Below are 72,089 nucleotides of genomic sequence, written 5' to 3'. Positions count from 1 at the left end.
CTGGCTCCTGGCTTCAGATCGGTGTAGCTCCGGCTGTAGCAGCCATTTGGGGAGTGAACCAACGGAAGGAAGACCTTTCTCTGTCTCTCTGTCTATAACTCTACTGTCAAATAAATTAAAAAAAAAAAAAAAAAAAAAAAAAAAAGCAGCCCAGAACGAGTGCAGGTAATGGGTTGCAGAGGCCCAAGGAGGAAAAGAGCAATTAAGATTTGATTCTGTTTCACTCAGTTTCTGCCTGCATCCTTGTATACATAGCTTTCTGTTTCTACAGATGTTTTGGGACACAGGCCTTGGAATGGCTACGAAGAGATTAGATATGGGTGTTACAGTCCTCACCAGGGTGTGCTATGAACAACGAGACTGTGTGTGAGTATGTGCCCCGCTCTCATGTCTGGCCTGCCAAGGAAAAGAAAATGCAGAACTGCAAGTGTGCTGATGAGAAGTGTTGACCGAGTGCACTGGGTACTGCATCATTTACCCACAAAGACCCCAAGGTCTTGCCCCGAGATTTAGAGCAAGGACTTGCTCTAGGACATTTGGCAAAGTAAATACATTACCTAATATGAACCTAAATATTTGAAAGAAGATGTTAAGAATGTGATTCATATCATCAACTCTAAAATCCTTGCAGCAAAAGACAAATATTCATACCCTTTTGGGGACGAGACTGAACAATGGAAATATCCTCTACGTCTTCCCAAGCTGGGACAGAACAGAGACTATTATTTCCTGTAAAACTAACTCTGTGTCCTCCTTGAAGGCACTCTCATAGAGAAACCAACACCTTCCCCCCCTCCACCTTTCATTCACACACAGATCCTCCACAACCCGGTAGTACCTTGATCAGATGGGTTCTGAAGACCCAAAGTGTCGTTTTAAAACATGAATTAGTTGTCAACGTCAGAGATCATATAAATCCACAGAAATCCCATTGCATTCCTTTATATTACCTGAGCTCTGTAAATCTGAAACATCTGCACCAATATTCCTCACCCCATGTCTACCATGCCTGCCCCATCCAAGAAAGGAGGGCTGCCTTGTTATCTTTCCCACTTAATAGCAGCATCAACACTTGAGATGTGACACGACTCATCACCCTTCACTTCATTTTATAGATGAAGAAACTGATGGGCAGGGATTCACAGAATATGACCAAAGTTACAATTGGTTGGTAACAGAACGAGGAGGAAGCTTATTGCATTGTCTTCTGAATCCATTGTCTTTTCCTTACTGCACTCATCACAGCAATGAAGAAACCCTTCTAAGTTCTCCTCTCATCAATTACATTGATTGACGCCTACTGTATCCCAACCCAAGGCTACTTCTCCTGCTGGATCTGTGGATCTACAATCTGCTGGTGTCCAGCCACTATTGGATAATCAAGGAACTATTTTGTAATCCAAGCAGATATTCCTAACTCCCCTAGCTACCAGTGGTCATGTTTTATTTCTTGTTTATTAACAGAAGGACCCACCTTGTACCAAGTTTCCTTTCCCAAGAGATGTTTAAAGGTTTCACAAACCCATCCAGACTGCCCCTCATTCCACTTGCTGAGGTCTGGATTGCTGTTCGTCTCTGCCACAGGTGAGTCTTGTCATCTCATCACCAGCTTCTCCATATACAGTTCTCCCCTCAAACCACTTTCTTCCAAGTTTAGACAGTTTTTTTTAAGATTTACTTATTTATTCGAAAGTCAGAGTTACACAGAGAGGAGTCAGAAAGAGAGAGAGAGAGAGAAAGAGAGAGAGAGAGGTCTTTCATCCGATGGTTCACTCCCCAATTGGTCGTAATGGCCAGAGCCGTGCTGATCCGAAGCCAGGAGCCAGGAGCTTCTTCCAGGTCTCCCCTGCGGGTGCAGGGGCCCAAGGACTTGGGCCATCTTCTACTGATTTACCAGGCTATAGCAGAGAGCTGGATCAGAAGAGGAGCAGCCGGGTCTCAAACCAGTGCCCATATGGGATGCCGGCACTTCAGGCCAGGGTGTTAACCCGCTGCACCACAGCACCGGCCCCCAAGTTTAGACAGGTACACTTATATGCATTCCTCAGTATAATGTTTCATAAAATTAGCAAGGCCTTATTGAAAAGAAACTGTATAACCCATTGCCAATTGCCTCTGCCCCAAGATCCCCTTAGGTTGGGACAACCCAAAGAGATCACTATTGGCCAGCCCTCTCCTTTGCCTCTACCTATGCCAAAGTTGCAGGGATCCCAGAATGGGCCTCAGGCCCCCACTCTTCTGAGCCCAGCAGAAGAGGAAAATCTATATTCTTTCCAAATTTTATTTATGTATTTGAGAGGCATAGAGAGCGAGCAAGAAATAGCCCCCATGCACTCACTCACTGCCCAAAGACCCATAACAACCACAGCCAGGTCTCAAGTGCATGTCTCCCACCTGGGAGAAGGAAATCCGACTACTTGAGCCATCACCTGCTGCCTCTCAGGTCTACACTGGAAGGAAGCTAGAGTCAGGAGCCGGAGCCAGGTATTTAGCCAGGTGGTGTCTTAACTACTAGGCCAAATGCCTTCCCTGAAAAATAAATTTAAAGCTAGCTTTCCACTACACATACTAATTTACAGAGATGGCAATCTGGTTCTTAGCTGTGTTGAACGTCGCCCCTCCAGAAGAGTGTTTTCACATAGCTTTGCAGAAACAAAAAACCCATGGAAATATTCTTGCAATATTAAAAAGCAAGGCCTCTACTCCCCAAAGATGAATTCTAACCTTTACCTTGAACAAAACAGAAATTCTTGGCATTTTAAAATGTCTTTCTTCATGTTTCTACCCTGTGAGCTAAAAAAAATTATATACAGGTGTTTAACCTCAAAAAGAAGAACCAAGAAGAAATGTTCAATGTGTTTCATGCAAGGTGAAAGGTGTATCTTAAATATGTCAAGGTCAGCATGGTTGGTGGGGAAAGGGGAAAAACCAGAGGAAAAGGAAGAGCTGCTAACATGGAAAGGAAAGAGGCCCACCCACAGAAGAAAGAAAAAGCAGGCCACCAAGTTTTAAAACTCATCAGGGAGTCGGCGCTGTAACCCAGTGGGTTAAGCCTCCATCTGCAGTGCCGACATCCCATATGGGCACCAGTTTGAGTGCCAGCTGCTCCACTTCCAATCCAGCTCCCTGCTAATGCAGCTGGGAAAGCAGTGGAAGATGGCCCAAGTCTTTGGGTCCCTGCACACACGTGGGAGACCTGGATGAAGCTCCTGGCTTCAGCCTGGCCCAGACCCAGCTGTTGCAGCCAGCTGGGGAGTCAACTAGCAGATGGAAGACACACACACTCTCTTTCTCTCCTTTCCTCTCTCTCTGCCTTTCAAATAAATCTTACAAAAGAAAAAAAAAACTCATCAGACATTCTGCCCTACTCTTTACTTAATAATTTAGGAAACCACACCCCCTGAAAAGTAGGCAATTTGGCCGAAAGGAGATGCCTCATTAGCAGTGGGGACAAGAGAATGAATCAAACCTCTTGACTCACTTCATTTTTCTTTCCACCACGTCAGGCTGCCTTCACGGAAGGCAGGCAGGCAAGGGAACAGCAGAGACGTCTACGGCAGCAACTTTAACTCCTCCACTCGGCTTCACCTTTTAATGGCAAACCCTTCTGGGAGTGGGTAGAGAACACCTGAGAGAGGATATGAGCGAGGAGGGGAAGGAGAGGTGGAACTGGGAGTCCCAACACCCGGTGTTTCTAAAGGATGACTGAGCACCCTTGCTTCTCACTGAGTCTGTAATGGGAAGCTTATTTCTACTTAAACTGTTACAAATGCTTTATAGTAACAAGGTTCTGACACTTCACACATGATTTTTTTTAAATAAATAAAAGACATACAGGTAGAGGGAAATGGGGCGTTAGTGTTTAGAGTTTCAGCTGGGGGAGTTGAAAAAGTTCTGGGGATGGATGGTGATGACGACCGCACAACATGAGTGATGTACTTAATGCCTGAGGACTTCACATTGAAAAGTAGATAAAGCTGGGCCAGCACCGAAGCTCACTAGGCTAATCCTCTGCCTGAGGCGCCAGCACACCGGGTTCTAGTCCCGGTCGGGGTGCCAGATTCTGTTCTGGTTGCTTCTCTTCCAGTCCAGCTCTCTGCTGTGGCCAGGGAGGGCAGTGGAGGATGCCCCAAGTCCTTGGGCCCTGCACCCGCATGGGAGACCAGGAGGAAGCACCTGGCTCCTGGCTTCGGATTGGCGCAGTGCACTGGTGGTAGCGGCCACTTGGGGGGTGAACCAATGGAAGGAAGACCTTTCTCTCTGTCTCTTTCTCTCTCACTGTCTAACTCTGCCTGTCAAAAAAATAAAGAAAAGTAGATAAAACTGCACCGTGGCACAGTGAATTAAGCCACCACCTGTGACGTCAGCATCTCACGTCAGAGTGCTGGTTCAAGTCCTGGTTACCCTGCTTCCGGTCCAGCTCCCCACTAATGTGCCTGGAAAGGCGGCAGAAGATGGCCCAAGTGCCTAGGCCCCTGCCACCCATGGGGAGACCGGGATACAGCACCTGGCTCCTGGCTTCAGCCTGCGCAGACCTGGCTGCTACAGCGAGTAGGAGGTGAACCACCAGCAGATGGACGTTTTTCTCTGTTTCGCTGTGTGTATGTCACTCTGCTTTTTAAATAAATAAAAACAAATAAATGAACATAAAACCGTCCCCCTGAACCTCGCTTACTTTTCTTCCCAGCACTTAGCTCCGACTGCCCATATGTAATTCTTTGTCCATTGCTTGCTCCCGAGGTGAGCTCCTCGAGGGCCCAGGTATCCCTTATTCACTATGGCATCTCCAAAGTCTGGGACCTTACCTGGCACAGCGAGGTGCGTTGGTCCCCTGTCACATCCCAGCCCCAGGAGTTGCTCCAGCCTTGTAGCCTGGATCTTTAGAGGATGCACCTTCAGCCAGGAAAACACAGGACAAACGTGGAAGGCAGTGAGGTGCAGGCATTGCTGTGAACAAGGAGCAGCTGTGCCACCATGCTTGCCTGCAGACACAGACCAGCACAGCCGCAGCCTGCACGCACTTCTGCCGCCTCGCTCTTCAGGTCTTCACTGATTAAACAGTTTGCAGATTAAGAGACAGAGAATGCTTCAACGCCTGTTTTTAAAAGTACAAAAGTATGCCCTAGGCATTTTATAGATGTATTTATTTATTTTCACTTTATTTGGAAGGCAGAGAGAGAGAGTGAACCTGCAGGTTCACTCCCCAAATGCCCACAGTAGCTAGGGCTGTGCCACGCTGAAGCTAGGAGTCAGGAACTCAATCTGGGTCTCACACCTGCGTGGTAGGGACACAACTACTTGAGCCATCACCGGCTGCCTCCCAGGGTGTGCATTAGCAAGAGGCTAGACTGGAAAAAGAACCCAGACGCAAACCAAGCACTCCAATATGGGATGCAGGTATCCCAAGTGGTGCCTTAATAGCTGTGGATACAGGCATTGTAAAGAATCAAATAACCTTGAGCTACTTATAAAAAATCGCTGCATGCCAACAGTGCTCTAGGATCTGGGGGTCAGGAAGAGTCATGAAGGTCAAGGTGCAGCATTCCAACAGGAGCCCAAGTGAGGGAACATAGGCAGGTGCAACTCAGCCAGCGGAGAAGCCTCACCACAGGAGACAGTGGGGAGCTACTGATTGGATCTGTCACGGTCACCCTCAGAGACCTCCCAGGCCAGGCTCACCTAGAAGACAGGGGCCAGCAGGTTTAAGATGGTGGCCCAAGCATGCAGGGGCCTAGTGCCCCTTGTGGTTTCAATCTTCAAAGTGCACCAGCAGTGGCATTAACAGCAAGGGGCCACTGATCGTGAGGTCACTGTGACTTGACTACGGGCTCCATGAGCAGGTGAGCACCCTTCAATGGACATTCACAGGTGACCACTGCCAGTGGAGCTATTCACCACACGCCCTAATTCACCCCATTACTCTTTGACCTCTGACTATCCATGGGTGAAGAGCGTACTTGGCTGCTCTGGGCTCGGGCCTCAAAGACAGGAAAACTGCTTAAAGGGATGCGTTCAGCCCAGAGCTGAATGGCCACATCCTGTCCACCTCTGCCTGTAGAAATGGCTTTGCCACCAACCAGCATGTGGCCCAAGACAGGCCTCATGTCGTGGCCAGCAGCTGGAAGCAACTGACGGTGAACTGGGCTGTGGCCACGCTGCAGGGAGACAGGCTGAATCTGATCAGTACTGTGTGTCACATGGCGGGAAGACCAAGGAATGGGATTGCTGCATGCCAAAAGTGCTCTAGGATCTGGGGGTCAGGCAGAATCATGAAGGTGACTTGGCCATGGCGAGAAGGGTTGGAAAAAGGAAGTCTGGTTATTTTAAAAGCATATCCTGACCAAGTGCATCAGCACAGGGATTTGGCCCAGTGATGAGCACAGCACCCATCACTCCAGAGGCCCATGATCCACCTGAACAGATGCACAGACCTTGGTGGAGAGAAATGTTTTGAGTCTCATGGGGGAGATGGGTCCCCATCCCCACTGGGGTTGCTCCCTGCCGAGGCTCCGGAATTGACCGGGGCACAGCCCCAGGGACATCACCCAGGACTCACCTCCCACTGAGCGCAGTCCTCCCTTCACTCCCTGACCCTGGTCCCCAATGTCCCCTTCTCACCCACAGGCCCTGGAACACTGTGGGGGTGCGGACTTCCTGGTGTGCACAGCAAGGGTCAATCCCTTGGTGGGAAGCACCTTGGAATGTATTCCTTGCCCTTGAACCTCAATTGGGTCTCACACCCTATTGCCTTCATACCCCACCCTTTTCCAGGTCCCCAGGGTCCTGCCCAGTTCCAGGAATTCACCTCTGCTTGCTGCCCCCTACCCTACCCCCAGCCCTAGCCCTCCTAAACTATAAAAAGGCCCGGCCCCTGGGGGTCAGGGCCCTTTGCCCCATGTTCCATCAGTGTACATGCCAGTAGTTGGTCACCTACCTCTGCGAATTTATTTTCTATAAATAAATTCGGTCTGGCTGTAAATTTGTACACTACCTCTCTATTCTGTGCCTCTTTTTCACCACCTCATAGACACTCCTGTTCCCAGAGCCCCGGACTGGTTCCCTGATGGCAGTGCTTCTGAAACTCCCCCTCTTCCTGCTGGATACGCAGTAGTTGAGGGGCATCGTGATGACACCTCCTCCTCTTCCCCGCAGAGCATCACAGAGGCTCAGCCCCTACCTCAAGGCACTACCTCCCAGCAGGCCGAATTATTAGCCTGGATTCGAGCCTTCACCTTAGCCAAAGGAAAGACAGTCAATATATACACAGATTCCCAATATGCCTATAACATCAGCCATTCCAATGCCCCGATATGGCAAGAAAGGGGCTTTCTGACAGCCCGAGGGACCCCTATAATAAATGGTGAGCTGATAAAAGCTCTTCTTGATGCTGCCCAGCTGCCAACAAAAGCTGCTATTATTCACTGCAAAGGCCACCAGAAAGGTAAACAGCACCTATGTGAAGCCAACAACAAGGCTGCTCTGCCAGCTACAGCAGTGGCTCCCGTGGGGCAATGATCCCATCCCATCTTCTCTCTTTAACACTGCTCCTGTGTATTCAGACCTAGAAATCGCTCAGTTCCAACAACAAGCGGCTTCTAGAAAGGACTCATGGTGGTTTCCAGATGAAAAACCAATACCCCCTTCTTCTCTCCAAGCTTCCTTTCTATACAACCTCCATTCTCTCTATCACTCAAACTCAAATTCTCTTCTTCACTTCCTGAGATCACACATACACCTAATTCCCGCCATAAGAGAAACTCTGCCTAACCTATCTCAGACATGTAGTGAAGTAGGCAGGCATATAGGTTAAAATCGATTAGGTTTGTGAGCTGGAAGACCGCGCCTTTGCCACATGTAACCTCATGCCAATTCAGGTTAAAACCACTCCCCTTTGGTAGTGGGTTAAAAGCCTGGGACAAGGTGTGTCCACTCTCTCTTCTTTTCTCTGGCCTCTAGCCAGAGGGGGCTGGCTGCAGCCCTGCACCTCCAGGGCGCATGGCCTTTGGGCCTCCTACCCTAGGCTTCCTGGCCTAGATACTCCTCCACGTGGCTGGTTCCTGATGCTCAGTATGAACCCATATTTATCCCTCTCTCTCTTAGATAAAGCTCTCACTCTCCTATGCATCTTTCTCACTAAATAAAAGATTAAAATGTACCATGCTGCCTCATTTATTTATGCTGGTATTTAGAATTCTTTTCTAAATATTAGGCAAGAACCCTGTCGGGCTTATTAATATTTGGGATTTATTAATAAGCGTATGGTGATATCGTATGGCATCCCAAATTCCGGTAACATATGTAGCACCCCAGATGGCACTTCTGGGGAACTTTAAGGTGCCACATTTTGATATAATTTTAGGGGTCCAAATTCCAATATTATAAGCACCTGCCAAATTGCTAACCCCAACTCTAGTATCAGGCCACCCCCATTTCCCACTGACCAGGCCTGTGGATCTCTCCCGGGAGAGGACTGGCAATTGACTTCACCCATATGCCACCAGTTAGGCGAACACATTACCTTCTGGTGATGGTGGACACCTTCTCGGGGTGGGTGGAAGTTTCCCCTACTACTACCAAAAAAGCTTCCACAATATCCACTATATTATTCAATGATATTATCCCAAGATTTGGATTACCTGCTTCCATTCAGTCAGACAATGAACCAGAGTTCACCTCTCAAATTACTCAACTAGTATCTGCCTCTCTTCATATCTCATGGCATTTTCACATTCCCTATCGTGCCCCTCTTCAGGAAAAGTAGAACGGATGAATGGAATTTTAAAACAGGCTCTAACTAACTAAACTCTCCACCCAGGTCCACTTAGACCAGGTAAAACTCCTTCCTTTTGCTCTGTTAAGAATCAGATCTCTTCCCGGAAGCCCTTAATGCTTAGCCCGTTTGAAATTCTCTTTGGAAGGCTTCTCCTTTCACCTAACTTCCTTCCCCTACAGAACTCTGAAGCTATCCCTCCTCCTCTCGCTTCCCGTCTTCTTACTAAAATGCACTCTCACTTATGGACGTGTGTAGACACATACCTACCCAAACTGCGCTCTGCCTACCTCTCAACTATATTCTTACCTTTCTGGGTTTATCTAAAACAAGATGAGGCTGCTCTAAAGACAAAGTGCAGTGGGCCCTACCAAGTGATATTGACTACCCCCACCACTGCCACACTCAAGGGGCACCCTCCTTGGGTACACTTTACTTCACTAAAACTAGTAACATCTCCCTCATATAAGTCTACCCCCACAGGACGCACCTCTCTCAGGTTCACTCACTAACGAGATGTATTTACAAGGTAACTCTGCCTTGTTTTGGCCATGTTTCCACCGTGGGCAATGTCTCTAGTATTTCCTCTTGTCCTCATAATCATAGTGCTCCTATTTCTGCCGTGTATAATTAAGTGATTCCAAAGGTTCTTGCAGGAATAACTGCTATATCTCACGCCATCTTTCAGGAGCAACATAAGACTGCTCTTTTTCTTCAATCAATCTGATCTCAATTGCAGACCCCCGCTCAAATCCTGGCTCCATGTCTGTGCCCAGCATCCGCAGGAAGTAGCCAGAAAGAAAACAGTGCCCATCTCCTTATCTATACTCAAAGTCAGGATTGATGGAACAAAGACATAAGCCTCAGCCATTCTTGCCCACTGCCCAAAAGATCGTTAAGCATTGGAATGTATTCCTTGCCCTTGAATCTCAATTGGGTCTCACACCCCATTGCCTTCATACCCCACCCTGCATTCTTTTCCAGGTCCCCAAGGTCCTGCCCAGTTCCAGGAATTCACCTCTGCTTGCTGCCCCCTACCCTACCCCCAGCCCTAGCCCTCCTAAACTATAAAAAGGCCTGGCCCCTGGAGGTCAGGGCCCTCTGCCCCGTGTTCCATCAATGTGCATGCATTTGGTCACCCACCTCTGCAAATTTATTTTCTCTGAATAAATATGGTCTGGCTGTAAATTCGTACACTGCCTCCTCTCTATTCTGCGACTCTTTTCCTAACATTTATTGTGCCCCATATGAGGCGGCACCAATCTGTGACTCTTCCTAACACAGCAGGCTAAGCTGCCACTTGGGATGTCAACATCCCATACCAGAGTGCCAGCTTGACGCCTAGCTAGTCCGCTTTTTAAAATTTTTTTTATTAACACAAAGAGAACAGATTTCATCTATTTCCTAGGTACAGCTCTACGAAGGTAACCATCCTTCCCTCCCTCCCTCAACCCTCCTCTTTTCTTTAGTCCATTCTGATCCAGCTTCCTGCTAATGCACCCTGGGAAGCAATACAAGTATTTGGGACCCTGCCATTCCTGTGGGGGACCTACATGGAGTTCCCAGCTCCTTCTGTTGGGAGTTTTTGGGAAGTGAACCACCCAATATTAGATCTCTCTCTCTCTCTCTAAGTATATAAAAATAAACATTTTTAAGTGTCCACATACTGTTGTACCCCTTGGAGGAGACGGAGCATCCAAGTGCAGTGTGAAAACAAGAAGTCGGTCCTGGCCTTCAGAATCTTCTAGGACAGAGGAGACAGGCCAGAAGGCGGCAGAAGAGGGCGCCAATCCTGAGCTAAGCTCCTCTCGCCCACGGTCATGCTCTGCAGCCGCCGTCCCGGTTCCCTCTATCTGACCCACGTGCAGGTGCTCCATCTATATGGACCCTTTCCTCCCCTTTCCAGGGGAAACTCTGGGCTCTTGGTTCCTTGACTGGCATGTTCAGCCCCAGAGCAGTAACTACCACCCTCAATGGCTCTCAATTAGAAAGGAAAAAACCATTTTCCAAGAAAAGCAGAGAGGTTCAAAAGTCCCAGGCCAGGCAACTGCTAGCGGGGCACAGCCACATGCAAACATGATCGATGGGTGTCTCAGCCCTTTCTTCTCCAGAAAGGACACCCCTGACAGCCCTTGTGCCACCTTCATGGCATCATCAATCATCTCTGCAGCTGCCCTCATAGGGATACGCTTCTAGGCACAGGCCTAGAAATCCAAGAGAAATGTTCCTCCCCGGTATGTCATCTGCTTCCCATCCACTCACAGAAAGCACGGGGCCTGCACTGTGGAACAGCCCTGCTGGGCCTGACCAAGCTCTTGACAGTGAAGCTGGTACCAAAGAGCCTTGCAAAGAGCCAGAGAGACCTTTCAACCCACTACGGCAGAGAGATGTGGGACGACGGTCACTTGCTGAGTCCTTCTCAACTTTTCAGTGGAGACAGGGGAGACCTTGACCACAGGTGAGCTCTGCATTACACAGAGGGAGGAAGTAGAGATGCTGGTGGCCCCTCCCTCTGGACTTCCCTCCCCAACTTTCCCTTTCAGCCGGGAAGAAGCTCGCCAGGAGTAATAGAAAACAACAAAAAATCAGGAGCAAACATTCACACCCCACAGCCGGCCCCAAGAGCTCTGCTGTTATAAATGCTCTCTAAAACTGGGATTATGTGTCTGGGAAGTGAATTCTCCTGTGAACCTGTTCCACTTCTGGCAATTCTCTCACTGAGTTATCGTGCCTTTCTGTTTTGTATTTATTAGCATTTGTATTTCATCAGCAAGTTCCACTTAGCAATTTCTGAAGCTAAAGTGTGAGAAGGCAGAGAATTCTAGGCATATGAACAACTCTGATAAGGTTAGTGACAAAGGAATGGAACCTTCCGAGCCACCCTGCACAAGTATAGAAGGTGGTACTGCAACATGAATTTTGTCCCCACAATTCCTATGTGGATGCTCCCATCCCTGGAGGCGGGGCTTTGGGGTGACAATTAAGTCATGAGGCAGAGCCCTCTTGAGTTGGATTAATGCCCCATAAGAAGAGAGATGAGAGAGATGGACCACTTGTTTCTCCCACTGACCTGCTGTTATTTGGACTTAGTAATAAATCTGTGTGTAACAAAATTACCTCCCAAATGCTGGCTTAATAAGGAAGTGGAGAAAGGGGAACTCTTGCATACTGTTAGTAGGAATGTTAGTTAGTACAGCCACTTAAAAAAAAACACTGTGGAGAGTCCTTTAAAAACTAGAAATAGAACCACTATATGACCCAGCAGTTCCACTACTAGATATACATCCAAAAGCCACAAAATAATTGTATCAAAGAGACACATGCTTTATTATGTTTACCGCATCCCTGTTTACAACAGCCATCTGTTGTTTTGTCCATTAACAGATAAAAGAAGGATGAAAAGTAAGGCGGGGAGGCAGGAACGGGGAAGGGAAGTATCATTATATTCTTAGAATTTTATCTATGAACCTCACTTAATCCATTCTTTGTATTAATGTCACATTAACATGCAAATTGTATTGTAGTAATTATCATGCAATTGCTATTACCCTGAGACTCTAATGTATTAATAAACTTTAAAAAATTTTAAAGCACCCTATTATAAAAAAATAAAATGTGGTATATGTTCACAATGGAATATTATTCAGCCATGAGAAAGACTTAAATTCTGTTATTGGCAGCAAAATGGATGGAACTGGGGAACATTACGCTAAGTGAAATAATCCAGACACAGAAAGATGAATATTGTTTATCCTCCCTTGTGTAGCAGCTAAAAATAATTCTCCATGTGAACCTAGAATAGTAATCACTAAAGGCTGGGAGTGGTAGGGGTACATGGAGGGAGGTTGGATAAGGGTACCAACTCGCAGTGAACTCCAAGTATCACTCAGCACACTGCAGATGACTACAGTTCACAGTAACCTGGTCTATATTTCCTGAGAAACAGAACAGCTCTAAGTCTTCAATCCTAAAGTCACATCAGTAAGAGGAAATGCTGGCATCATGGCATAGCATGTTGGGCTGCCACTGCCACACCGGCACCCCAAATGAGCACTGCTTCAATTCCCAGCTGGTCCATTTCCTATCTAGCTCCCTGCTAATGTCCCCGGGAAGGCAGCAGAGGACAGCCCAAGTCCTTGGGCCCCACACCTGCATGGGACACCCAGATGAAGCTCCTGGCTCCTGACTTCAGCCTGACCCAGCCCTGGCCATTGCAGCCATTTGGGAAGTGAACCAGTGGAAGGAAGATTCTCTCTCTCTCTCACTCTCACTCTCTCTCGCTCCTTCCCTCTCTCTGTTTCTGTGTGTGTGTGTCTCCCTTTCTGTCTGAAACTCTGCCTTTCAAATAAATAAATAAATATTTTTTAAAATCAGAAATGTTGCCAGAGCCGTGGCTCAATAGGCTAATCCTCCGCCATGTGGCGCCGGCACAGCGGCTTCTAGTCCCGGTCGGGGCGCCAGATTCTGTCCCGGTTGCCCCTCTTCCAGGCCAGCTCTCTGCTGTGGCCCGGAAAGGCAGTGGAGGATGGCCCAGGTGCTTGGGCCCTGCACCCCATGGGAGACCAGGAGAAGCACCTGGCTTCTGCCATCGGATCAGCGCAGTGCGTCAGCCGCAGCGCACCGGCCGTGGTGGCCATTGGAGGGTGAACCAACGGCAAAGGAAGACCTTTCTCTCTGTCTCTCTCTCTCACTGTCCACTCTGCCTGTCAAAAAAAAAAAAAAAATATGAAATGTTGATTTTCCTGATTTGATCAGTACACTTTTCATGTGTATGCTCAAATGTCACACTGTACCATAAATATGTACAATTACTATTTAAAAACTTTTTTTGAAAACTGTGTAGAACTATTTAGTGGGTCTGGCATTGTGGTACAGCAGGTTAAGCCACCACTTGTGACACTGGCTTCCCATATCAGAGTGCCAGTTCAAGAACTGGCTGTTCTACTTCTGATCCAGCTGTGCACTAATGAGACTGGGAAAGCAATGGGGAATGACCCAGGTCCATAGGGCCCTACCACAGGCATGGATAGAGATCCTGGCTCCTGGGCCTGGCCCAGCCCCAGCCATTGCAGCCATTTGGAGGAAATGAGCCAGTGGATGGAGGATCTCTCTCTTCCTCTCTCCCTCTGCCTCTTTCTGTTTTTCCTTTTGGGTCCAGTTTGAGACCCTCCCCAAAACAACTCACAAAAGGCAGGCTGGATGCAACAGCAAGAGGATTTTATTACCAGCTAGCTGGGGCTCTTACCAGCACATATGATGTAACGTAGTGCTGAGGCGAGAAGCCCTGTCCCTCTCCCTCCCAGAATTTTTATGCACTCAAGTAAACAAGTACATACGTCACTACACACGTAGGCGAGTTCCTTATTCCTTATATGGCAATTACCTAAATTTATGCATTTTATTGTTGCATTTGAGCAACTTAGTGGCTAGGCATCACACAGGAATCTGGAAGAATCCAAATTCCAAGAATATTCTCACTCCCATACCCTTAGGCCTGTCTTTACTGGCTTAAAATAAAGCCTGTCATGGAGGAACAGCGGTTCTCGCAACAGGTCCTGAAAGCCCTTAAGACCAAGATTTTGATATGTTGTCCCATATTTTATATCATTTAATCTTAACATACTACATACTATTAAGTCTTAATTTCAAATGTACTTAATCTAAACCATGGTTTGAATTAATTACTCATAACTGAACTCCACACTCCTTTTTTTCACTCTCAAATAAATAAATACATCTATAAAAAAAGAACTGTTTATCATAGAAATCATCTTATTATCAGCCAAATTATTTTCCCATCAGCATACATCCCAAGGAGGGTTTGCCTCAACCTCCTGATACATCTGACCATGAATATCAATATTAAAATCAGCAGCAATGCCAGTGTTGGGCCACTTTGCAGTAGGGTAGTGGACATAATCTGCACACCAGAGTCCAAAGATCCTCTCACATCCGAGTTCCATTCAGCCGGTAACAGCTGGTCCAGTCCCTAATCATGTCACATAACCCGGTGTCTCCCAGAGCAGTGCCCCCCGGGTCTGCATCCCATTAACCTTATCAGGCTTCACAAGCAGCAGTGGCCTTGGCAGCACATGGCCTCATGCTTTCAGGCATTTGATATGAGTGAGCTAAGACACAAGATCATGGCATGCTCAGTCTCTCTTGAGGCACCAGTGTATGATCAGATTTCCCTCATTTCATAACTTATTCATTCATTTAGCCTCAGCTGCTCTTCCTCCATCTCTGCAAGTATTATTTTACCCAAACTTTTCCACTTTGGAAGAGATGTGTTTTCAGTCACTGTGCTGGTACAGGCTGTTAGCAACAAGATGGGTCTAGCAAGGTCTCCACACCAGTTCATGCTCATTCATGTAAGATAGGGTTATGTAGGCACAGAACTAGCGGGCTGTTGTGATCACTATGTGATAAAGCTGCATTCTCTGTCAAGGCCGATATTGCCAATGGAGTGAGTGAGGCACAGCCTTGTCCTCATATGACCTTAGGAATTCTGATCCACAAGTGTAAAGTATAGTTTAAAATATAGTCTGAGATTCCTGCTTAGGGATCACCCCTGCTTTCAGCACCTGGAGTCATAGGGTCTGGTCCTTGGGACCAATGGATCAGGTAGAAAAAAACAAAGTTGAAGTAAAGAAAGGGAGAGGTTGAAGTGCTGCAAGGAAGAAGCATATGTGCACATCAGCGCACTACCACCTGGAAAGACTTCTACCATCAGGCCCCCCGCTGCCCACTCCCCTCCTCTCAGATTCCTCAGAACTGTGGCAGAATCTACCTTGTGTGAACGCTCACTAGCCCTACTCCATGACAGCATGCACACACATCTGTGAAGGCGCACAGGCATACCCTCAATCCCTTATCTCTTCCCATTTAGACAGCAAGTGCTCAATTGCCCAATTCAAGACTCTACCAAACCATTACTCTGAGAATTACAGTATGTTTTTTAGGCTGAAGAAAAGTAACTGAGTAGTTCAAATTGGTACAGTATCTTTTTTTCAGTTTTTTAAATAGTGCTTTGAATTTTGAATATTGCAAGACCTAATCCAGAGAAGATATCCATTCCTGCTTGGACTTGCTTATAGTCCCCAAGGTTGCCCACACTGATGCAATGTAATCACATTTCCAGCTACGTGAGGGGCCGCCCGTATTAGTCAGCTTCTCATTATTCAAATGAAATATCTGAGGCAGCCTAAAGGAAAGAGGGTTGTTTCAGATCATGGCTTCGGAGGTTCACAGTCCAGGAGGGAACAGACCTTTGGCTTAATTTCTGGTGGTGACATTCCTGCTGACCAGACATCCCATGGCAAGAAACAGAGAGCATACTTGTGTCTAAAATCACCCAAGATGTTATGGGTATTTCAAGCATTTTGTCCATCAGTCATAGGAGCAATCTCCATAAATACAAATAGCAAGCTACTAGTTGTCCCTCAAATGGCATGTATCATACCACTTTGTCTAAGAATGTTCTGGTTCAAAACTCCAGAGGTCACAGGCTTTTACGGTAACTTCCAGTCTATATGTGTTACAGATATTTCCAAAATCATGTATGTGTTTGAGGAGATAGATATGTTTACCCTGATTTGAACATCATATAATACACAATGGGTCTTCAAAAAAATTCATGGAAATTGTATATTATTAAAAAAACTGTGCATGAATTTCAAAACCATTGTCATGAAGTATGATAATGTATGAGGGTACTACAAGGGGTTGGCATTGGGTGTATCTGGTTAAGCCACCACCTGCAATGCCAGCATCCCACATGGGCACACTGGTTCAAGTTCCGGATGCTCTATTTCCAATCCAGCTCCCTGCTAATAAGCCTGGGAAGGCAGCAAGAGGTGGCCTGAGTTCTTGGGTCCCTGCCAGGCACATGGAAGACCTGGAGGAAGCTCCTGGCTCCTGGCTGTGACCTGGACCAGCCCTGGCTATTGCAGGTATTTGGAGAGTGAACCAGCATTAAGTATTCTAAAGAAAGATTTGTGGAAAATAGAATTAAAAGACAAGTTTACTTGGGTGCAAAAAGTTTTGCATAGTTTTTACATAATATCCATTTTTCATGAACTATTTGAAGTCCCTTCATATGTATAAATTTCAAAATTTTTGGACCCAAATAAACTTATCTTTTTATTCCGTTTCCATGAGTATGTTAAAGATTCCTCATACCTGTACTGAAACATCACTATGTACCCCTTAAATATGTATCTTTTCTACACGTCAGTTAGCATTTTCCTAAAAATCGTGTATATGTATAGACCATTGAGACAAAAATGTTATCAAGAGAAAAGCTACTTTTTATAATTCACACATAGCTTACTTTAATTTGGGCTCGTATTAAAATATGGTGTTCTTTTGGGTAATTTTATGGATAAGAGCTAGCAATATTCCCAATGTGAAATATGCATCCTTCAAGCTCTTGAGACCAACCAAATACTGGGCTTCTCTGTTTAGTTAAAGGATAGGTGATGAACTCAGTTTGTTTTCAGTCCCCTGTGGAATTTCAGGGGTGGCTCTTGCCCAGTTCATGCCGAAGAATTTCACCACCTGGCCGGGCCACTGGACCTTGCTGCATTTATCAGCCAGCCTCTGCTGGTCATGTGTGTCACCCCTGTATTTAGACCAGTTCTCACTTGGTCTTCAGTTTCAGATATGATCATGATATCATCAATATAGTGTACTATTACAGAAAGAACCTGCATCAATCGAAACCCCTTTTAACCAAATTATAACAGGAGCTGGTGAATTCAAATAACCCGATAGCAATTCAGCAAATGTAAATTGGAATCCGTCCCACATGAAAGCAAACTGCAGCTGGCTGTTTTCCAACATCTAGACAGAAAAAAAAAATGGCAAGATCAATCACAGAATACCAATCTCCCCTAGCCTGCTGTATTTTTTGTCCTGTTGAAATATATCAGGGACTATTGATGCTATGGGTGGCACTACTTTATTCAAGCTCATACTCCACTGTCAATACTCACTGTTTCTCTGCATGAGCCATCTCCTTTTTGTACAAGCCATACATCACTACAGCACAAAAAATTCATTGATACTAGCACTTCAGCTCCTAACCATCACTCATTTCTTACTGTGCACCTATGAATCCTATTTTGTTTAAAATCAACAGTCTGTGTCATCTTGAGCAGCTCTAGTAGTTCCCATTTAACATGTCCAATCCAGGTTGGAAGACTTAGGTGCTTCCTGTTTTATAATACTAGGTGGGGAAGTGTTCCACAGTCAGACATGGTATTCATCCCAATACTGCATTCAGGATAAGGCAGACACAGGTACTTCCACCTTAATCCCATTAACTCATCCCATACGCTCATTATGGCTTCACTAAAGGTATTGGGTCCACAATGCAGTGGGATCCCTTGTCCAGGACTCCTAAAGAAGTCTACTCTTCATTGTGGGGAGCAACCCGGACTGGACTGAGTTACTGGAATTAAGACTTATTCTATGCATCTGCTCTCCCACAATATGGCGCTGGGAGAGGAGTAAACAGCTTCTACACAGCTGCCTCCAGTTCAACCAATAAACAGCAGGACCTGCTCCTGATTGGAGGAGAGCAGCGTACTTGGCGTGTGGGCAGCCGAGTTGGGATTGGCGGAAGAGGACTATAAAGGAGGAGAGAGACAACATGCACCAGGAACATCTAAGGGGAACATCTACCTGAGGAACACCTGTGCAGCCCCCGAGAGAGCCGGCCGGCGGTGTGCTGCTCCCCCGCGGAAGTGGGGAATGTGGCAGGGGGAACCGCCCTTCCACGGAGGTGGAAGGGACGGCAGCCAACCCGGGAAGAACCAGCAGCAAACCCGGGGAGGGCCGAGCAGACAGAAGAACAACGCAGGGTCCTGTGTCGTTCCTCCACGAAGAGGGGGAGCGACATTCATTTCTGGCCATTTTGGTCATACATATACATAAGGCCTAGACTCTCCAGCTGGAGTCCAAACCCAAAGTGGGTCTCTAAGGAACATTCATTGTAAAAAAAAATATATTTTTTTATTTGACAGATAAATGGCTCCCATCCACTGGTTCACTCCCCGAATGCTCATAAAGGCTGGAACTGGGCCAGGACTGAAGCCAGGAACCAGAAATACAAACCAGTTCTCCCACATGGATAGCAGGAACTCAGTTACTGTTGCCTCCCAGGGTCTTCATTGTTTGGAAGCTGGAGTCAGGAACCAGAGCTGGGAACCAAACTCAGGCACTCTGATGTGATACATGGGCATCTTCAACCTAAGGCTGACACCTGTTTCCTCAATCCTCCTTCTGATTAATCTGGCAGGCCATGGTGCCCTGGTGATTCAAGTTAAGGTTGCTCATTATTATCTTTGCCTTCCAATCTTTTAAAAGCATTTTTATTTTTAATGGTCACAGATAATTACACATATTTGTGGAATACAGTGTGACCTTTCAGCACATGTATGTAAGTGTCATGATCAGATCAGGCAGCCATGGTTCTATTCTCCACTTTGTTGAGAGCAGCTCTTTAGACGCCACGTTAATTTGATCATGTGGTATTTGTCTTTCTGTGCCTGACATAATGCCCTCCAGTTCCATCCATGCTGCTGTAAATGACAGAATTTCATTCTTTTTTAAAGCTAACTAATATTTCATTGCATATATATGCCATATTTTCTTTATCTATTCATCTGTCAATGGATACCTAGGTTGATTCCATATCTTGGCTACTGCGAATAGTGCTACAATAAATGTGGGAGTACAGATGGCTTTTTGGCATTCTCATTTCAATTCTGTTGGATATATAATCAGTAGAGAGGTTGCTATATATCCAACTACCACATGGTAGTTCTATTTCTATATTTTTGAGGCACTTCCATATTGTTTTCCATAATGATGGAAATTAATTTACGTTCACACTAACAGTGTATAAGAGTCCCCCTTTCTCTACATCCTTTCCAGCACTTGTTATTTTTTGTTATTTTTGATAATAACTATTCAAGCTAGGGTAAGATGATATCTCACTGTGGCTTTGATTTACATTTCCCTGATGATTAGTGATGTTGAGCATTTTTTTCATATCCTTGTTGTCCATCATATGCTTTAAGAAATGTCAATTCAGGTCATTTGCCCATTTTTAAATTAGATTATTTGGAATTTTGCTGTTGAGTTTCTTACACATTATGGAAATTAATTCCTTGTCAGATGAACACTTTGCAAATATTATTTCCCTTTCTGTAGGTGGCTTCTTTATTCTGTTGGTTGTTTTCTTTTCTGTATGGAAGATTTCAGTTAGATGTAATCCCATGTCAGTTTTTCTTCAGTTACCGGTGCTTTTGGTTCTATCCAAATATCTTTGCCCAGACCAATGTCCTTAAGCACTTCACCTATATTTTTTTCTAATGGTTTCATAGTTTTGGGTCTTACATTTAAATTTTTAATTCATTTTGGGTTGCTTTTTGTATATGATGAGAGTTACAGGGTCCAGTTTCTTTCTTCAGTGGACTGAGCTTCTGAGATTAGGCGCCTTGGCTATTTTTTGAGGCTACCAGAGGACAGCCCATTAAGCAGCTTCCTGGGAGCCTTGGCCAGTGAGAGGATGGGGTAAGTCATGCAGTTGTTTGCTGAGGACCTCTGCAGGGTGAACCACTCAGGCTAGGTTGCCCAGTTGCCTCCTGGGGCAGTGGCCACATGGGCTGGACACCTGTCTGGCTTATAGGACTGGGTCAGCTGAGCTGCTAGTGTAGGACTGCTTCAAGGACCCCAAGCAGCCAGCATTTCAAGGTGACACTGGAGCCTGGGGTCGGGGGAGGGCACACTGTGAGCTAGGCTCTATCTCCAGGACAATCTGGCAGTATGGTAACCTGACAGCTTCCCAAACTGGGGTCAGGACCCTCGAGGGCCATTCTCCAGTAGCAAATGCCTCAGGTGTTCTTGGCATAAATGGAGATAGCCAGGGGCCCACTGAGAAAGGTCCATCTTGGTTCAGGGTTGATCTTAAGAACCAGAACATCAGGTGCTGTGGTTTAGTTCCTTGCTTTATAAGTCATCACTATTTCCATGTTTTGAAACATCTCTGCCATATCCCCACTGCACTCCAGCATTCTTCCGTGAAACAGCACTTCCCAGGGTTTCTAATTCCTCCCAAGTGAGATCGGTAGAGAAGAGGTGTTTAAGGCCCTTCAATATTGGGGGGCTGGCAGATTTTCCCATCAGTCCACTCAGCTTCCAAGAATGTCACTTTAAGATCTCTGTTTCAACCACATCAGCGGGCTTCATTCATTCCAATTACTAGTGATTGACCATCTAAAGATTTCTACTTTACTAGGAATGTCCCTGGATGTTTCCCTTTGTCTTACCCATTTTTTTCTAAATCACCCAAATTTTTTTTAGGATCTGTAAAGCCTATAAGAACAAGTAAAGGGTCCAGTGCTGTGGCACAGCATGTAAAGCTGCCGCCTGTAGTGCCAGCATCCCATATGGGCGCCAGTTCAAGTTCCGGATGCTCCACTTCCAATCCAGCTCTCTGCTATGGCCTAGAAAAGTAATAGAAGATGGCCCAAGTTCTTGGGCCCCTGCACCCGTGTGGGAAGACCAGGAAGAAGTTCCTGGCTCCTGGCTTCAGATTGGCTCGGCTCTGGCAGTTGCAGCCAATTGGGGAGTGAACCAGCAGATGGAAGGCCTCTCTCTTTCTGCCTCCCCTTCTCTCTCTGTGTAACTCTGACTTTCAAAAACAAAAGCTAAGGTAACAACTTTTTGCCATTTTCATTTTTAAAATTATTTTTAATATTGTATTCATGATAATTACACATATTTATGAGGTGCATAAAAAAGCATAACTTCTTTTTAAAGATTTATTTTATTTATTTGAAAGAGCTGAGCCGATCCAAAGCCAGGAGCCAGGCACTTCTTCTGGGTCTCCCATGTGGGTGCAGGGGTCCAAGCACTTGGGCCATCTTCTACTACTTTCCCAGGCCATAACAGAGAGCAGTTGGATTTAGAACCGGCGCCCATATGGATGCCGGCGCTTCAGGTCAGGGCTTTAACCTCATGTGCCACAGCACCAGCCCCAATGACATTTATTTTTCTTTGCTCTTGGAAGCATTTTTAAATTTATTTTTAGATTCAACTTTTTTTTTTTTTTATTTGACAGGTGGAGTTATAGACGGTAAGAGAGAGAGAGACAGAGAGAAAGGTCTCCTTCTGTTGGTTCACTCCCCAAATGGCTGCTATGGCCAACACTGCACTGATCCGAAGCCAGGAGCCAGGTGCTTCCTCCTGGTCTCCCATGCAGGTGCAGGAGCCCAAGCACTTGGGCCATCCTCCACTGCCTTCCTGGGTCACAGCAGAGAGCTGGACTGGAAGAGGAGCAACTGGGACTAGAACCTGGTGCCCATATGGGATGCAGGCACTACAGGTGGAGGATTAACCAAGTGAGACGGCGCTGGCCCCAGATTCAACATTTTTTTAAGATGTTGCCATATTAACTTAATATGTAGGCATTATATACATACTCATATATACTGTTTTTCCTTAACAACAGGGATGTTAATACTGTATAATTTGGGATTCATTAGAATTACCATAAAGTGAGGAAAGAAAGGGTTTTTAAAATTTTTTAACTTTTGGCCAGCGCCGTGGCTCACTAGGCTAATCCTCCGCCTTGCGGTGCCGGCACACCAGGTTCTAGTCCCGGTTGGGGCGCCGGATTCTGTCCCGGTTGCCCCTCTTCCAGGCCAGCTCTCTGCTGTGGTCAGGGAGTGCAGTGGAGGATGGCCCAGGTGCTTGGGCCCTGCACCCCATGGGAGACCAGGAGAAGTACCTGGCTCCTGCCATCGGATCAGCACGGTGCGCCGGTGCACAGTGCGCCAGCCGTGGCGGCCATTGGAGGGTGAACCAACGGCAAAGGACGACCTTTCTCTCTGTCTCTCTCTCTCACTGTCCACTCTGCCTGTCAAAAAAAAAATTTTTTTAACTTTTTTATTTATATAAAAGGAACACATTTCACATATTTCATAAATATTGTCATGATACTCTCCAAATCTTACAGTTTCCTTGGCCACTGTAAGTCTGTAGCAGTAATATTATATAGCATACCTTTAGAAGTGGTATGACCTGGGTAATGGGCACATTCAGTGGATAAATACCTTGATTATCCTACAGCCACTTCAGCATGGGCTGCATACAGTGCATTTGGCTGTTGTATCTGGGGACTTCCACGTGGCATTTATTAGAGGATGACAGTCCCCCTTCTCAGGAAAACAGACTTCACAGAAACGTTTATCCAGTACACTAACGTAGCTGTCCTTGGGGGGACAGGATCCTCTACAGCTACCTACAACTGTTCAGTGGTGAGTGTGAGTCCTGTGTCAAACCAAACATGTTCTTCAGTTCTGCAGTATTCGAAATCAGGGAAGTTGCCCTTAAGTTAGCCACTCTCACAATCATTTGAGGAAGCTGATGAAAATGACTTATAAAATAAGGCAACGATTTCACACTGTTCCCTCTGGCTTCAGTAGTTTCTTGGTTTCATCATCCCTCAGCATGGGCGACCTCCTTGGACAGGAGGTGATAGATAAGCTGTCTGCGTCTGTTGTCCCAGGGTAACTTTTCCCTTCGAGTGGCCCCTGGGCCAGCTGCAGTGACTCAGATCAGCAGAAACCTGAGCAGGGCCCAGCATCAGGATGCAGCCCAACACTCCCTTCCACTTCATTTTAGCTGTTACAGAAGATGATAACAATCTAGGGAGTATGTATTGGGCTGATTTCTTATTATTTCATGTTTTCTCGTGTGTCTAATAAGCCAACTTCTTGGGATACTGATTCTAAATTTCACTGATAACTTTAACCTCTCGTATCTCAGTTCCATACCACAGGTAACCAGGAATTAAAGGCTCACCAATCCCTGACTTCTCACCCTTTCTGTACCCAAAACATGTTTCAGTGAGTTAGGTTGATCTAGTGAATCCTAAACCAGATGCCAACTGCAAAAGTCGCCCAATGTCATAAACTATGACATTGGGGAATGGGTCACAAGATACCCTCCTCACTTATGACACCAGTAGCAAATTGGGAGATGCCCAAAGCCACTCTCAGTTTCAGTTACTTATTAGAACTCAAGGAAAACTATTACATTCACAGTTGCAGTTTATCGTAGGCAAATGACACACTTTAAAAACAACCGAGAAGAGACGTGTAGGGCAGAGTCCAGGTAAGCACACACATGGAGTTTCTCATCGTCTTTTCCCCATGTAGTCAGGAGAGCAGCACACACAGGGCATTGCCAACCTGGGCAGCTCACCCAGTCCTCGGTGTCTGGGGCCTTTATTGGAACCCCATCATGTAGACCTGGTTGAATGCCCACGTGATTTATCCAATTTCTGGGTCCTCAGGAGGTCGAGACCTTCACCCTAAATCCCATTGTTTGGTGGCTCAAACCCCCAAGCATAAACATAAATGACAATGTTCTTATCTGGCTGGCCCAAAACAAAGCCACTCCTGTCATGCAGAACATTCTAGGGGTTTAGAGACCATCTCCAGAAGCTCAGGACAAAGGCCAGACCTCTTTCTGGAGGAGTTAAGTTCTTTACTATGCTGCAAGTCTCAAGTCTTACTGAAAAACACCAGGAAGATGGAAGAACAAATTTTCACAATGTTTTCCTTCCTTGTCAGCATGTGGCTGAGTGAAGAATCCCATCTCTGAACCTGAATATTCTGCTCACCTCAAGCACTTGACTTTGGGAGAAGAGGAAGAACTTCGTGAACTGGAGTAAATCGGGTGAGGGTCACTCATCTGCCCTAGGGAAGTTCTGCATTCCTCAGGGGAACAATGCACATTCTGCCGAAGCTTTCCACTTCTTTTTCAGTTATTATTACTTACTTTTATTTGAGAGGTCAGGGAGCGAAGTGTTCCAACCCACTGGTTCACATCCCAGATGCCTGTCCACAGGAACGGCTGGGCCATGGTTGGAGCCAGGAACTGGCAGCACAATCCAGGTCTCCCGTGTGGGTGAGAGGAACCCAGTTACCTGAGCCATCACCACTGCCTTTCAGGGTCTACACTGTCAGGAAGCTGGAGGTAAGAGCCCGGGCCAGGAACTGAACCTGAACCGACACTCTGATGTGAAATGCAAGCCTCTTAAACTGCTAAGCTAAATGCTCACTTCCAATTTTCAACTTCATGTGTGAGCAAGCTTTCTCCTATTTAAAAACCATCAAGAAGGGTCAGCGCTGAATCCTGGCTGCTCCACTTGCGATCCAGCTTCCTTGTAGTGGCCCTGGAGAAACAACAGAAGATGGCCCAAGTCCTAGGGCTTCTGTGGCCCTCTTGGGAGACCAGGAGGAAGCTCCTGGCTCCTGGTCCCCAGGCCATTGCAGCCATTTGGTGAGTAGGCCACAGGATGAAAGATCTCTCTTTGTAACTTTGCCTTTCAAATAAAGTAATAAATTTTTTAAAAAAATAAAACCCATCAAAAACAGGTACTGATGCTGTCTCTTTTCAGGTAAAAATGAAGTTCACATGTGGTTGCCAAAAGTTTGACCCAGAATTCCATACTGTGTAGTAAAAAGCAAGCACAGGTTTTAGATGAAAGATATGGATTTTGGCTGGCACCATGGCTCACTAGGCTAATCCTCTGCCTGGCGGCGCCGGCACACTGGGTTCTAGTCCTGGTCGGGGCACCGGATTCTGTCCCGGTTGCCCCTCTTCCAGGCCAGCTCTCTGCTGTGGCCAGGGAGTGCAGTGGAGGATGGCCCAAGTGCTTGGGCCCTGCACCCCATGGGAGACCAGGAGAAGCACCTGGTTCCTGCCATCGGATCAGCGCAGTGCGCTGGCCACAGCGCGCCTGCCGCCAGCGGCCATTGAAGGGTGAACCAACAGCAAAGGAAGACCTTTCTCTCTGTCTCTCTCTCTCTCACTGCCTGTCAAAAAACAAAAAAAGAAAAAAAAAGAAAGATATGGATTTCATTCCTCACTTTTAGCCTCCAACTAACACTTTGTATGCACGTACAGACTTATAAAAGAGATTAAGCAACTAACACATGCACACAATAAACGTATGACTGACAGGCCTTTATTTGAGCCTGTTAGATAAACAATACAAGAGCTCCTTTGCTGGACTAAGCTCCTGCACTGGGCCCCAAAAGGCTTAGCTAGGAATCAAAAGGGAGCCCCTCACACTGAAAGTTCCAAACTGAAACTCCAAGTGGCTATCTGACCTTCTGAGAAATCCGAGAGAGGAAATAGCAAAATTCCCAAAGAGGTCAGTTTCAGGGGATGATAATGAAGTGCCCTCTGCTTTGAGCCTCTCTTTGTCTTGTTCAATCTCCCTGTCCCCACCTTACAAAGAAAGTAGGTTTGAAATGACAAATCTGCATTTTGTCCTCTGTTTCTGCCTTCTAATGCCCAGAATTCTCTGACTTTAAAACCAACCTAGTCTGCTCCACTCTTGGAAATGCATATTCTCTATTTTATGGAATAAGGTGTTGCCAGACTCTAGAAATGCAAATAAAGCCAATTAAGGTCGTTAAGCTAAATTGTTGTAATTTTGTCTTTTGACAATCCTGATCACACTACTCAGTGAGAAATTTTTTAAGGTCTTAATAAATTAGTGTGTTACATTGGATTTTTGTTCATATTGCTTTGGCTTGTAAGTAATTGCTTTATTATTCAATACTGTCAAAATTTTTCATACAGCAAATAACATTAATTAAAATAAATTTATAACCCTTATTTAAATAAATCTACCAAGCTGACCTTTCAAAAATTCATCCCTTTTTGGCTTAAGCCAGTTATTTAAGGGAAATATATTGTGCTTGCCTTAAGAGTTTTTAAAATTTATGAGCAGGAAAGAAAGATTAATTTCAAGAAAGGTTACCCAATCTTTAGCTACCTGATTCTATTCAAGATAGATTAGCTAAAACAATCTTGTGAGCTTTAAGAAGAAATAACTACTCATGCATATATCATATACCGCATAGCATACTTCATTAGCATTTCTTTTTGCATGAATATATGATAAAATTTTAGGCTTATTTGGGTAACGTTTTTTTGAAATTAAGAATTGTTTTAAAAGGAAACGCTGAAGTCTCCACACCTGTGCTACTGACTTGCAGTAGAGGGGATCTCTTTTGTGAGAAGTGGAAACCACACACACACACACACACACACACACAAATACATGAATAAATCAGCCACAGTAAACAGATCCACAGGAAAATATCATTCTCTGTTCAAAAGAACACTGCCAATTAATACTGGGTTATTACATCCATAACTTATTGCCATCTCAATGAGCCATAGCTTTAGATACAATTGTGTTTAACACACATGAAAACTATAGCAAAGTATTCCTTCAAGGTAGAAAAATGAAAACGCTGCCACTGTGTCTGATGGAACAAGGACACAAGGCTCAGCCATTCTCCCTCTTTGCCCAAAAGAGAGAAACTTTGGAATGTATTCCTTGCCCTTGAACTCAATTGGGTCTCACACCCTATTGCCTTCATACCCCATCCTGCTTTCTTTTCCAGGTTCCCAAGGCCTTGCCCAGTTCCTGGAATCCCCCTGCCCCTCCCCCCTCCTCCTCCCACCCCAGCCCTAGCCCTCCTTAAAAAGGCCCGGCCCCTGGGGGTCAGGGCCTTCTTCCATGTGCTCCATTGTGTACATGCAGGCAGTTGGTCACCCACCTCTACAGATTTATTTTCTCTGAATAAATTCGTTCTGGCTGTAAATTCGTACACTGCCTCCTCTCTTCTCTGCGCCCCTTTTCCTAACATTTTGGTGCTCCGTGTGAGGAGGCTCCAATCTGCGCCTCTTTTCCTAACAGTGTCTGTGTGTCCTGGGTTTCTGTGTCCTCCTGTCTCCTCACTCTCCAATCCTGGAGGACCCTGAAGAACAAAGTGTTACTGACCACTCAGTGGGCGGCTCCATTACAATACTGTTTTACACTACCTGAGCACTGAATCCCATGTGGGCAAGAGGTTTCCGGAGGGGCTGAGACGCAGCTGTCAGTCTCTCCACATTCTCCTGTGCTCCTTCTGTCAAGGCACGCAGAACTGCTATTCAATGAGGTTAAAAGACCATGTGCTGATCCAGAAAGATCTCAGAGACAAATTAACATATAAAACCAAATTGCACAATAATATAAGGCATGTAACTATATCAAGGAAATGCCTATGAGTTCCTGGCTGATTATATGTTCAGAAGCATAAGAGCAAAAGTAAAGTTTGTGATATTCTCATATGATTAGAAAAAGAAATTTTTATTTTCTTCTAGTCCTTGGACAGAGCCCTTAAAACCTTCATAATTTCGTAAGCTAGGAGCTTCTTTTATTTTAGTGCAACAACTCTTGCTGGACTGCAATGGCTGGAGCTGAGCTGATCTGAAGCCAGGAGCCAGGAGCTTCTTCCAGGTCTCCCATGCAGGTGCATGGGCCCAAGCACTTGGGCCATCCTTCACTGCTTTCCCAGGCCACAGCAGAGAGCTGGATGAGAAGTGGAGCAGCTGGGACTTGAACTGGCACCCATATGGGATGCCGGCGCTACAGGCCAGGGCTTTAACCCACTGTGCAACAGCACCAGCTCCTCATCTTTCTTCTTTGACATAGAACTAGAATCTTATCCTCTGCCAAAGCAATGAGGTTTTTGCAACAAATCTATGTTATTAAATATTTTTGAAATCATCTTAAAAATCTGTTTAAAACCTGCAGCATCTCCTTTTGATAGTTTTGTCTAATTGGTGACTGTCAATTTTATAGCCAGCTCCAGTAAGCTACTTTCTCTTCTCTACTTCTATACTATCTTGTCTGTTTAAGTGTTTACAGGAAGTGATAATGGAATGAACCAAAGCTTTCAGCAACCAGCCAGTCAACCAAATGCTACCACAGGGATATACTCGGCTCCCCACCCAGGAGAACGTGGCTGGAGACATCACCTCATGCCAGCAGAGAGCACCTCCATGTTAGCAGGAAGTAGCTCTAGAGACGGATCATCGTCCCTCCACCCTCGTGGACTTTTGGGGCTGATATAATCCCATACAACACTTGCTTTATAAAAAACAAAAGGGGGGAATGTTAGCAAAATGGTGCCATCTAATCCGTGGTGCCATCTATGCCCCAGATACCATCTTAAACTCTGGCGCTCATTGCCACCTTGCACAGTAAGCTTCAGTCCTAAGCCCAATGGCCCAACCACAAGTGTCAACTCCACCCCCACCCTAACAGGATTCGCAGCTCCTACTTCCCTGGCCCCCGCAAAGGTAAACAGGACCTGCTTCCTGCACGTTCTCTCTCTCTCCTGATCTCTCTCAACCCCCTCTCTCTTCTTTGCCCCTTCCCTCCTGCCTGTCAGATTTCCCCCATCAATAAACTTTCCCTTAAAAAAAAAAAAAAAAAAGAACCCATTGAAAGAACCCATTGGCCCGTGCTGTGGGTGCTGTGGCATAGCAGGCAAAGCTGCTGTGTGTGATGACGCCAGCATCTCATGTGGGCACTGGTTCAAGTCCTGGCTGCTCCACTTCTGATCCAGTCCCCTGGGGTACAGTGTGACATTTGAACACATACATGTGATGTGTACTGATTAAATCAAGGTATTCTTTGGCGTTCTTGGAGGGATGAAAGGGATAGAGAGGATTTGGATTAAACAGGTACCAAATCATAGTTAAGATTCAAAGAATAAGCTCCTAGTGCTATGCAGCATAAAGGGGAGACTATAGTACACAATAACCTCGTAGGTAGTGTATGAATGAATAGAAGAGAGAAGCTCCAAGCCTCTAATCAGAAAGAAGGGAAAATGCCAATAACCCTGGTGTGTTTTTTTTTTAAGATTTATTTATTTACTTGAAAGTCAGAGTTACACAGAGAGAGGAGAGGCAGAAAGAGAGGTCTTCCATCAGCTGGTTCACTCCCCAATTGGCTGCAATGGACGCAGCTGTGCCAATCCAAAGCCAGGAGCCAGGAGCTTCTTCCAGGTCTCCCACATGGGTGCAGGGGCCCAAGGACTTGGGCCATTTCTACTGCTTTCCCAGGCCATAGCAGAGAGCTGGATTGGAAGAGGAGCAGCCGGGACTCAAATCAGTGCCCATATGGGATGCCGGCGCTTCAGGCTAGGGCGTTAACCCACTGCGCCACAGTGCCGGCCCAATAACCCTGTTTTGATCAGCACACATCTTACACATACACTAAATATCACACTGTAGCCCATAGGTACAATTACTGTTAACCATTTTCTTAAAGAAGAGGCCTACAAATGTGGGTTTCAAAATTTTTCTGCACCAGAATAACAAGGGACAAATCAGAATGCTAATGTGAGCAGTCGAGGAATTTATGCTTTATCATAAAATGCAATGGAAGACCATTGTTGAATGTCACAAATGGGGTGGTTTTGACCAAATTTTCACCTTGGAAAGATCATTACAGCTTGCTTTGGCAGTAAGAGTGAAAAAGAAGAAACAGTTACACTAAGGCAGGACCTCAACAAAACAGCAATAGTGTAAGGGGGAGATCAACTAAAATACAGCAACCATGATATTGGCAGAACACAGTGACAACTGGATGTGGAAGAAGTAAGAAAAAGGATCTTGGCCGGCGTTGCGGCTCACTAGGCTAATCCTCCGCCTGCGGCGCTTGCACACTGGGTTCTAGTACCAGTCAGGGCACTGGATTCTGTCCCGGTTGCCCCTCTTCCAGGCCAGCTCTCTGCTGTGGCCCTGGAAGGCAGTGGAGGATGGCCCAAGTGCTTGGGCCCTGCACCCCATGGGAGACCAGGAGAAGTACCTGGCTCCTGCCATCAGATCAGCGCGGTGCACCAGCTGCAGCACGCCGGCCGCGGCGGCCATTGGAGGGTGAACCAATGGCAAAGGAAGACCTTCCTCTCTGACTCTCTCTCACACTGTCCACTCTGCCTGTCAAAAAAAAAAAAAAAAAAAAAAGGATCTTGGTTGAGGCTTCTGTTTAGGAAAACTAACTAGCTAGCAGATTCATATGTTAAAAGAGAAAATACAAGAAAAGGAATAAGTTTGGGTTCACCCCCCCAATGGCCACTGCAGCCGGTGCACCGCACTGATCCGAAGCCAGGAGCCAGGTTCTTCTCCTGGTCTCCCATGGGGTACAGGGCCCAAGGACCTGGGCCATCTTCCACTGCACTCCCGGACCACAGCAGAGAGCTGGATTGGAAGAGGGGCAGCCGGGACAGAATCCGGCACCCCGACCGGGACTAGAACCTGGTGTGCCGGCGCCGCAGGCAGAGGATTAGCCTATTGAGCTGCGGTGCCAGCCAAGAAAAGGAATAAGGTTCTAATGGTACACTCAGCAGAGATTTAGAGAGGTCACTGTGCACTGCCGTGATATAGATATTAGAGAACCTACTTGTGACTTGCAATAGAAACTTCAGTCCTAGTTAGGGGTTTTGATGACTCAACAAATTGAAGGCTGGAAAAAGGGCAGAGAGATCTCACGGTTGTGTCCTGAGAGAAGTGGAAAGGTGTGCGTGGGAGGATGAACAGCTGTACAGATATGCTAGGACTCACCCATCCTGAGAGCTAATCTTTTGTTGTTGTTGTTGTTGCATTTTTTTAACTTTTATTTAATGAATATAAATTTCCAAAGTACAGCTTATGGATTACAATGGCTCTCCCCCATAACTTCCCTCCCACCCGCAACCCTCCCCTCTCCCGCTTCCTCTCCCCTTCCATTCACATCAAGATTCATTTCCAATTATCTTTATATACAGAAGATCAATTTAGCATATATTAAGTAAAGATTTCAACAGTTTGTACCCACATAGAAACACAAAGTGCAAAATACTGTTTGAGTACTAGTTATAGCATTAAATCACAATGTACAGCACATTTAGGACAGAGATCCTACATGAGGAGTAAGTGCATGGTGACTCCTGTTGTTGACTTAACAAATTGACACTCTTGTTTATGGCGTCAGTAATCACTCTAGGCTCTTGTCATGAGTTGCCAAGGCTATGGAGGCCTTCTGAGTTCGCCGACTCTGATCTTATTTAGACAAGGTCATAGTCAAAGTGGAAGTTCTCTCCTCCCTTCAGAGAAAGGTACCTCCTTCTTTGATGACCTGTTCTTTCCACTGGGATCTCACTTGCAGAGATCTTTCATTTAGGTCATTTTTTTTCCCACAGTGTCTTGAGAGCTATTCTTATCGCTGGGATTCCCCCTAGGCCTGATAAAGTAACTGGACCAAGATAAAGAGTTCATGTAGACTATTTTATGGAGAAATATATGTTTGTGTATATACCTATTCTTCTAAAAACCTCACGCGCCTGAGACAGACATCCCATCCCATGGGCAAGAGAATTCTATAGAACCGTACACGTGCAAAGACTGTCCAAGAGAATGCTATAAAACAGTACACAGGCAAAAATGATCCAGGAGGTATGAAGCAATATGTATTTTTACAGAATCAATCTCCTCATTCAAATAAAAATCTCATAAAAGGCCAAGTTATGAAATTTATAGAGACACAAAATAGATCAAGCTTACCTGGCCTGGGGCAGGGGCAGGAATGAGGATTAACTATAAAGGGCAGGAAGGTTCTTGCAGGAGCAATGAAAACGTTCTAAGACTGACCTCGTGTGATGGCTGTGCCACTTGATAAACTTACTAATTGCTACTAAATGACGCACTTATATTTTATGATATGTAAAATACACTTCAATAAAGCTTTAAAATAAAAAATACATTTTCAGATCTTCAACTTCCACCTGTGGTCTTCCTTTTCAGACACCGCAGTCCTAAAAGCCACTCTTGTGGCAGGTTCCAGGATCTATGTTGGGCTTAATTCCCACCCCTCAAAGGCATGTATGATTTCGCGGGGCACCCAGAGCTCTCACCTCTTCAAGTTCATCATGCCCCATTAATTCACTTTCTACCATTGATATCATGGGCCAAAATGAAGTTCACATTCCAAGTATTCAGGTGTTGAAGTCAGGAAATGGAGCATCATTTCCAACTCCTTCTGCTCCCAGGGTGACCAATCTCTCACCAAGACCTGATCATTTCATCTAATATTAGTAAGCATTTCCCAAACCTAACTCCTCATCTGCCTCTGAACTACGTCTGCCTAGTTCAGACCCTGGCTGGACACCTCCCACTTGCCCCTGGAGCCAGACTCTATGCTTCTCCACTCTGTTCCTTGTTTTGGGATGCTGAGCTGCAGAGATTACCTCTGACTCCCAAAGGTCTGCTCAGGGAGAGCAGGTCAGGGCACGGGAGGGGATGCGGTCATGGTACTTACACCTGCAGTAATGTCTCTGGCTCACCATGTCACTTGACCTAGGTCACAGTCCCATCTCCTTAGTCTTCAGGCTAACCCACCTCCTCTCCTTATCTCTCCTGGGTACTACTCTCTCCCTTGTGGTTTTCCTACACCTTGCCTCTATAAGTGCTCCTTCATCAGACTCCTTCATTCACCCCATTGAAATATTTCTGAGAGTGATTGATATAGGACCTTAGCATCTCTTCTTTTCACATTTTTTTTTTATTTCAGGGAGCCAGCACTCTGGCATAGGAGGTTAAGCATGCGCCTGTGGTGCCAGCATCCCATATGGGCAACAGTTTGAGTCTCGGTTATTCCACTTCTGATCCAGCTCCCTACTGATGGCCTGGGAAAGCAGTGGAAGATGGCCCAAATGCTTGGGCCCCTGCACCCATGTGGGTGACCCAGAAGAAGCTCCTGGTTCCTGGCTTTTAGATCTGCCCAGCTCTGGCCATTGTGGCCATTTGGGGAGTGAATCAGTGAATGGAAGAAGACCTCTGTCTCTCTCTCTCTCTGTCTCTCCCTCTCAATGTCTGTAACTCTACCTCTCAAGTAAATAAATAAATCTTTTAATTTTTTTTATTTTAGACTAATTGTAAATTTGCAAAACGAAAACTGTGACGTAGTCCAGGGTTCCCATACATCCCACACCCAACTTCCCCTATTATTAACTTCTCGTATTAGCATGATGTATCTCCTCTTGCAATGATCTCTTAGCTAGCAGATCAGCAATGTGCCTCTGCACACATGTGTGCACACACATACTCACCAGAATTGTCTCTAAAAGGCAAACATCTGACAATATCCTTATATGGCCTCTTCACTTCTTATTAAATTTCAATGACTCCCATTTGCCCTCCAGATAAGCCCAAGCTCTTGGTGTTAGTGCACAGTAAGCACTCTCATCTGGCCCTTGATTAATTCTGCAGTCTCATCACCAGCCCCTCATTACCTGCTACTTGATATACCAGGGACACCAAACTCTATCATGTTCTCACTCTGTGCTCCTTTGTTTTGTCCTCCACTTAAGCTACCTTTCTTGTTTGAAATGTCCTCCCCTGTTGAAGTTGATTTCTTTCTGAGAGGAGGAGCGTGGTGGGGGCAAGAGGCGCGGAGTCACCACACAGACCCCAGGAGTCGCGTGAAAGCGGGCCAGAGACAAGCAGCCCGCAGACTCGTTTATTTCAGTTGCTACAGCTGCTTATATAGCCAAGGCAGCCAATCTGGTCAAGGGGCGGTCTATGCCCTAACCAATCACAGCCTGTTGCCAGGCAGTTTCCAAAGCCATCCAATCACAGCCTGTTGGCAGTCAGGCTCTGATGTCAGTGGCCATTTTGGCATGACCTTCTTACCTCAGCGGCCATCTTGGCATGACCTTTTCACCTTCTCATTCCACCACACTCCCCAATTCCCAAATGCCTTACTCCACTCATGCTTTTAAGTTGGAAATTAAGGCAATAAAGCATGTGTACTGTCATGCCATCTATGCAAAGTTGAAAACATGGACATTATGTGAGAATGGATGTATGGAAAGGTGACGAAGAGGATGGTAAAGAAAATAACAGCAGAAACTGTAGCTAACCCAGTGAAATTCAACTTTGCCTTCTTTGCTGGAAGGGTAACTTTCAAAAGATAAAACCATGATTCTCATACAGACATAAAATGAACAAGTGCCAAAAAATTTTATTAACTCATTAATTAATGAGGAGCACTACAGAGATATTACAATTGATTCAAAGGTGAATTCAGAAAGCCACACATACATGGACCTTAAGGAAGATGAAAATAAACTGGCTTAATAGAAAAAAAAAAAAAAAAGCTGATTTCTCCAACAGTGGAGACGGGAAATCAATTGAATTCCCTCTAAATAAAATTTATTTGCATCTATGGTGTATTCATCCATTTTTCATTGTGGTAATGAAATACCTGAGGCTGGGTGACTTTATAAAGAAAGCAGATTGATTTTGCTCACAGTCTGGGTGCTCGAGGGCCCACATCTGCTGACGGCCTTCTGCCTGCCAGAGTCCTGAGGTAGCACGGAGCATCACATAGTAGGAGAAATGGTGTGTGTGTGTGTGTGTGTGTTCCTTCTGGTCTCTCTCTCCCTCATCTTTTAAAGTCAGTAATATTCCATCATGCGGGTTCCATTTGCACTGCTACTAGTTACCTAAAACTCACGGAGCAAGATGGCTCAAAGACAGTGAAAAGTGCAGAGATCGCAGAACCAGGTCACCAGAAGAATCGGTTTGATGAAGCCCATTTTTCTGCTGAAGACACCCAGTCCATTCCAAAGTCAGGTCCATTTCAAAATTTTCTGCAACTTCTTCCTAAACTTTGGTATAAATTTTTCAAAATATAATAAAAATGACTACAATAATCATGCATCCTGTTTTTGAAAGGATGCTCTAAGAAACCCCCACAATATTAGAAGCCCCTTTTTCAGAGTCAACTTGGGTTCTATCTTCCCCAGGATATTATATGTAATCATCTCTACCCTAAAGTTAGGCTTGGTGCCTTTGCCTCCCCTGTGTTCCCATAAAATGGTGTTGATAATATTTTATTCCTGCCCGAATGTATTACAATCACTTATTTTTCTGAAGACCAGCTCAAATTGTGAATCCCTTGAGTATCAAATTTATAATATAGTTATCTATGTATTCTGAGCACCATAGTTAGTGCTCAATAAATGTGCATTGAGTGAATGAATAAGCAAATGCAATCCTAGGTTTTATATCTTCTTCCAAAATAAAGATACGATTGGAGTAAGACAGATGGGGGAGGAGGAGAGAGATGCTTAGCTTTTGCTTATCCCAAGAATAGCCTTCACTGAGAAAGCACAAGTAGGAGAAGGAAACCCCATACTCCTACTGTATATCTTTGATTACAATGGAGATAAGGAACCATAATTATTAGGAATTATGGGGAATTAATTTCTTAAAAGAAAATATTATGAATTTTTATTTAAAATTTATTTTGCAAATATTTACCTGCCTTGATATTTGCCTACGATTTATTACAGTTGAAGTGTTTGAATATGGCAATTGGTTTTACGTAAATAGGATAAGTTCATATCTATAAATTATGGAGATTAGAGTACAGGGTCACTATTCCAAATATCAGAAAAGCACAAGTTAGGCTGGCGCCGTGGCTCACTAGGCTAATCCTCCACCTTGCGGCGCCGGCACACCAGGTTCTAGTCCTGGTCGGGGTGCCGGATTCTGTCCCGGTTGCCCCTCTTCCAGGCCAGCTCTCTGCTGTGGCCCGGGAGTGCAGTGGAGGATGGCCCAAGTGCTTGGGCCCTGCACCCCATGGGAGACCAGGAGAAGCACCTGGCTCCTGCCGTCGGATCAGCGTGGTGCGCCGGCTGCAGCGCACCGGCCGCGGCGGCCATTGGAGGGTGAACCAACGGCAAAAGGAAGACCTTTCTCTCTGTCTCTCTCTCTCACTGTCCACTCTGCCTGTCAAAAAAAAAAAAAAAATCCAAAAAAAGAAAAGAAAAGCACAAGTTTACAATGTACACAGAGCCCATACTACCCAAAGCCTGGGCACTTACAAGTCAGGAATGGCTATTCCACAACGCATGCTTTGAGACCAGAGCTGAATTAACACAACTGACAGCCTGGGGGAAAGGTCTGACACACTGTGTAAGAAGTGGACCCATGAGTCCAATGAGACTCCTAAGAAACCATTATCTCCCTGCAGCCAAACTGTCATTCCTTCACTGAGCCATTCATTCCACAACACCTACTGAGCTAGGTGCTGAGCACCCAGCTAGAGGCCATGAACACTGAAGGATCACTTAGGGCTAAGGATATAGAAGTCAGCAGAGCAGTAGGCAGAGGCCACTGGGTCCCATGGTGGTGGCAATAAATGAACTTTAGGGATCAGAAAGGACTCCTCTCATGCACTGAAAATGAAGATAAAGTCTAGAAGGGGCTCGAGGGGGAAAGCAGCCAGAATAGAACGTAGCAAGCAAGGAGCAAGGTGTATCTGCAGTGAGGCCAGAGACCCACGGGGATAAAACATAAGTCCCACCTTAGAATGACTTGAATTTTAGGCACTTTGCGGTTTACAAAGCCCTTTTACATCATCATTTACTTGGTCCTTTCACATCAAACCCATAAAGCAGGTGCTCATTATCCCAGGGCAGGATAGCTCAATGACTAAATATTTGCTCATATGTGTATACATTGGGGTTTGATTTCAGATAACAAAACCACTCCAGTGAGTTTAAAGAAGTGATTCCATAGAGGACATCCGTGTTCATGACAGCCGGAGAAGAAGGTACTAGGCTGAGCTTCAAGGAGGGAGTCCCAGACCAGCCCACCACAGCTCAAAAAGGGGCACTACAGCCTACTTACAGGAACTGCGTGCTGGAAGGAACTCTGAGTGCCTCCCGAGAGCTCTTGCCTCTCTGGACCAAGTTCACCGGGAGGAAGACCCAACGGAAGCCCTATGTTCAGGCCCCTGACCCAGGGCTGGAGGGGCCTCCTGCCCTCTGTGGCTCTGCTCTCCACAAGAAGCATCAGCAGTGGGACCAGCACTGACGTCAAATTTGCCGGCAAAGTCGCTGTGATCACAGGCTCCACAAATGGGTGAGAGCAACCCTTGGGAATTCCAGATCTGGGGCGTCTGCATTTTGTTGATACTGTCTTAGCCTCATCCTCACAAAGCAAAGCTTACCTCCTACGTGAGAGCAGTTTTAGGGAATGTGAGAGGAAGCTTAGGAAAGGAGAAGCAGCCAGCAGTGTGTGTGACCAAGTCAGCGCACACAGGTCAGTGGGTGATAGGTTCCACAGGTGTCCCAAGAAACAGGAAATGCATCTGAGCCACACCCGGCAGGGAACACAGAGGAAATTCATCCCCTGCTCCCTTCCGCCACTGATCCAGAGCTGTCTGACCTGGGTTAACGGCCCACACTTGCAGGCTGCACACCTGAGTCTCAGCTACTCCTCAGGCTGGAGGCAAGGAGCTCTCCAGTTGCATCTGCAGAGCAAATCAAAGCCTTGGGGGACTGAGACTGCACTGAAGTGGGAATAGTCCCAAGAGGGCGAGGCCAGGATGATGTGGCAGGGCACAAAGGAAGAGCACACTCTGCTTGATGCATTCACTCTCTGCTTCTCCTGGCCCTCTGATCATCCACAGTAGGGCTTCAGGTTAGCTGCCCTGGGTTGGTGGAGAGAATTCATCTGTGGCCTCAGGGTGAGAAACACAGTGAGAAGGAAAGGGCTCAGCCCAAGGCAGAATGGTCACATCCTGTACTTTTCTGCCCGCAGGATCGGCTTGGCCATCGCCCGGCGTCTGGCCCAGGATGGGGCCCACGTGGTCATCAGCAGCCGGAAACAGCAGAACGTGGACCGGGCAGTGGCTGCGCTGCAGGGCGAGGGACTGAGTGTGACGGGCACCGTGTGCCATGTGGGGAAGGCCGAGGACCGGGAGAGGCTGGTGGCCAGGGTGAGGGGCAAAGCAGGAGGTAACCTAGGATGCAAAGATCCTCCCGCTATGAAGCACGCTGGGGAAAGGGCTAAAGGCACCAGTCATCACATGATTCAAGCCAACTCAGCAGGCCCACAGTCTCCCCTGAACAGACCGGAACAGAGAAAGGGAGGGAGGAAGGACAGGCGTGGGGTTCAGGATTCAGGAGACTCTGGGGTAGGGAGTGTGTTGGTGGGCAGGGAGGAGTCTGCAACCAAGAGCTACACCTGGAGCACCAGCCGGGCCCTCCTGGAAGACCTGTGACACGGGATCTGAGGTGGAGGGAGACGCAGCAGAGAAGGGAGTCCTGGCTTCATCATCAGAGCAAGAGTCTTCAACACAATGGAGAGGGGACAATGAAATTTCGTGAGATGGTTCAGGGGAGACTGGTAGCCAAGAGTGCCTGGGAGTAGGAGGAAAGAGAAGGGTTTCTGTGGTGGAATTTCATCCCTTTTTTGGTCTAGAATCTCAGTTCCTGGCCCCAAGAGAGAAGAGATGAGTGTCTACCCCCCACCTACACAGCTTCACAGGTCTGCTGGACAGAGAAGTGTTGAGTCTCATGGGGGAGATGGGTCCCCATCCCCACTGAGGTTACTCCCTGCCGAGGCTCTGGAATTGGCCCGGGCACAGCCCCAGGGACATCACCCAGGACTCACCTCCCACTGAGCGCAGTCCTCCCTTCACTCCCTGACCCTGGTCCCCAATGTCCCCTTCTCACCCACAGGCCCTGGAACACTGTGGGGGTGTGGACTTCCTGGTGTGCACAGCAGGAGTCAATCCCTTGGTGGGAAGCACCTTGGGGAGCAGTGAGCAGGTCTGGGACAAGGTGAGGTCTGGGGCAGTGGGCGAGGGGAGGGTCAGACCTCATCCTTACTCTGGGTAACCCTCACCGCTCAGTAACCCTCTCTCCACCTCGGCTCACACACCCTAAGCTGGTCCCCAGTGCCCACATTCCACCCTCTGTCACAGACCCACTGGCACAAGCGAGCCCGGTGCCTGCACTCCCTGAGCCTCAGTCTCCCCATCTGTGGCGTAGCGGGGAGGACGGCTGAGTTAAAGTTCTGGTCCCCACTGTTCAGGAGCTCCCCATCTGCCAGGAGCATCTGACAGAAGACCAAACAATCACCAAGAACGTGGGCCAGAGAAGGGAAAGACTCCCTCCTTGCCCGGGGAAGCTTCATCCCCGACACCGGCAGGTTGTAACCCTGAAATCCTCTGTATTTGTGTCCGTAACATAGCACCATAAGTGAGTGGCCTGCGTAACAGAAATGTACTGTCCAGCACTTCTAGAGGCTGGAAGTCTGAAAGGTGTGGACAGTGCTGGCTCCTTCTGAGAGCCAAGGGAGAGAATCTGCTCTAGCCTCACCCCACTCCTGGGGCGTTGCTGGCCACACTCGAGTTCTTGGACTTGTACAGCATCACCTCAGTCTCCACCTTCACTTTCATGCTGCACGTTCCTTGTGTGTCTGTCTGTCTGTCTATGTTGTATCTATCTATGTTGTACCATGCAACTCAACTCACAGTAATGACTTTCACTGGACCCAGCTAGCCAAGGCCTGCGAGGCCCCAGAAGGACCCTGTCCTCAGCCTGGTGCCCTTGGAGCCTCGGGGAGACGAGCTGCAGGCCCTGGGGCTCCTGTGTGCAGAGTCCTCAGCCTGACCCCTTTGCTCCTGCGTTTTCAGGATGCCACTCACCACGTCCACGCACGCCAGGAAGGCCAGCACTTGCCCACTCCCCTTGTCAGAGGCCATCGTGCCCACCTTCTGACACAGCGTCCCTCCAGCTACCTAGAGAAGGTGGGACTGACTCTGTCTCCCTTGTCCCACCCCTCATTTGCTTTGCTTTCAGATCCTGAACATCAATGTGAAGGCCCCAGCCCTGCTGCTGAGCCAGCTGCTGCCCCACATGGAGAAAAGGGGGTGAGGATGGGGAGCAGACTGGGAGGGAGTTTTCCTAGCATCCAACAGGGAGCACGGCACTAGTAGAGTGAGACCAGACTCATTCTTGTTCCGAAACAGCCCTCTCTGGACACACCCCAGCCCCCAGGCCTCTCCCTGCCTCACTATGCTTCCTCTGAAGGTCAGAGCACCCATTATCTCCACCAGCAGCACCCATACTACCTCCTTAAAATGGCCGGGGGAGGTCTTCTCAAACTCTGGAAAAGTGCTTTGCAGACGTGGCTTAAGACCCACGTCCACCTGGACTGCTTCCTCTTATTTTGGCATCCGGCAGCAGCTGCTGAACTGTGTCAGCCCAGCCTGAGCGTCCAGTGTGGGCTGGGCAGTTTCCTGGGCCTGGGTGACTGTTAATGCTTCTGACTTCTTTTTTTTTTTTTTTTTTTCCCTGACAGGCACAGTTAGACAGTGAGAGAGAGAGACAGAGAGAAAGGTCTTCCTTCTGTTGGTTCACCCCCCAAAATGGCCGCTACAGCCGGTGCTGCGCCAATCCAAAGCCAGGAGCCAGGTGCTTCCTTTTGATCTCCCATGCGGGTGCAGGGCCCAAGCACTTGGGCCATCCTCTACTGCACTCCTGGGCCACAGCAGAGAGCTGGACTGAAAGAGGAGCAACCGGGACAGAACCGGCACCCCAACCAGGACTAGAACCCGGGGTGCCAGCGCCACAGGCAGAGGATTAGCCTAGTGAGCCACGGCGCTGGCTGCTTCTGACTTCTGATGACCACTAAGGCTCCTCCCAGGGCTCCTCCCAGTCCTAACACAGGAGTACTGTGGTACTGGATTGAACCATGTTTTCAAAAGTTCAACTTTTGGAGATCATAAAATGGCCAAATAGTGGTAGGGAGTGTGGTTCAACCCAACACGATGGGCTTTCCACAGCAGCAATGAGTATTCCTTTTCAATCAAGAATACCCTTTCACAGGAGCCCAAAAGAGCAAACAGGAAAAAGCAGAGTTAGCCAGCATGAAATCTGCTCCCCAACTGTTTTTTCCTTGCCTTACCCCCTGTTTTTTGGTCCTACCTATCTCTGCAGAATCTGGCTTCACAAAACTGACTATAAACTACTAGTGTAATGAGGACAGCCTGGACTTTGGTATCAGAAAGACCCCCCTCTCCATCCCTGCTCTACAGCTAGCTACACAATCTCAGACGTTGTACTCTCTGGGCCTTCGTGTCCTTACCTTGTGAGCAGGAATACTATACACTCAGTAGAACTTTGTAAGCATTAATTGGCATGATAAAATGTCAGTTACTAAGCAAGGTGCACACAGTGGAGATAGCATCTATATATATATATATATATGTATATATATATACACATTTACTATAGTAAATACTAAACATTTGAAAATAAGTACTATGAAGAGTATGGAGTATCATAGAAGTAATAAAAATATAATTTAATAGTAATTAACTTGGTTTTCATATTGATATTAATATTATTACTAACAGGATACTCATTACAGGATCTGAGCAAGTAAAAGATCACTTTCTCCTACCTTGTGAATAAGGTGGGAGTTCATAAAGGAAGCTCCACTTAAATGGTTTCCAGTTGTTCTTATCTAATTGCTGAAGTGATCTTTCAAGACCCAATTAAATGGAGCTTCGCATATGCTGAAAGAAAATACCCATCAACCTACCAGCAGCTATAGCTACCACATATGTCTTTCAAAAATTAAGAAGAAGTTATGACATTTTCAGAAAAACAAAAATAGAGTTTGTTACCAGAAGGCTTTGACTAAAGGAAACTCTAAAGGGTGTACTTCAGGCAGAAGGAAAAAGCAATCCAATGAGGAAAACCTAAGGTAAAAGGCAGAGTGAAAAACATGGACTATCTCTAACCTGTGAGCAAATTTAACTACTGATTATAAACAGCAGTTGTGATATCTTATGGAGTTAAAACATAAAAATATGCAGTAAATTCTATTCAAGAAGATAGAAGAGGATTTAAGGTGTTGTAATATTATCTTGTTTTTTGAAAGAGGTAAGTACAACAATTTAAACTTTAATAAGCCATGCAGGCCTGTTTTACTCTCTAGGTAGCACCTATGACAGTGGGAACAAAGTACACACAGTGTATCTTCAAACTAATAAAGGCAGAAGTAGAAATGACAATAGCAAAAAAAATAGTCCAAAGGAAAGTAAGACAGGACAGGAAACAAAAACAAAGAACTGATGAAATTTATAAAGCATAAAATTAGACATATTTATCCTAGCATATCAATAATCACAGTTAAACTATAAAGACTTTCAAACTAGAATTTTTAACCAATTAAAATTTTTAAATCTTATCAGACAACACTGACATGTTCTAACAAGTTTTCTATCTCTGGTTCCTGAATTTATAGTTCTAGGAAGGAATCGTTTTAGGAAATTCATGGTTCTAGGACAGATTCCAAATCCAGAAGTTTGAAGCACACACTACAAAATGTGCTCAGCTCAATGGCTGCATTTCAAGGACTTGATTTAAATTCCTGCTTATAGACGTAAAGTAAAAGTGCACCTTTCCAGCTTAGAAACAGTAGTGCTTACTGGAGTGTTGTCTAGCTCACATAAACCCAAAACTAGCGTGTGCAGGAAGAAAACAAGTGCACAGAAAACAGAAGAAAGGAACTCATTCAGAGCAGGAACTGATGGAAAAAAGAAACACAACACAATGGAGGAATCAAGAAAAACAAAATTATATACATTTCCAAAAGAACAAATGCTATGGACAAAATTCTGGTGGGCCCAGTCAAGAATAGAGTGAGGCACACACTGGACAACGGTCTTTTTCACATTTTACTTGTTGAACTCTATTTAGTGGCGCCAGTAAGTCTTCAATTACAATGTAAACTAAAAATGTCATCTCAAAAAATAATAATAAAAAAATTTTTAAGAATGAAGGCACAAACAACCAGTATCAGCAATGAAAACAAAAGACATTACTGGAGATCCTGAAGGCAATAAAAAAGGCACTAACAGAATAGTGACGCCAAAGCAATAGCCTATGCTGAACAGAAAACCGAAACTTTAATGAAATGGACAAATTTCTAAAAATTATATACCTTACCAAAACTGACCCAAGAGGAGACAGAAAACCTGACCAGTTCTATAACCACTAAATAACTGTAAGCTATACTCAAATTTTTCCTACCAAAAAATCCAAACACAGATGGCTTCTTCGGCAACATAATTTGGGAAACATAACCAAAGACGTAAAAGCAACTGGAGATAAGCACCTCCTCTAGGCCTATGCATTGCTCTCTCATGCACACCTCCTCTGCCCTCGTCCAGCAGCCTCCATTCTCAGCCACACACACACCTGTCCACAGCTCACACACCGCCCCATGTTTATCTTCCCAGGCAAGGCTCCGTGGTCCTGGTCTCCTCAATTTCTGCCTACGTCTCACTTGCTGTAAGTCTGGCTGTCGCTCCACGGTGGTAAGAGGAAGTCCTTTCCCATTTCACTTAGCAAACTGGGTGGATTCGTGGAAATATACAAGGCTTGATAATTGCTCCCTCAGTACTACTCAATGTGCAGAAGTGAAGTGATCATTGTGTCACAGATCTTACATTTTACACGAATGCACTTCCTGGGAGCCGTTGGCCACCTTTACTGAGCACGGCCTCCAGAGATGTATTCTGGCATGGATTCCATGGGCAGAACACAGAAATCCAATTAACTCTCCCTTGTTCTCAATTGGATCTATTTATCTCTTTCTCTTTCTGTCCACAGAGGCTGGGGGCCTACAATGTCAGTAAAACAGCCTTGCTGGGCCTTACCAAAACCCTGGCCGTGGAGTTAGCACCAAAAAACATCCGGGTGAACTGCCTAGTACCAGGAATCATCAAGACACCCTTCAGTCAAGTGGTGAGGACCACAGGCAGCTCGTGTTCCCACCCCATGAGCACCAGCGTGCCTTCTCCTTGCAGGCCATGTCCTGGCACCCTGGGCTCTCAGCCTGGGTCCTGTGATCACTGGCCATGTTGTCGTGGTCCACAGCCTTTGGGATTAGCCGTAGAATCAGCATCAGTGCCCTGTCAAGGGCCAGCCTGGAGTGCCTTCAGCAGCCCCTCCACAAAGACACAGGCCTGCGTGAGGCAGCCCCCATGCGAGCTCATTTGTGTGAGTAGCACTAACATTTTGACCTTTCCTTTAGCTCAGTACGTACCCAACCTTTGTGGACTACTTGACGGAGCTCTATGGAGTACACAGGTAGGTTGTGGTGAAACAGTGTGCCCTGTGGATCTGGGTTCCCCCAGCCTCAGAGCCTTCCCGAGGGATAAAAGACCACACAGCCTCCCTCGAAGGCCACTACCCATCCCCATTTGGGGATCTGATGATCTGCACAGGCCCTGAGCTGACCCCTGCAGGGATCCACCTCCACTGGATTGACTCCACAGTGTCCCAGGGGAGCCCAGGGCTCATGAGAAAGGTGTCAAGGGTCTCAACCCCACCTGGTCTTTCCCCGCAGAAAGGGGCAGCCTGAGGACTGCGCAGGGCTCGTGTCCTTCCTGTGCTCTCCTGACGCCAGCTACATCTCTGGCGAGAACATCGTGGTGGCCGGTTTTTCCCCCCACCTCTGAGGAGCGTAGGCTCCGAGCAGGGGTCTCTTCTCCCTGGAGGACCCACTGTGCTGCACGCCTTTGTTAAGGATGAGCCTATGCCGCAAATACCCACTTGAGTTCCAAATCTGCACGGCCAGAAATAATAAAGGACATCAGAAAAAGGGTTTGTGGTCTGAAACTGTGATTAACACCAGCCAAAACACTGTCAGCTTTGCCAGGAAATAACATGTGTGCTGGGAGTCTAGGGAAAAGGAAGAAGCTGAGATTAGGCCAGTGCAGATTGGGAAGGAAGAGAAGGCAAATGGTTTTAAGGGCAAGCTACTAAATGCTTTCATGTGGACTGTCTCCTAAACATCTCCAAAAGCCTGATTTAAGTTTTAACCTCTAATTCTACAGACGAGGAAGTCAAGACTTAGACCAATTTAAGTAAAGTGTTCTGAGGACACAAAGCTATTCCATGGGCAAGAACTGAAGCTCAGGTGCAGGCATTTGGCCCAGCAGCTAAGTAGCCCATTGGTACATCCACAATCCATATCAGAATGCCTAGTTTGAGTCCCTGTTCCATTACTTCCCATTCAGTTTCCTGCTGATGTTCATCCTGAGAGGCAGCAGATAACAGCTCAAGTACTGGGGTCCCTGCCACCCATGTGGGGGACCCAAGCTGAGTTCCTAACTCCTGGCTTTTGGCTGTTGGGGGTATTTGGGGAGTGAACAAGTGGATGGGAGATCCCCCCCTCTCTCCCCCTCCCTCCCTCCCTCCCTTCCTCCCTCTCTCCTTCTTTTTCTCTTTCAAATAAAAGAAAGATAAATCAGTTAAACTTTAAGAAGCAGAATTGGAACTCTGTTCACACAACAGAGAAGGAAGATCATGGAAACTATGTCTGAAGGGGACCCGAGTGCCTTTGTAACCCTATATTTAAAGATTACAAGCCAGCTCACAGCTCGCTCTTGACTTTCTACCCCGCAGACTACAGCAGTACTCATATATCTTTTCTGACATCTCACATTTTCTAAATCTCAGCCGATCTTCATTTGGGCTCAGAGACATGGACCGCAGCTAGACACATCTTGGGTCTGCACAATGGCACGTGCATACAAGGGTGTTTACACACTGATGTATGCTGTTAAGCTTTAAAGGGAATATCTCAGTGTTGTAAATATTTTCCTTTCTACTTTAACCAGTTTGATGCAAAGATCAGTTTGTTCCCAGAAGACTCATTAAGTGAATTGTCATTGCTCTTAAACTCAACTAAAGCACAAACTATCTGTTTTCAGCAAAACAGAATATCATAAATAAGACTAGTTAGAAATTTGAGTTTGGGGCCAGCACTGAGGCATAAGCTGCTGCCTGCAATGCCAGCATCGCATATGGGTGCCAGTTCGAGCCCCAGCTGCTCCACTTCCCATCCAGCTCCCTGTAATGCACCTGAGAAAGCAGAAGATGACTCAAGTACTTGGGCTTCTGCCCCAGTGTGGGAGACCAGGATGAAGCTCCTGGCTCCTGGCTCCTGGCTTCATTCTGGACCAGCCCCAGCTGTTGTGACCATTTGGGAAGGGATGGAAGATCTTTCTCTCTCTCTCTCTCTCTCTCTCTCTCCCTCTCTCCCTCTCTCCCTCTCTCCCTCTCTCCCTCTCCCTCTCTGTCTCTATAACTCCACCTTTCAAATAAAATAAAATAAATCTTTTTTAAAAAGAAATATAAGAAATCTTTTTTAAAAAGAAATATTCTTCTAATATGACTTGACTTGGAAGCAGTGATCAGTCTGCTCTCATCCCAAAGCACTTAATTATCTAGCTTTTCCCCTAGCCCCAACCCTTGAAAGTTTTCTTGGTTTTTGTGAAGTTGACTTTTATCTGTCGAACATAAGAAACTTCACATTTTAATTCCCACGTGATGTTGGAATTCTTTCCACAATACCCCTGCAAAGGGGCTCTTCCATTCTCTATCAGAATAACTCTAGTGTTGGGAACTCACTGTTTTTCTGCCAGTATGTTTCATCTATAGATAGCTCTGGATACTTGAAATTATTTTTTAAACAGAGTTGTGAAATGTCTCCCTGTAGCTCTTTCCCAATGGTCTCACAGCTGTCCAGGAGCATGGCTAATGCTAATTCTCTCTTTCCCATGATAGCCCTTGAAATGGTAACACAGCTCTGTTATCCACACCCATCCCACTTTGTTCTGCTCGCCTCCCTGCTAAACATCCCCAGTTCCTTCTCTAAGCACCTTTGATCCTCAGACGAGTAACATTTACCAGCATCACCCTGCCCATCAAGCATATATTGATTCCACTACAGCTGGAAACATATGAGCATTAGCAAAATCTTCATTCAGTCCACATTTTTTCTGAGCTCCTAGTTCACACACTATTTATAGGCTGAAACTGTTTCTGGGGCTATATAAATCTCCAGCTGTTCTGAAGAGCACTCAAGCAGCCCCAGCAAGCCTCGCTTAGTGCAGGCTGAACTCACAGGCAGAAGAGGGAGAAGATTCATGGGACTCAGACTCCTTTGGCTGCCCACAAAGAGGTTTCCTTGGACCCACTGCAGTAGGTTGCACTACAGGGCTTGTTCCAAGAAAAATATACAAAAAAAAAAAAAAAAATCTTGCATCCTGAGGAGGAGGAGGAAGAAGAGACAGGGTCTTGATTTCCCAACTGGCAGGCATCATAGTCATGCTATCCCCACTCCTCGCATATCCTGCTTGGTATGACTCTCTTGCTTGGCCTCCTTATTTTCCTGGCCCCACTTTCTTTTTTAAGATTTTTTTTACTTATTTGAAAGGTAGAGTTAGAGAAAGGCAGGGAGGGTGGTAGAGAAAAAGAGATTTTTCCTTCTGCTGGTTCACTCCCCAAAAGGCCACGACAGTCAGCCTGGGCCAGGCCAAAACCAAGATCTGGGAACTCCACCTGGGTTTCCCATATGGGTAGAAAAGGTCCAAGTACTTGGGGGCCATCTTCGGCTGCCTTCCCATGTGGTTAGCAGGGAGCTGGATCAGAAGCAGAGCCGCCAGGACTCCAGCTAGTGCTCTGATATGGGATACCAGTGCTTCAGGCAACTGCTAAACCTGCTGTACAACACCAGCCTCTCCTGGCCCCACTCTCTTATCTCCCTTAGTTTTTTGTCCATGGGATAACATCTTAGTAAATCATTTTCACACACACCCTTGTCTTAAGATCAAGTTTGGGGAACCCACTTCTCACCATCTTAACACCATCATTAGGGTTCTTGATGTCATCCAGTATTCTAGAATCTGATCCTAAAGCTCTGTTTGCTAAGGCCTTGCCTGGTACTATCTGGATTAGTCTAGTCCCCTTGAAAGCAGACCCTGAGATAAAGACCAGGGTACAGATAGTGTATATGATACGTAATCCCAGGAAGCAGGAGTGGAAGAGTGGGAAGGGTGATGTAGCTTTAGTGGAAACCCTGCAGTATCCTCAACAGAAAACACCCAATTGGCCCAAGAATCAATTCCAGCAAAGATGTGAGAATGGGAATTAAAGATTCCCTAAGTCAGCTGCTGGCAGCAGTGGTGAGAAAGACCACTCAAGTTTCATCCCTTGGTCCCAGCGCTGTGTACTCTCCCTATCAAGGCTACAATAGCAGCCTATAGTTCAAAGCATACTGTGTATCCTGAAGGACAGCACTCCAACATGCAGGGTGCGATCTCTAAGCTGATCCATCACTCCAGTAGTCTATCAGGCCAGGACCATCTCGGTGTGAGTCTTAACGATAAGACCAGTGAAGCTCATGATTGTGGGCTTTGCTCATTCTCATCCAGTGTGTGAAATGCCAGGCTTAATTCAAGAAAAATGTTATTTGGATCCCACAACAGTATCTCAGGCCCTCTTGAACGGTGCTGTTGGCCAAGCACCCAAAATAGATAATGATCCCAGTGAATTGCTACATCCATAGAGTGGGAGATTGTCAATGTAGTCAACTTGCTACTGCCTGATGTGTTATATCTTAATGTTAGCCGTCGCAAAGCACACCGGACACCGGAGTAAGGGAAAGGGTTTATTGGGGAACACCCTACAGACCGGAGTGAAGGGGTGGCGAAGGAAAAAAGAGAGAAGGAGACTGTGAGTGAGAGACAGAGGAGGGAGAAGAAAGAGGAGAGAAGCCAAGAGAGGCCAAGAGAGCGCAGGAGAGAAGGACCGAGAGAGCTCAGAGCTCGCAGGAACAGGCCCTTTTAAAACTTTGCCTGAGGGTGGGCAGGGAAGCAGGAGCAGTGAATCCCATTAGGATGGGGGTGGAGCCTGGCTCAGGGTGGAGCCATGCGGCCACCTGGCTACAACTGCGCCAGTTTCCTAACATGATGGGTATCATTTTTGAGGACTCACAACAGTCTCTACTACCCAAAAAGTAGTTACTCAGTAGTACCAATAGCTAAATCAGTATGGTGAGAAACTAAACTCAAGACAATGGGTCACAAAGGGACTATGTGACCAGGGCTACCATCACAAGCTGGGTATTGTCGGCGCCACCAATTCATGAGGGCTCTGCTGTAGTCTGGATATGGTTTGTCCCCTCTGAAGCCCATGTTGAAATTTGATTGTCATTGTGGGAGTGTGGGGGGTGGACCTTTCGGCAGTGGGTAGGTCAACAAGAGGGATTGATGCCTTTGTATGGGCTTCCTCCTGGGTGAGGGGGTCATTATTCAGTGAGACTGTGCCTCATGATTTGCCTCCTCCACATCTGCCCATCTGAATTTCTGGCTTTTCACCGTGAGTTCAAGCAGTTCGAGGCTTTTGCTGGCACGATGACCTTGGACTTCATAGCCTCCACATCAGGAGACAAAATAAATCTCTCTCCTTTCTGAAGTACCCAGGCTCAGGTACTTTATTTTAGCAACAGCAATCAGCTGAAGTAGGCTCCTTCTCACCAAGGCTCCCCTAGTGTGTAATAGAGCTGTACACTGGATCTAAGTTCCAAAGAGCCCCTACTAAGTGCTTTGCCATCCTCTTAGTGGTAGGAAGTGAAGGTGCAATGATTTATCTTCCCCTTAGAAGGGCTATCTCAGTATGCCTTAGGCCACTGGATACCTAAATACTTCCCTAAAGTGGTGGCCCTCTTATTTTTAGTGGAGTTTACTGTTCACACTCTGGCATTCATGCAATACATTTAATACTTTCTGATCCACAAGATTCAAACAGCATGATGCCATCAATATGGTACCCCACTGTGATTCTCTGTGACAATCTGTCTTAGGCTACACTACGACAAAGAGCAGGAGAATTAACTTGGAGCAGACTCTAGTTCTGTAAACTTGAATAGTCAGTTATACTAACGGCCTCAGGCACAAGGGTTTCTTTTCCATGCACCTACACAGTGCTCCTAAGAAAGAATGGGAGCAAGCAGAAAACCACAGTGACTCTCTGATGGTTCAGGCGCGCGGGAAACAGCCCTGCAGCAAAAGGTCCCAAACTCTCCCCTCTCTTCAAAACTACTCTCCTCTGTGAAGCAGAAGGCTTAAGCTACTGGCAGCAAAGCAGAAAACTGTTTCTTCCAGAATACAAGCAAACGCCAGTAACCATGAAGAAGAGGAGTAGAAGAGAGACCCCCAGCCCTGGGGGAAGCACAGAAAACCATTCCGAGTCCAGACTCAACACCAGGCAGGGGAAAAAAGTCTGCTATCACTGGCCGAGGAGTGGGAAACTCCTGCCCAAAACCCATCTCAGAGCAAAGCCTGAGTTTGGTTGCCACAGGGAAGAAGGGCAGCAGTGCTGACAAGGCCCCATCCCCAAGGTCCAGGCACACGGGGCCTGTCCAAGACTGCAGCTAGTCCAGGACAACAGGGAAGGTCCCCTGCCCCCTTCAGGAGCCTAGCACAAAATAGCAAACTGCAGCGGGCTGATTCTAGCAAAGGAGAAAGATTCTGGAAGAAAACGCTCTTCACAGGAGCACACTGAGAGAGCTAATGCTGAAAGTGATGCACTGACCTTGAGAAAAAGCCTCTGGTCCCAGCCCTGGCCTTAAGTAGAAGCCAGCAGTAGGACAATACTCAAGGTTTAACTTTGTGATACACAGAAAGACAAGACAGCAGCAGTAAAAGCCCAAGCCCAACTCAACCTCTGACTAGACTGACTCAACTCCCCTCACTATCTAACAAAAAGAAGCATGCCCGTATCCAAACATAAATGCCATTTACCTCAGTGGCCATTGTTCTACGTTTATGTTCACCATTGAATCAAAAAGTATGAGTTTCGGGGTGGCGTTTTGGCATAGGAGGTAAAACCTCCACTTGCGACACCGCATCCCATATGGGCACTGGCTGGGGTCCAGCCTGCTCCCCACTTCCAATCCAGCTCCCTGCTAATGTACCTGGGAAGACAGCAGAAGATGGCCCAGAGGTTTGGGCCCACACACCTATGTGGGAGACCCAGAGGGAGCTCCTGGCTCCTGGCTTCAGTTTGGCCCAGCCCTGGCTGTTGTGGCCATTTGGGAAGAGAACCAGTGGAGGGAAGACCATCCTGTCTCTTCCTTTGTCTAACTCTGACTTTCAAATAAACAAATAAATCTTAAAAAAAAAAAAAAAAAAAAAAAAAACAACTTTACAGAAGCTGACAAGGAGGAACTGGAGTAGAAGAAGAAGCGGATCTTCCACAGGTTCACCTACCGTGGTGTGGACCTCGACCAGCGGTGGACATGTCCCACGAGCGGCTGACGCAGCTACACAGCGTCTGGCTCCTGATGCGCCTGCGCAACGCCAAGACAGAGGCGCTGCGGTGGAGAAGCCGGAAGTGATGACTTCGGTCCTGTGGGACTTGATCCTCCTGCCCTTGCTGGTGGGCAGCACGGTGGGCGTGTACAGCGACAGACCTTCAGCAGGTGGAAATTAAGCCAGGGATGATCATTTACAGGCCTGTGAAGCACGGCCGGCTGAGCATCAGGGCCACCCACGCCGTCTGCTTCGTTCTCCTCAAGTAGCCCTCAGCAGTGAAGGCGCGCCTTTCCAGTGTGGAAAAATAAAAATAACAATGAGCTGCACAAGTGTAAGTTAAAAAAATTATTGCATGGAGATAAAGCAATCAACAGAACCAGACTCAGAGATGACCTATATGTTGGAATTAACAGATGAAAGCTTAAAAATGACCATGGTTGATATTTAAAATACTTACTGGAAAAGGTGGCTAGCATAAATGAACACGTGGGGGATTTCAGCAAAGAATGGAAACTACAGGAAAGAGTCCACTAGAAACGTTAGAAATAAAAACATGACATCAAGGATGAAGAATCCAATTCATTCTATTTCAGTAGTGTCATCAATGAACTCAAATTGCTAGTAAAAGAATCAGTGAACTGGAAGATAAATAGAAATCATCCAAACTGAAACGCAAAAAAGAAGAAAAAAAAAAAAAAAAAAAAAAAAAAAAAAAACAAGGAATCCACTAGTAGTGAGGCAATATAATCAGTCTTACATATGCGTAATTGTGATCCAAGAATGATAAGAGTGAGGAAACAGAGCAGAAGCAATATTTGAAGTAATAATGGCCAATTATTTCTCAAAATGAATAAAGGTATCAAACCCACAGTACAGGAATCTTAAGGAACTTTAAGCAGAATAAATAGGGATAAAACATAATAAGTATGGATAAAACACACAGACATGCAGAGACATTCAAACTTCTGTAAACAAAAAAATAAAAAGGAAATCCTAAAGTCAGTGCTAAAAGAAATATATGCAGAGGCTTACAAAAGACTTCTCATTAGAAACAATTCAACAAACTTGTTGGAACTTCAGCGGATCTATAGGCGAGTTTGGGAATTTATATGATATTGAGCCAACCAACCTTGGACACATCTTTCTTCATTTGGTGAGTCTTTCTTTAATGTCTCTTAGTAATTTTAAAGACATCTGCACAAAGGACTTGCACCTGTTTTGTTTTCTTTATTCTTATTTATTTTTAAAATCTATTTATTTATTTGAGAGAGACACAGAAGAAGAGAGACAGAGAGGGAGTTCCCATTTGATGGTTCACTTCCCAGATGACCACAACAGTTAGGGAGCCAAAGCTGGGTACCTGGGACTCAATCCCTGACTCCCTCATGGATGGCAGGAACCCAGTAATTTAAGCTATCTCCTCTAGGGTTTGCATTGGCAGCAAGCTGGAATCAGAAGCCAGAGCTAGGTATCTGAATTCAGGTACTAGGATATAGGCTACAAACGTCTTAACCACTAGATTAAATGCCTGACCCTATTTATTTTTAAGATTTATTTATTTAGTTTATTCCCCCAAGTGGCCACAATGGCTGGAGCTGAGCCAATCCCAAGCCAGGAGCCTGGAGCTTCCAGGTCTCCCACGTGGGGCAGGGTCCCAAGAACTTGCTTTCCCAGGCCATAGCAGAGAGCTGGATGGGAAGTAGAGCAGCCGGGACTGGCACCCATATGGAATGCTGGCACTGCAGGCAGTGGCCTCACTCGCTACACCACAGTGCTTGACCTCTATTTGATATTTTTATGACATTGTTAATGGCATCTTTCTTTTTAATTGTTTTCCATCGTTGTGTCGCTAATATATAATACTGCAAATTATTTTTGCATATTTGAGTTTGTTCATGCACACTGTAAGGCTTGATAAGACTGTTCTGTAGCAGCAAAATTCATAGAAACCAAAAATTAAACACAATATGAAGTTCTATCAAAAATAGAATGGATAAATTGTGGCATAGATATGTAATGAAATATGAACTTGTTATTGTGTATAATAAGTCACCCCAAAACTCAATGGCTTAAAAGAACAACCTTTGTGTTTAGTTTACCATTCCATGGATGAGCTCCGCAGGTAGATTGTTCTGGTTTCAGTTGAGCTGCCTCACACACCTGTGACCAGATGTGAGTCAACTTTGCTAATCTTAGCTAGACTCACATCTCTAAGGCTGCAGCTCAGACAACCAGGCTAACTCAGCTCTGGTCCACATATTTCATTGTGCAGCCATCTGGTGCAGACTTATTCACATGGCAGAGCCAGGAGTCCCAAGGCACAGAGCAGAAGCAAAGACCTCTGGAGCCCTAAGCTCAAGTGGGTATGTGGTAAATTTCACCTGAACAAGTCACAATACCAGCACAGATTCAAGGGAAGTGATGCCATCTCTTGATGGGAGGAGCCTTAAGGTCACATTGCAAAAGGCTTGGCTATAGGGAGGAATAAAGGATTGTAGACATTTCTTTAACCTACCACAGAAAATGGAGTGAAATGAAAATAATAAGCTGCTTTTATACACAACAATGTGGATGAATGTCATAATTCATGTTGAAATTAACCAGGCATAAAAGAATGTGTGGTGTACAGTTCTTTTTATATAAAGTTTAAAAAATAGACTAAAGTATAGCATTTATGGATGCATGGGAAGATAGCCACTGGAATGGTAGTAGAAAGGCATTATGATTGAGATGCAACATGCAGAGACTTTTGAGGTTACTGTCAGTGATCATTTCTTAATCTTGAGTGGAGTAACCTAGGTGACCATTATAAGTCATTAAGTGGTATATTTACATTTTGTGTGTTTTTCTTTGTGTTACATCTCAGTTTTTTTTTAAGTTAAATATGGCACTGGCACAAGAACAAAAGTTGGACAAATGGAACAGAATAAAGAACTGAGAAATAGTTTATTCCTATAGATGAGAATTTGATACATAGTAAATCTTGTGTTTCAATTTAATGACAAAAGCACACATTGCTTAGAAGATGGTGTTATCAAAATTGTCTCACTAGAGAGGAAAAAAATTAAATTGGATCTCTACCTACAAAGTACACAGGAGAACTGTGGAAGGATTAATGCCATCAAGGAAAAAGGTTGTAAGTTAATGGTAAGTACTGTGGGTTAATATCTCCCTGACAAGTAAGGCAGAGAAAGACTTCTCTTTTTATAAAGATTTATTTATTTTTATTTGAAAGAGTAACACAAAGAAAGAAGAGGCAGAGAGAGAGAGAGAGAGAGAGAGAGAGAGGTCTTCCATCCGCTGGTTCACTCCCTCATTGGCCGCAACTGCCGGAGCTGTGCTGATCCGAAGCCAGGAGCCAGGAGCTTCCTCCAGGTCTCCCATGCAGGTGCAGGGGCCCAAGGACTTGGGCCACCTTCTACTGCTTTCCCAGGCCACAGCAGAGAGCTGGATGGGAAGTGGAGCAGCCGGGACTTGAACCGGCACCCATATGGGATGCACTACAGGTGGCAGCTTTACCTGCTACATCACATTGTTGGCCCCTGAGAAGGACTTCTAAAAAACAAAAACAAAAACAAAGAATAAATCTTACTATCAAAGCTGATTGAGTTAATTGCATCAAATTAAGAAATATGTCATTAAAGGACATCCAGACCAAAGTTAATAAACAGATGTGGAATAAATAAATAAATAAAAATAAGTAAATAAAAATAAAATAAATAGGTGCAGGGCCGGCCTTGTGGTGAAGTGGTGAGGCAGTTAAGCAGCTGCTTAGAATGCCAGCATCCCTCATCCTAGTGCCAGTTGGGTCCCAACTACTCCACTTCTGATTCAGCCGCCTGCTAACGTGCCTGGAAGCAGCAGGCAATAACCCAAGTACTTGGGTTCCTGTTGCCCATATGCAAGTCCCAGATGGAGTTCCTGGCTCCTGGCTTCCACCTGCCCCACTCCTAGCTCTTTCGTGGCCCAGTCCAGCTGTTGCGGCCATTTGGGATTGGACCAGCAGATGAAAGATCTCTCTCTCTCTCTCTCTCTCTCTCTCTCTCTCTCTCTCCCTCTGTCACTTTGCCTTCCAAATAAATAAATAAAGCATTTTAAAAATAAATATGAATTAGACTGACGCAACAGTCTAAATATTCCCACAATTTTATAGACCATTTATATTTTTCCTGTGAACTGTCTGCTCTTATAACTTGCCTATTTTCTTCTGAGTTGTTTTACTTTCCTATTCATTTGTATGAGGGTTATTTTGCAAATTGAGGCAATTAGCCATTTTATCATATGTTCTGCAATTACGTTTTCACAGTCTGTCTTGTCTTTGCCAAACAGAAGTTTTAAATTTTTACACAGTCAAATTTATCAATCTGTTCCTTTATGGTTTCTGGGGAATAGATATTTTAAATCTTGGAAGTTTAAGTGCTTTACAGAGATGACTGACTGGAAGGTCTGAGGTGAAGAGGGAGGAGGGGAGTAACTGAGACAATTGCAACTTGAAGGAGAAAGAAAGAATTGAAATGAAGAAGTGTCAGGGGTGCTGGTGGCAGCAGGAACAGCCACCCCACTCTGGCCAGTTTCTAGAGCAGCAACAGCCAGCACGACCTCTAGATCCATCTTCCTCAAGGGAGCCCTTAGCTACACCTCTGAGCAGCCCAGACTGGTCCTGGGACATGGGATAAGACATCGTGCTTGCTGGACTCCTGGGAGGAGGAAATTCCCCAGAGAAAGTACTGGTTACCTGTGCTTCAGAGGATATTTCAAAGTAGAATGTCTTTGTTTATTAAGTTGGTAACATAAGACATCCTTGTAATATAAACCCCACAGTCTGGTTTTCTCCGCTAGAGCTTCAAGAAAATTTAAGATTGAAAAAGTATTGGGGCCACTGCTGTGGTGTAGTGGGTAAAGCTGCTGCCTGCAGTGCTGGCATCCCATACAGGTGCCAGTTTGAGTCCCGGCTGCTCCACTTCTGTTCCAGCTCTCTGCTATGGCCTGGGAAAGCAGTAGAAGATGGCCCAAGTCCTTGGGCCCCTGCACCCGCGTGTGAGACCCAAAAGAAGCTCCTGACTCCTGGCTTCAGATTGGCACAGCTCTGGCCGTTGCAGCCACTTGGGGAGTGAACCAGCAGATGGAAGACCTCTCTCTCTCTCTCTCTCTCTCTGCCTCTCCTTCTCTCTGTGTGTAACTCTGACTTTCAAGTAAATAAATAAATCTAAAAAAAATTTGAGAAAATAGATTTATTTGAGTCTTCTTGGTTAGTCTTGGTTAGACTAGCTAAGAGTTTGTTAATTATTTATTTGTTTTTCAAAAAAACCAAGTCCGGCGCCAGCACACCGGGTTCTAGTCCCGGTCAGGGCGCCGGATTCTGTCCCGGTTGCCCCTCTTCCAGGCCTGCCCTCTGCTGTGGCCAGGGAGTGCAGTGGAGGATGGCCCAAGTGCTTGGGCCCTGCACCCCATGGGAGACCAGGAAAAGCACCTGGCTCCTGGCTCCTGCCATCGGATCAGCGCGGTGCGCCGGCCACAGCGCGCCGGCCACGGCGGCCATTGGAGGGTGAACCAATGGCAAAGGAAGACCTTTCTCTCTGTCTCTCTCTCTCTCACTGTCCACTCTGCCTGTCAAAAAAAAAAAAAAAAAAAAAAAAAAAAAAAAAAAAACCAACTCATAGCTTCATTGATCTCTTCTGTTATTTTTTATTTCTATTTCATTAATTTCTACTTTAATCTTTATTTCTTTCCTCCTGAAAACTTTGGGTTTAGTTTGTTCTTCTTTTTCTACTTCCCTGAGGTAAACATAGGTTGTTTATAGGAAATCATTCTTTTTTCTTAATGTAGGCATTTATAGCTATAAACTTTCTCTCAGAACTGCTTTTGCTGCATCCCATAAGTTTTAGTATGCTAAGTTGTCATTTTTGTTTGTCTCAAAATATATTCTGATTTCTTTTCTTATTGGTCCTTTGAGCCACTGCCTGTTCAGAACTGTGTTATTTAATTTACACATATTTGTGAATTTTCTAATCTTCCTCCCATTGGATAACCTAGAAGAAGTGAATATAGTCTTAGATTCAACAACCTACCAAGAGTGAATCATGAATAAATGGAAAACCTGAGCAAAGCGATCGCAGGAGTCCTCAAACACTCCTCACCCTTTAAGAAAAGTCCAAGAGCGGACCCTTCACAAGTGAATTCTACCAAACATTTCAAGGAAAATTCATGCCAATCCTACTCAGACTCTTCCAAAAAAAAAAAAATGGAAGAAGAGGGAACACTCCAAACTCACTTTATCAGATGAGCATCATCCTGATCCAAAAGCCAAAAAAGACACTAAAGGAAAAGCGAATCACGGGCCATTATGCAGACAAATGTAGATGCAAAGCTTCTCGGCCAGCGCCGCGGCTCACTAGGCTAATCCTCTGCCTTGCGGCACTGGCACACTGGGTTCTAGTCCCGGTCAGGGCGCCGGATTCTGTCCCGGTTGCCCCTCTTCCAGGCCAGCTCTCTGCTGTGGCCAAGGAGTGCAGTGGAGGATGGCCCAAGCACTTGGGCCCTGCACCCCATGGGAGACCAGGAGAAGTACCTGGCTCCTGCCATCGGATCAGCGCGGTGCACCGGCCACAGCATGCCTGCCACCGGCAGCCATTGGAGGATGAACCAACGGCAAAGGAAGACCTTTCTCTCTGTCTGTCTCTCACTGTCCACTCTGCCTGTCAAAAAAAAAAAAAAAAAAAAAACCTTCTCAATAGAACACTGGCAAACCAAACTGAATAGCACATTAGAAGGATCATTCATTACGATCAAGTGGGATTTACCCACAGGATGCAAGGATGGATCAACATACACAAATCAATGAATGTGATACAGACAAAGGATAAAAAAAATCAAATGATCAGGGGCCAGCACTGTGGCACAGCAGGTAAAGCAGCCGCCTGCAGTGCCAGCATCTCGTACAGGCATCAGTTCAAGTCCCAGCTGCTCCACTTCCGATCCAGCTCCCTGCTGATGTGCCTGGGAGAGCAGTAGAAGATGGCCTAAGTCCTTGGGCCCCTGAACCCACGTGGGAGACCTGGAAGAAGCTCCTGGCTCCTGGCTTCGGATCGGCCCAGCTCTGACTGCTGCAGCCATTTGGGGAGTGAGCCAGCGAATGGAAGACCTCTCTCTCTCTCTCTCCTCTCTCTCTGCCTCTGCCTCTCTGTAACTCTGCCTTTCAAATAAATAAAAATAAATCTTTTTTTAAAAAATACAGTATACTTCCATGATAAATGCAAATTAGATATAAAAGGAATGTATCTCAACATAATAAAGGCCATTTATGATAAGCCCACAACTAACAGTGGGCTCAACAGTGAAAAATTGCATGTTTTTCCCTAAGATTAGGAATAAGACAATAAAGCCCACTCTCGCCACTTCTAATTAACATAGTACTAGATGTCCTAACCAAACAATTAGGCAAGAAAAAGAAGTAAAAGGATCAAACTAGGAAAGGAAGAAGTAAAATTGTCTCTGCTTACAGATGACATGGTCATATATGTAGGAAACGCAAAGACTGCACTAAAAACTTTTGGAATTAATTTAGTAAAGTTGTAGGATGCAAAGTCATACATAAAATCAGTTGCATTTCTATACACTAATCCGAAAATAATGAAAACAACTCCATTTATAATAGTACCAAAAACAATAAAATACTTAGGAATAAATTTAATCAAAGAGGTGAAAGATCTATACACTGAAAACTCTAAGACATTGTTGAAAGAAATTGAAGAAGACATAAGTTAATAGCAAAAACAGTAAATCTGTTCAAATAGACATTCTTCCAAAGACATACAAATAGCCAACAGCTACATGAAAAGATGCTCATCATCGCTAATTATCAGAGAAATGCAAATCTAAACCACAGTGAGACGTCAGCTCACTCATATCAAGATGGCTATTATGAAAAAGACAAAAGGGAAATGTTGATGAGGATATGCTGGTGGGAATATAAATTGGTACTGTCATTATGGAAGACAGTATGGAAGTTCCTCAAAAATTTAAAAATAAAACTACTGGGGCTGGTGTTGTGGCATACCAGGTTAAACTGCCTGTGACATTGGCATCAAGGCACTGGTTAGACTCCTGTCTTCTCTACTTCTGATCTAGCTCCCTGCTAAAGCTCCTGGGAAAGCAGCGGAAGATGGCTCAAGTGCCTGGGCCCCTGCCACCCACATGGAAGACCCGAGATGGAGTTCCAGGCTCCTGCTTCTGCCTAGCTAAGCCTCAGCTGCTGCAGCCATTTGGGGAGTGCACCAGGGAATAGAAGATATCTCTGAAGATCTCTCCTACCTCTACCCCTCCCCCACCCTCTCCTATTCCCTCTCCCTCTCCCTGTAACTCTCTGTAACTGCCTTTCAAGTAAATAAATAAATCTAGAAAGAAAGAAAGAAAGAAAGAAAGAAAGAAAGAAAGAAAGAAAGAAAGAAAGAAAGAAAGAAAGAAAGAGAGAGAGAAAGACTACCAGCAATCCGATTTCTGGGTATGTGCCTGATGAAAATGCAATCAGTAGCTCCGAGATACTCGCTGTCATGTTCACTGCAGTGTTATTCAACAGCAGTCAACACACAGAAACTACCTAAGTGTCTGTCCATCAGTGGAAGAATGGATAAAGACATTGTGAGGACCATCTTTCTATGGATGTTATTTGGCCCCTAGAAATAAAGAAGGGAGTGGGTAGTTAGCCTAGCCATTAAGGCATCTGTGTCCCTCACCAAAGGTCCTGAGTTCAGTTCCCAGCTGCAATGTCTGATTCCAGCTTCCAACTAATACAGACCCTGGGAGGCAATGGTGATAGCTCAAGTAATTGTGTTCCTGCCATCCTCATGGGAACCTGGATTGTGTTGCCAGCTCCTGGCTGAGGCCCCAGTACAGCCCTCGCCATTGTGAGCATTTGGGGAGTGAGCCAGAGCACTGGAGCTTTGTGTTTATCTCCAACCCTCACAAATACAAATATAAATAATTTTTAATGTTTTCTTGAAAAAAGGAAACTCTGCCATTTGTGACAACATGGATGAACTTGGAGGATATTATGTGAAGTGAAATAAGCCAGCCACAAAAAATCAAATACTGAAGGATATCAATTAAATGTGGAACCTGAAACAGTTGAACCCATAGATATTAGGAGTAGAATGATGGTCATCAGGACTGGGAGTAGGGGAGATGTGGAGATGTTGGTCAAAAAGTACAAACTTTCAGTTATAAACACATTCTGGGGATGAGTTAATTCTGATTATAATAATCATTATACAATGTACACATTTATCAGATCACTACATTGTACACTTTAAATACATGCCATCTAAATTGTTGATTAAATGTTTTAAAATTTTAGAAAGAACATAATTTGCAAAAACCAACAATTTTGTTTAACTTTGCAAATTGAGTTATGCTGAAGTTTGCCAGTGATGGGCAGCAGCAGGGCAGCCCCATTAGCAATTTCATTAGAGACCTTCTGATCCCATATGGCAGAGAGATGCAGAACTGCAGTCACTTAGTTGAGTCCATCTCCGTTTCTCATGCAAGACAGAGGAGTTCATTGATCACCAGTGAGCTTTGCATTGCACAGAGGGAGGAAGTAGACGGGCGCTGGCAGCCTCTCCCTCTGGACTTCCCTCCCTGACCTTCCCCAACACACCACGGAGTCCGTGACAGCCGGGAAGAAGCTCACCAGGAATAATAGAAAATCAGAAGCAAACATTCATGCCCCACAGCCAGCCCCAAGAGCTTTGTTGTAAATGTTACAAAACTTGGATTGTATAGGGTAGAAATAAATTCTGTAAACTTTCCCAAGTTCTTGCAATGTTCTCATTCATGCCTCGCATGGGAATCCCTTGAAAAGAACAGAGTTCCACTGGCCATCTACCTAACCATAGGGCCAGGCCATTGGCCACTGCCCATGAGTCAATAAACCCCAAACCAAGGGGCTTTCATTGCTGTTAAGTTCTCCCATCATGCAAGGAAAACAGCATACAATTCAACAGTGGCTGTTTGTTACCATCTTTGATCAGTATCTCTTCATCTGCCAAAGTTAGTGTAATAGCCCCAAACAGGACACTACCCACACACCTTGGAACTGTCATCCAAAAACCAAGCAGCCTTTTCTTGGTTAGTACAGATATATTAACAGGGTATTGTCCACGTGGCAATAGGATCCAAGCGCTCCCCCAAGTAGTTATAAGCCAGTCCTAGAAGAAAGGGAGCCACCTGCTTGAGGAGACAACGACTACCTCTTTGCATGCCCCCCACCAGTATCATGTTTCTGTATAAACCATTTCCTTTTTATTATTGAACTCTTTTGGGTACTACCTTCCTTATTAGTGTTTTCCTGGCATCACCCAAGACCTGATGGATGCTTCAGGTTTTATGTCCTTCAGTCACAGGAGCAGTTCCCATTAATGCCAACAGCAAAACAGTAGTTGTCTCTCAAATGGCATATATCTTACCACATTATCCAGGAATGTTCTAGTACAAAATCCCAGTGGTCACCTCTGGGTGGCACTCATAAGCTTTTGCAAGAACCTCCAGTCTACATAAGGACTCTACAAGCACTTCCTATATCATGTATGTGTGTAGATCATAAGGACCCAAAGTGTCAAGAGAGAAGCTGCTTCTTGTGATTCAGACATGGCCTGATTTTATTTTGGCCCCCTTCAAATACGGCATTTTTGGGGGGTAGTTTCACAGAGAAGAACTTGCAGTCTCCCCAATGTGGAATATGCATCCTCCAAAATCCAAATAGACAAGCCAACACTGGGCTTCTTTTGATGTAGGATAGATATTAACAGCAGTTTTAGTCACATACAAAATGTCCTGGTCTTCTCTTGTCCTCAGAATGTCACCATTTGCTCAGGCCATTGGGCCTTTGTTGCATTTATCAGCCAGCCTCTGTTGGTCATATTTGTCACCCGGCATTTGGATCAGTTCTCACTTGGTCTTCAGTTTCAGATATGATCATGATATCAATACAGTGTACCATTACACCAATAATGAATCATTCCAAATGTCTTCTTTTTCTTTTCTTTTTAACTTTTATTTAATAAATATAAATTTCCAAAGTACAGTTTATGGATTATGATGGCTTTTCCCCCCCATAACTTCCCTCCCACCCACAACACTCCCATCTCCCACTCCCTCTCCCATTCCATTCGCATCAAGATTCATTTTCAATTATCTTTATATACAGAAGATCAATTTAGAATATATTAAGTAAAGATTTCAATAGTTTGCACCCACATAGAAACACAAAGTGTAAAATACTGTTTGAGTACTAGTTATAGCATTAATTCACATTGTACAACACATTAAGGACAGAGATCCTACATGAGGAGTAAGTGCACAGTGACTCCTGTTGTTGTTTAACAAATTGACACTCCTGTTTATGGCATCAGTAATCTCCCTGTGCTCCAGTCATGAGTTGCCAAGGCTATGGAAGCCTTTTGAGTTCAACGACTCTTATAATATTTAGATAAGGTCATAGTCAAAGTGGAAGTTCTCTCCTCCCTTCAGAGAAAGGTAGGTACCTCCTTCTTTGATGGCCCGTTCTTTCTACTGGGATCTCACCCACAGAGATCCCCCATTTAGGTTTTTTGTTTGTTTGTTTGTTTTTGCCAGAATGTCTTGGCTTTCCATGCCAAAAATACTCTCATGGGCTCTTTAGCCAGATCCAAAGGACTTAAGGGTTAATTCTGATGCCAGAGTGCTGTTTAGGACAACTGCCATTCTATGAGTCTGCTATGTATCCCACTTCCCATGTTGGATTGTTCTCTCCATCTTAATTCTATCAGATAGTATTAGCAGACACTAGGCTTTGTTTATGTGACACCCCCCCTTTTTTTTTAACAGGCAGAGTGGACAGTGAGAGAGAGACAGAGAGAAAGGTCTTCCTTTGCCGTTGGTTCACCCTCCAATGGATGCCGAGGCTGGCGCACCACGCTGATCCAAAGGCAGGAGCCAGGTGCTTCTCCTGGTCTCCCATGGGGTGCAGGGCCCAAGCACGTGGGCCATCCTCCACTGCACTCCCTGGCCACAGCAGAAAGCTGGCCTGGAAGAGGGGCAACCAGGACAGAATCCGGCACCCCGACCGGGACTAGAACCCGGTGTGCCAGCGCCGCAAGGCGGAGGATTAGCCTAGTGAGCCGCGGCGCTGGCCCATGTGATCCCTTTGACTCTTAATCCTATCATTATGATCAATTGTGAACTGAAATTGATCACTTGGACTAGTGAGATGGCATTGGTACATGCCACCTTGATGGGATTGAATTGGAATCCCCTGGCACGTTTCTAACTCTACCATTTGGGGCAAGTCAGATTGAGCATGTCCCTAATTGTACATCTCCTCCCTCTCTTATTCCCACTTTTATATTTAACAGAGATCACTTTTCAGTTAAATTTAAACACCTAAGAATAATTGTGTATTAATTACAGAGTTCAACCAATAGTATTAAGTATGACAAAAAAATACTAAAAGGGATAAAGTTTTAAGTTGTTCATCAACAGTCAGGACAAGGGCTGATCAAGTCACTGTTTCTCATAGTGTCCATTTCACTTCAACAGGTTTCCTTTTTGGTGCTTGGTTAGTTGTCACCGTTTAGGGAGAACATATGATATTTGTCCCTTTGGGACTGGCTTATTTCACTCAGCATGATGTGTTCCAGATTCCTCCATTGTGTTGCAAATGACCGAATTTCATTGTTTTTTACTGCTGTGTAGTATTCTATTGAGTACATATCCCATAATTTCTTTGTCCGGTCTACTGTTGATGGGCACTGGGCTTGATTCCAGGTCTTAGCTATTGTGAATTGAGCTGTAATTAACATTAAGGTGCAGAGCCGGCGCCGTGGCTCAATAGGCTAATCCTCCACCTTGCGGCGCCGGCACACCGGGTTCTAGTCCCGGTTGGGGCGCCGGATTCTGTCCCGGTTGCCCCTCTTCCAGGCCAGCTGTCTGCTATGGCCAGGGAGTGCAGTGGAGGATGGCCCAGGTGCTTGGGCCCTGCACCCCATGGGAGACCAGGAAAAAGCACCTGGCTCCTGGCTCCTGCCATCGGATCAGCGCGGTGCGCCGGCTGCAGCGGCGGCCATTGGAGGGTGAACCAACAGCAAAAGGAAGACCTTTCTCTCTCTGTCTCTCTCTCACACTGTCCACTCTGCCTGTCCAAAAAAAAAAAAAAAAAAAAAAAAAAAAACACATTAAGGTGCAGATGGCTCTTTTATTTGCCAATTTAATTTCCTTTGGGTAAATTCCAAGGAGTGGGATTGCTGGGTTGTATGGTAGGGTTATATGCAGGTTTCTGAGGAGTCTCCAGACTGACTTTCATAGTGGCTTAACCAGTTTGCATTCCCACCAACAGTGGGTTAGTGTCCCTTTTTCCCCACATCCTCGCCAGCATCTGTTGTTGGTAGATTTCTGTATGTGAACCATTCTAACTGGGGTGAGGCAAATGTCTTCTAACCAAATTATACAGCAGCTGGTGAATTCTAATAACCCTATACAGTAAATATAACTTGGAATCCTTCCCACATGAAGGCAAACAGCAATTGGCCATTTTCCAAGATCAAGACAGAAAAAAAAAAAAGAAAAAGAAAAGAAAAACCATGGCAAAATCAATCACTGAGTAGTAATCTCCTTTGGCCTGCAGTATATTTTTGTCCTGTTGAAATATAGCAGGGACTACTAATGCTATGGGTAGTGCAACTTTATTCAAGTTCAGTATTTCCCTATCACTCTACATGAGTCACCCCTTTTATGCACAAGCCATATACAAAAAATTCATTGATATCAGCACTTTACCTTCTAACATGTCATTCATTTATTTTTGTGCACTTATATATCCTACATTGCTTCAGATTAACAAACTGTGGGATTGAGTAGCTCTCACTACTCCTTTTTAGCATGTCCAATCATGACTGGCCTGGGAAAACATTCAGATGCTTTCTGTTTCACAATACTAGGTAGGGGAGGGGTTCCCCAGTCAGACATAGTATCCTTCCCAATATTGCATTCATGTAAAGGAAACACATGAAGTCCTTTTTATTCCATGATCCATTATTTACTCTCCCAATCTGTGGCCCCCATCAGGACTTTACCAACAGATTTAGGATTCACGGTGCACTGGGGTCCACTGCCAAGGTGTCCCAGAAATCTCTCCTCTCCACTTCCAGCTGTTATTACCCAGTCTCCAGCTGGGGTATGAACTAGAAGACCCAGGTTTCTTGTCAACCTTCATCTTGATTGATCTGGCAGACTGTTGCCACTGGTGATACATGTTCAGGTGTCTCATTGTCATCCTTGCCTTCCAGATATTTTTTGTTTTGTTTTGACAGGCAGAGTGGATAGTGAGAGAGAAAGACAGAGAGAAAGGTCTTCCTTTGCTGTTGGTTCACCCTCCAATGGCTGCTGCGGCCAGCGCACCGCGCTGATCCGAAGGCAGGAGCCAGGTGCTTCTCCTGGTCTCCCATGGGGTGCAGGGCCCAAGCACTTGGGCCATCCTCCACTGCCTTCCCGGGCCACAGCAGAGAGCTGGCCTGGAAGATGGGCAACCGGGACAGAATCCGGCGCCCTGACCGGGACTAGAACCCGGTGTGCCGGCGCCGCTAGGTGGAGGATTTGCCTAGTGAGCCGCGGCGCTGGCCAGATTTTTTAATTCTTCCAAACCAGGATAAGTATAGCAGAATTATTTAAGGCCTTTTAATATGGCATAAGCCAGGGCCAGCGCCGAGGCTCACTGGTTAATCCTCCACCTGCGGTGCCAGCATCCCATATGGGCGCCGGGTTCTAGTCCCTATTGCTCCTCTTCCAGTCTAGCTCTCTGCTGTGGTGCTGTGGCCCAGGAGGGCAGTGGAGTGTGGCCCAAGTGCTTGGGCTCCTGCACCCATGTGGGAGACCAGGAGGAAGCACCTGGCTCCTGGCTCCTGGCTCCGGATCAGCTTAGCTGCAGCCATTTGGGGAGTGAACCAACAGAAGGAAGACCTCTCTCTCTCTCTCTCTCTCTCTCTCTCTCTCCCTCTCTCTCTCCCACTGTCTAATTCTGTCAAATAAAAAAAAAATATGGTATGAGCCAACAGGAATTTCAAAGATCCACCTAGATTTTTTTCATTGTTTTAATCTACCTATTTAAAATTTTAAACTTTTTATTTTAAAACAGTTTTAATTTACAAAAGATTTTATTTTTAATATTTAAATACAAAATAAAAATATTGTCACAATCAATAAACCACACCCATCTTCCCTATATGTATTCATCTAATTCCCTTTATCCCTGCCACTGCTCCCAGCCTCTAGTAATCAACAATCTGTTCATATTGAGGGTTTCTTTTAGCTCCCACATATGAGGGAGAACATGTGGTATTTGCCTTTCTGTGTCTGACTTCTTTCATTTAGCATGATGTCCTCTAGCTCCATCCATTTTTCTGCAATTGACAGAATTTCACTCTTTGTATGGCTGGATAGTACCTCATTGTGTATATGTATCACATTTTCTTCATTTATTCCTCTGAGGATGGACGCCTTGGTTGACTCTACTTTCAGATTCTGTTTTAACTCCATCAGTATTAACTTTATTCTTTCCATTTCTTAAGGACCACCTACAGATTTTACTCTGCTGGGATGAGTACCTTGACTCCTCCTTTTGTCTTCACTTTCTTTTGAGTCCTTTTAATTTTTTAAGCATCTGTAAGATCAATAAGGCAAACCAAGATAGTAAATATGACAAGGCTTTTCATATCATTGTGAGTTTCGCAGCAGCAAGACTGCAAGGGGTGTCCAGAGAAATAAGGCCCCCTGGTCACGGAATTTATTACCACCTAGTAAAAGGGCACATTCAGTGGATATGTGATAAAGCCACTTCAGTATGGCCTACATACAAAACATATTGGCTTCTTTATGTGGGGACTTCCACTTGGTAGTTATTGGAGAATGGCAGTTTCCCTCTTCTCAAAGAAACAGATTTTACAGAAACTTTTATCCAGTATACCAAGTTAATAACCTGCTATATGTCCAAATCATGCATAGCTACTTTGAGTTGTCAATAGTGAGCATGGGTCCTGTGTCGAACCAGATATGCTCTAACAACAATAATATATAAATTAATCTATACAATGAGGCAATCGCTTCACACTATTTCCTTCTTGGATTCATCTTCCCTCAGCACAGGCAACCTCCTTGGTGACTGGAGGTGATAGACAAGCCATCTGTTGTCCCAGGGTAACTTTTCCCTTCGAGTGGCCCCTGGGCCAGCTGCAGTGACTCAGATCAGCAGAAACCTGAGCAGGGCCCAGCATCAAGATGCAGCCCAACACTCCCTTCCACTTCATTTTAGCTGTTACAGAAGATGATAACAATCTAGGGAGTATTGTCGCTCCCCCTCTTCGTGGAGGAACGACACAGGACCCTGCGCTGTTCTTTTATCTGCTCGGCCCTTCCCGGGTTTGCTGCTGGTTCTTCCCGGGTTGGCTACCGACCCTTCCACCTCCGTGGAAGGGCGGTTCCCCCTAGCCACTTTCCCCACTTCCGCGGGGGAGCGGCACACCGCCGGCCTGCTCTCTCGGGGGCTGCACAGGTGTTCCTTCAGATAGATGTTCCCGGTGCATGTTGTCTCTCTCCTCCTTTATAGTCCTCTTCCACCAATCCCAACTCTGCTACCCACACGCCGAGTACGCTGCTCTCCTCCAATCAGGAGCAGGTCCTACAGTTTATTGGTGGAACTGGAGGCAGCTGTGTAGAAGCTGTTTCTCCCTTCTCAGCGCCATATTGTGGGAGAGCAGATGTATAGAATAAGTCTTAATTCCAGTAACTTAGTCTAGTCCGAGTTGCTCCCCACAAGTATATATTTGGCTGATTTCTTATTATTTTTCATTTTCTGATGTGCCCAAGAGTTGAGTCTACCATTCCTGAATTTCACTGATGACTTTAACTTCTAGTAACTTTAGCCTCAAAGTGTGTGCCATGATAGCACAGACACAATTCCATATCACAGGTGACCAGGAATTAAAGGCTCACCAGTCCCTAACTTCTCACCAGTTCTTTGCCCAAAATATACATTTCAATGAGTTGGGTTGACCTAGTGAATCTCAAACCAGAGTCAACTGCAAAAGCTGCCCACCTATGATGTTGGAGAATAGGTCACAAGACACCCCCTCACTTATGATACCAGCTGCAAACTGGGAGATGCCAAAGCTACCCTGATTTTCAGTTGCTCATTAGAAATAATGGAAAACTATTACACTCACTATTACACTCACATGCAGTTTATCATAGGCAAAGGACACATTTTTAAAAAACCACGAGAAGAGACGTGTAGGGCAGAGCCCAGGAAAAGTACCAAACATGAGGTTTCTCATTGTGTTCCCCCTATGCAGTCAGGAGAGCAGCACACACGGAGCATTGCCAGCCAGTGTGAGGCAATCCTTAGTGTCTGGGGTCTGTATTGGGGTGCCATCATGTAGACCTGGTTGAACACCACTGTGATTGATAAAATTTCTGGCCCCTCAGGAGTTTGAGCTGATAGCATATCAGCTCACTTTAAATCCCAGTGTTTGGGTGGCTCAAAGCCCCCAGAATAAATAATGTTCCTATTTGGCTGGCCCAAGGCAAACAAAGTTACCCCTGGCAGGCAGAACATTCCAAGAGCTTGGAACTCACCTCCAGAAGCTCAGGACAAAGGCCAGACCTCTTTCTGGAGGAGTTAAGTTCTTTACTATGCTGCAAGTCGCAAGTCCTACTGAAAACCACCAGGAAGAAGGAAGAATAAATTTTCACAATGTTTTCTTTTTTTAATATTTATTTATTTATTTATTTGAAAGTCAGAGTTACACAGAGAAAGGAGAGGTAGAGAGAGAGAGAGAGAGAGAGAGAGGTCTTCCATCCACTGATTCACTCCCCAACTGACTGCAACGATCCGAAGCCAGGAGCTTCTTCCGGGTCTCCCAAGTGGATGCAGGGGCCCAAGGACTTGGGCCATCTTCTACTGCTTTCCCATAGGATTCTGATCCATAGCAGGGAGCTGGATCAGAAGAGGAACAGCCGGGTCTCGAATCAGTGCCCATATGGGATGCCGTTGCTTCAGGCCAGGGCGTTAACCTGCTGTGCCACAGTGCTGGCCCCACAATGTTTTCCTTCCTTACTACACAAGCATGTGGCTGAGTACAGAATCCCATCTCTGAACCTGAATATTCTGTGCACCTCACCTCGAGCACTTGACTTTGAGAGAAGAGGAAGAACTTTGTGAACTGGAGTAAATCACGTGAGGTTCACTCATCTGCCCTAGGGAAGTTCTGCATTTCTGTGGGAGAGTACCCCTCCACTCACAGGGGAACAATGCACATTCTGCCGAAGCTTTCGACTTCCTACTGTAAGCTTTCTCCATGTAACTAACTACCACCAAGGACGGAGACACATATGGTCTCATTACAGGTGAAGATGAAATCCGTGCACGCTTGCCACAAGTTTGATCCAGAATTCAATACTTGTGAGATAAAAAGCAAGCACAGGCTTTAAATGAAAAATTAATTTCATTCCTTTAGCTTCATCATAATGCTTCATACGCATGTACAGGTTTGTAAAGGAAATCAAAACCCCTCATGAACATAAAAATCATGTTCAGTGAAAAATTTTTTCAGTCTTAATAAAATAATGTTTTAGAGTATCTTCTTTTTAAAAAAAGGTTTATTTATTTATTTGAAGGCAGAGTTACAGAAAGGCAGAGAGAGAGAGATATTGTCCATCTGCTGGTTCACTCCCCAAATGGCCTCAACTGCTGGAGCCAGGCTGATCCAAAGCCAGGAGCCAGGAGCGTCTTCCAGGTCTTCCACACAGGTGCAGGGGCCCAACCACTTGGGCCATCTTCTACTGCTTTCCCAGGCCATAGCAGAGAGCTGCATCAGAAGTAGAGCAGCCAGGTCTCAATCCAGCACCCACATGGGATGCCGGCCCTGCAGGCAGTGGCTCTACCCTTTATGCCACAGTACAGGCCTCTAGAGTATATTCTTAATTCATGTGGCTTGGCTTGTGATTAATTGCTTTACTACTTAATAATACTACCAAAATTTGTCACATTGTAAATAGCATTAATTAGAATAAACTGTAGCTCTCATTTTTGGCAATGACAGCTTTGGTTGTAGAGGAATCTTCAGTGGTCATGGTGGCCTTGGTGGTAGCCCAGTGGTGGTGGTTACAGTGCAGTGGGGATGGTTACAATGGATCTGGTCATGATGGAAGCAGTCCTGGAGGCGGTGGAAGCTACAATGATTTTAGCAATTACAATAATCAATTTTCAAATTTTGAGCCTGTGTAGGGAGGAAAGTTTGGAGGCAGAAGCTCTGGTCCCTATGGTGGTAGCAGCCAATATTTTGACAAACCACAGAATCAAAATGGGTAGGGAGGTCCTAGCAGCAGTAGTTATGGCAGTGGTAGAGGTTTTTTTTTAAGATTTATTAATTTATTTGAAAGACAGAGTTACAGAGAGGCAGAGAGGACAGAAAGAGAGAGAAGTCTTCCATCCTCTAGTTTACTCCCCAAATGGAGTGGCAGAAGGTTTTAAGAACTTCCAGGAAACAATGCTTAGCAGGAGGAAAGAGCCAGAGAAGTGACAGGGACGTTACAGGTTACAACAGATTTGTGAACTCAGCCAACCACAGTGGTGGCAGGGCCCAGCTGCTACAAAGACACACTTTAGACAATACTCATGTGTGAGGACACACACACACACCACAAGGACTGTACTTGTAACTAATTGTATATTTTATTATGTATTTTAAACTATTGTAGATGATAGCAGTTTATTTTAGTTTCTATTCTGTGGAAAATTTAAAGCATTCCAACAAAGAGTTTTAATGTAGGGTTTTTTTCACCCAAGCTGTTTATTGCATGATACTGAATAAATGTGTCTTTTTTAAAAAAAGAAATGGTGAGGCCAACACTGTGGCTTAGTTGGTAAAAGCCACCACCTGCAGTACCAGCATCCCATATGGGTGCCAGTTCAAGTCCCAGCTGCTCCTCTTCCAATCTGGCTCTCTGCTTATGGCATGGAAAATCAGTGGAAAATGGCCTGAGTGCTTGGGCCCCTGCACCCACATGGGAGACCCTGGATCCTGGCTTAGGATCAGCTTAGCTCTGGCAGTTATAGTTATTTGGGAAGTGAACCAGAGGATGGAAGACCTTTCTCTCGGTTCCTCCCTCTGTCTGTAACTCTAACTCTCAAACAAATAAATAAATCTTTTTTTTTTTTAAATGGCTAGAATATGAGAGCATGGGGTTTGGAGACAAATCTCAGCACTGATGAGTAATGCTTGTATTGCTTGGGCATGTTATTTGCTTTTTCTGTGACTCAGTTTCCTTATAATAAAATGAGACTAGAACCTCATTGGATTTTTTAACAATATGATGCCCAGGCAAGATGCCAGCATC

The 72,089-nt window shown here is 45.5% G+C and overlaps 1 protein-coding gene and 1 pseudogene across 1 annotated transcript; both read left to right on the top strand.

The window, feature by feature from the left end:
* The first annotated feature begins 37,478 nt into the window (after nt 1-37,478).
* Nucleotides 37,479-45,023, top strand: LOC100347679 (dehydrogenase/reductase member 2-like). The gene is made up of 7 exons (NM_001277089.1): nt 37,479-37,618; nt 38,300-38,477; nt 39,223-39,324; nt 40,348-40,418; nt 43,800-43,851; nt 44,173-44,329; nt 44,881-45,023. Exons 1-7 carry the CDS (start codon nt 37,479-37,481, stop codon nt 45,021-45,023), a joined length of 843 nt encoding a protein of 280 aa, NP_001264018.1.
* A 5,516-nt stretch (nt 45,024-50,539) lies between these two features.
* LOC127483852 (small ribosomal subunit protein uS19-like) lies at nt 50,540-55,223 on the top strand (annotated as a pseudogene).
* The last annotated feature ends 16,866 nt before the right edge of the window (nt 55,224-72,089 follow it).

This window comes from Oryctolagus cuniculus, chromosome 12 (genome assembly GCF_964237555.1).
Source record: "Oryctolagus cuniculus chromosome 12, mOryCun1.1, whole genome shotgun sequence".
In the NCBI taxonomy this organism is placed as follows: domain Eukaryota; kingdom Metazoa; phylum Chordata; class Mammalia; order Lagomorpha; family Leporidae; genus Oryctolagus; species Oryctolagus cuniculus.
Note: the sequence above shows the minus strand (reverse complement) of the source record. Positions and strands in the feature narration are given on the sequence as shown.

What these genes read in the sequence shown, in the direction of transcription:
- LOC100347679 (NM_001277089.1), top strand. Translation starts at nt 37,479, where the DNA reads ATGTTCAGGCCCCTGACCCAGGGCTGGAGGGGCCTCCTGCCCTCTGTG. An exon ending in ATCACAGGCTCCACAAATGG is followed by an intron (nt 37,619 to 38,299) that starts GTGAGAGCAACC and finishes TTCTGCCCGCAG; the next exon opens with GATCGGCTTGGCCATCGCCC. An exon ending in CTGCCTACGTCTCACTTGCT is followed by an intron (nt 43,852 to 44,172) that starts GTAAGTCTGGCT and finishes TTCTGTCCACAG; the next exon opens with AGGCTGGGGGCCTACAATGT.